This window comes from Strigops habroptila, chromosome W (assembly GCF_004027225.2).
Source record: "Strigops habroptila isolate Jane chromosome W, bStrHab1.2.pri, whole genome shotgun sequence".
NCBI lineage: Eukaryota > Metazoa > Chordata > Aves > Psittaciformes > Psittacidae > Strigops > Strigops habroptila.
The window spans coordinates 16,354,943-16,427,031 of NC_044301.2; the positions used below are offsets into that span (position 1 = coordinate 16,354,943).

Here is a 72,089-nt window from a genome sequence, read left to right on the forward strand (position 1 = left end):
TTGTAGGGCTGGCAACACTCAAAACAGGCTCATGAGCAGATCTACCGTCTTCTGGGGGATCCCAGACCCAGACTCAAACCCAAACCAAGTAAGCCTACACAGAACTGGAATACAGCCCTCAGTATCACACACACACACAGATGCTGGTCAGACTTGCTGCTGCCAGACAGGCAGGACTCCTTTTGAAGCTCCCAGCTGGAATTCCTCCTCCTGGCTCATGTTCATACCAAGAACTCAACACAGGGTTGCTCATCTACCAGGCTAAAGGGTGGTGATAGAGGGGCTGATGGAGGCAAGGCAGAGCTGGTGGCATGGTGTCAGACATGAAGCAGCTCTGATGGGGTGCTCCAGTGCCTAGGTTTTGTTTATGAGGGATCAGAAGCATTTTCTCCTTGTGTTGTCTTAAAATAATATTGTGTGCTTCCTCAAGCTATATGTCTCTGCTTTTCCTGCTTATGATTCTTGTGGAACCACTTCCATCAGTTTCTGGCACAGGACTGTTGCGTAGACTATGGGGAAGAAAGTAAAATACAGGTCAGAGATCTCATGCAGGGGCCCAACATATATCTTGGTCTTAGTTCATGATACCCTGCCTCAAAAGGGCTGATCCTTTTGCCTCCCCACCATGATTCTGAGCAAGTTTAGTCAAAATTCAATTTAAGACTTGAAAGCAAATGAGCCATGGGCTACTCTTTATTCATGCCCAGAACTTAAACATGGAACATGGGGAGCTTTGCTCCTGCAGCACAGATGCTGTGCTGCCCTGAGAGGGTCTGGTACCTCTCAACACCAGTTTCTAATTGCATGGTGATACAGTAACTACATTTGGATGCCATAACTGCAAGCAACCAAAACTGAGTCGAGCACAATAGCAGGAACGGGCATAGAAAATAACCACCAATGCTTTTACTTCCAATTTTGAAAACCTTGGCTGTATGTGCACATGGCTTCTTTAACGGCTCAAGTACCCAGGTCAAAAGCAACTCAACACACTGAACACAAGGCAGAGCCCACTGCCTTGCACAGAGCAGGTGAAGAGCATTTCAGGTGCAAGTTTGCACAGGAAAGGTGCTAACCTGAAGTAACTTTATTTTTCCACCCATTAGTTTTGGTGGCTAGTGTCCAAACACACCTGTGCTTTCTGCTCACAAGACAGTCTAGCCAGGCAGAGCTAACACTAATTCTAAATACACACAAAGTCAAGCTCAGATCAGTTAGAGGTGATCAAATTCTTTGCAGTATATCAATATACACATGTTTAAAGTTCATATGTTTCTAACTGGGCATCTGCAGGATTATCATTCTGTGTTCCCAGAATATTTTCTATATTCTCCTAACAAACCTTTGGTTTTGTAGAAAACAATTAATATGGTAATTGCCCACACAGGCACTGCAGAAATGGCTTTTCCAGGAACTGAGCCTAATACTCAGAATAAAAAAGTGAGTGTGTGTGTGAGAGAGACGGGGGAGAATAATAACAATTGCTGAGCACTGTTGAAAGCCTTTTTCTTCCTCATAAAAAGCATCCAGCTAAGGCTGGGCATTTCTCCTCATCTGCTTTTCTAGGTCAGCCTGCTGTATGATAGCTGGGAGGCAGATGGTGCAGTTTAGTTACTTGAACAACACAAATTGACTTTCTCAAGCCAGTTGTGCAGACAGAGGTTCCATGTGCCAAGCACAGCCTCTCCATCCCTTTAAAACACCCCATGGGGTAGTGTCAGCTGCTGGAAAACCTTATACGAAGATACCTTAAAAATAAACCTCATAAGAGAAAACATCCAGGGGATTCTCCCCTCCCTCTGCTCTGCTGCCCCATTTTGATGCCAAGGAGAGCTTTGGATCAGAAATGTTAGCACTTGCAATGGATTGGGACTAATTACGAAGTTTCAGCAGTCAAATTGAGGTCGACTGTGCTCACTGTTACACTGTTACTTCTTTTCTCTTCCTACATCCCTAGAAAAGGAGTATCTGCTGATAAAAGGCTTGACCCTGTGCTTTGACAGGAGGTAGAAGAAAGGCTGCAATGTGCTCAGCAAATTACGCTCCACTGCATAAGAGTCACCAGTTTGCCAAGACAAAAATTACCCATAGTATTTGGCCCAAACTTTGCAATTATCACAAGTCAGGGTGTGTAGATAAGGAAATCATCAGATTAAAACTTATTACCATTAAAAAAGAATTAATCAGACCTAAGACACTGGAAGCCTCCACTCCACAAAGAAGAACCAGTGCTACTAGCTGTACCATGCTCACCAGGAAGCTGCTATTTCTGGAGCAAAAGCCAAGGCTGTACCCTTGCTCTTCACTGGTAATACTTACAGATGACTTGGAGAACCCACTTGGGCTTGTTTTGCCACCAGACCCCGAAGAAGTAAACAGGGATCCCACTGAAGATGATCGCAAAGCCAATTGCACATTCCTTCGGTGTCATCCAGAAGGAAACAGCAATTAGAAACAAGCAGGCCAGGATGAAGAAAATGGGAAGACAGATGTTCACCTGAACAGGGACCCAAAGAACATGTTAGAAGCTGTATCAGGAGAACAGGGTAAGCTTTCCAGTGAAGTTTATCTTGCTGTACAGCCTGAAGAGGGAAGGAGTTCATGTTCCCCCATGGACCCCTACATGGACAGTGCTCTGAATAAGGGAACCATGACCTTGAACTGCCATGGGGAAGGTATTGATTTAGGCACTGCTCTTCCACAATCCTGGAGAAAACGGACGTAGGCTAACACCTAACACATACATTTAAAACGAGCAAAACAAAGCATGAAGATGTGGTTGCCAAAAGCCATGAGCCTTTCTCAGCACCCTTTTTTTTGACCCTAATTCCATACTTGAATGATTCCTTATAAAAAACACCTGTACCAACAGCATCGAATTCAGCAGCAACCACAGATAGCATCTTCACAGCAGTTTCTTAGGGGACTTGGTTCTGAGCAGGGCACCCGCTGAGAACAGCCTCTCTTTTAGAACAAAAGCCCAAAACCAAAGGAAACACCCTGTAAGAGTTACTTTGGGAAGGCAATGGTACAGGTCTGTGAGTTTGTTTCTCTCTGGCTGCCTGTGGCCTAGCAGAGACCTGAGTGTGCTGGGGAATGAGTGAGAAACATGCCTTTAAGGAAGTGTCCTGGGTTCAGCTGTAACAGTTTGATATTCTCTCCCCTTGTTATTTCCATTATCATTATTGGTGGTAGTAGTAGTAGTTTTGTATGGTACTGTCATGGTTTAAGCCCAGCCGGTAACTCGGAACCATGCAGCTGCTCACTCACTCTCCCCCTTCTTCTCCCCGCTCCCGGAGGGATGGGGAGGAGAATCAAAAGAATGTAAATCCCACGGGTAGAGATAAGAACAGTCCAGTAACTAAGGTATAATACAAAACCACTACTGCTACCACCAATAACGATAAGGGAAATAACACCACCTGCCAACCGATACCCAGCCCAACCCGAGCAGCAATCTGGGCCTTCTGGGCAACTCCCTCCGGTTTATATACTGGGCATGACGTGCTGTGGTATGGAATACCCCTTTGGCTAGTTTGGGTCAGGTGTCCTGTCTCTGCTTCCTCTCGGCTTCCTGTGCCCCTCCTCACTGGCAGAGCATGAGAGACTGAAAAGTCCTTGATTGGGGTAAACATTACTTAGCAACAACTAAAACCATCGGTGTTATCAGCATTGTTCCCAGGCTGAAAGTCAAAAACACAGCACTGCACCAGCTACTAAGAAGGAGAAAAATGACTGCTACAGCTGAACCCAGGAAAGGTACCTTAGTTACTGGACTGTTCTTATCTCAACCCGTGGGATTTACATTCTTTTGATTCTCCTCCCCATCCCTCCAGGAGTGGGGGAGGGAAGAAGGAGGGGAGTGAGCGAGCGGCTGCATGGTTCTGAGTTACTGGCTGGGCTTAAACCATGACAGGAAGGCAGACATGCTTGTAGCTGACACAATATTGGCCTCCTTCCAGATGGGACATGGTACTGGTCAAGCTGGCCAAGGACAAAGAGAACAAAGTTCTCCTCTCTGCAGGCATGGGTTTGTCTGCTTTATTAAAAAAATATTTTAATTGAATTTCATGATGGTACAGAGCATTTCACTGGGAGCCACAGCCTATGATTTGTCCTGGAGAATATGTTATTCACTGAGAGCTTCAGCTTCCCACTGGGCTACCCCACCAGAGCACCCCGCATCTGACACCCAGAGCCTCCTGCACTCTGATGCCCCCATGGCAGCTCCTTGTCCTCCTCCACGAATTCACATCCAGCACATTTCCATGCAGCAAGGACACCTGGTTACCTACAACACAACATTTCCCCCACACACTTGCAATCCCAGTCCTTCTTCCATACAGGACAAGCAGCTTGTACTTGCTGAACCTTCCTTGGTGCTGAGAAATGACTCAGGGAGGAACCACCATGCAACTACCACACTGTTCTCACCTTGATGGGCCTTTCCAGCTCTGGCTTCTTGAAACGCAGCCACATCATGCCGATGATGGCCAGAGCCACGCACAGCCAGTTGAAGAAGCTGAAAAAGTTGATGACTGAGAAAATGTTGTTGGAAAAGGCATAGAGCAGGGTCATGACGCACTGCATCCAGAAAATAAAAAGAAGCCATCAGCAAAGGGAGTAGGCAAACCCAAGTATGTTACAACACTAAATACAGGTGTTTCAGAAGAACTATCTGCCAGGGAAAGAATCACATTGATTATTTTTTTACTTCTTTGAGTTATTTGCAATTGGTGCCTGGAACAATTTCAAAACAGAAGTGGAGTATGAGGATATGATGAGAAGGAGAAGGTCTATCCTCTCCTGTTGGCGCATGCAGGAATGGCTCTGTCCGGAGGTGGTGCCCAAGTAGCCCCCTCCAACCACTCTGATGGGATCCTACCCCGACCCATTTCTCAGTACCGTGTTGATCCTCATCATCAGAGAGCCAGGTGCTTACCGTAAAGACAAGGGATGGCACAGGAGTTAGAAGCCTGGGGTGAATCATAGACAGGATTGAAGGCAGGTGTCCTTCTCGGGATCCCACAAAGAACAGCCTGAGGTGGGGGAGACAGAGCAGTTATCACCTCTGCAACCTTCAGCCCTGGGCTGGGGTTTGTCTTCAGCACAAAACAACTGGGGACAGCTCAAGCTGAGCCTAGACGGTGCTGAGGCAGCAAGACTGAAAGGCCCAGACTCCATGCAGGTTTTCTACCTTAGTAGTGACTTGCATGATGCCAGCTGTGCCCTTTTGCTAGTCAGTACCTCAGGAGTGGGGCACTCCAGGATCAGACCCCAGCACAGGTGTTCCACACACACACAGTGGAAAGTCCCTGTCTTAGGAAGATGGCCAAAGAATGCAAGAAAAGATGTGTTTATATCTTCCTTTCCAGAGAGAGCAATTAAGTGACTTTCCTAAGACAACCTGGGAGATGTGTGTCAGAGCTGGAACCATCTCAGTCCCTATCCTGCCCCATTCTTTCTTGAGGGATTCTCAGCCCTGAAGTTTCATGAGTTTCTGCTTTACATTAAAGCCACTTTCTCAGGCAACATCACTGAGCCCCAAGCCTGTGTTTGTTTATGTTCTAATAACTTCAACAGGACTTTGCCTGAAGAATAGAAGACCAAGACCACTGAAAAGTTTTCCTTTAAACTGGATATGGCTTTGAAGTCTTACTTTGTTTTCCCTGCATTCCCCACATGGCCTCCAGATCCTTTAGACTTCATGCCTAAGAACAGCCACTCTTTGGAGGACAACTCCAAGCAAAGAGGGATTGAGCATGACTTGTAAACAAAACCCACAAAATTGAGCAAGAAACCTACCGGGAAGAAGTGAAGAGAGATCCATTAACTGATCCGAAGCAGGATAAACCAACAAAGACAGGTATAATCCAGGACATGACACCAAGGTGATAGTTCCCAAAATCCTAAATGGGGGGCAACAAGACAGACATTTCACACCCAGAATGCCTAGAAGAACTCACAGCTGCCTACAAAGACTTAATATTTGTAGAAATCTGAACAAATGACATGGCTTAGTGCTGAAGCTGTTACGGAGTTTTTCATATTGCCATTTGCTGCTCCTCCTTCCTGAAAAAGCATATTGTGGAATTGCAAAAAACATCAGCAGTGAGCCCTTCCTTCAGAGTCAGGACACAACATTTATCAGAATGGTTATCCAAAAGTTCAAGACCAAAGGGAAGCTGCGAGGAGATTCAGACACACAGCTATTGCCAGTTACTGAGTAAGGACCTGGGATGCATTCCCTTGGAAAGGCAGTGACCTGGAGTTGTAGTTTTATATCACAAACTGACCTCATGCTGCTTCCCTGCAGTTTTACACCAGCGCTATTATACTGATTTCAAGATTGCAAAGGCACACAAGTAGAGCAATGCAACACAGGCTGGCATCTCCAATAACTCAGCACTGCATAGGTGCAGGCTGGAGCTGGGGCTTGCTACTAACCCAAAGGATGGAGCACATCACCGTAATGGCCCAGACCAGCTTATCCTGGGACTGGGAGATTCCCCTTGAAGCACTGAACAATCCTGGTCACACTCAGTTTGCAAGGTTGTACTATGCTGCTTACTTCCAAAGCAATCAGGATTTCTGACCACCATGGCATTTTAATTAATAGAAGTATTATTTTTCTCTCTTAATTAGAACAAGGAAGATACAGAGAGATAACAACCTAGTTCAGTATTGACTGCATGACCTTTTCACATAAATATCATGCACTGGTAACTGATGAGAAGTCACGAGGCCAGCAGCAACCTTGCATATTTACAAATTAAGAGCAGTGCTAACTGACTGCCCACCCTTACAATTGTCTGTGATGAATTCCACTTGGTATCACACTGTTCTTCCCTGCTCCTGTCACGGTTGCTCTTTATCTCCTGTCAAACATCAGTTCTTTTGTAAGCAGCCATGATCAGCCTGGAACGAACTAGGAGATGTATGGAGAGATTCTAAGTCTGATTTAACCAGCCCTGGAAGACAGATGAGTCACATCAGAAATGCAGTTAGCTTACCACAGCCACGGCTTCGGACATCAGCATCTGGTCTGTTGACAGGGTTGTGAAGTAAGCCAAGTTTGTCAGCACATAAACCAAAGTGACTACAGGTAGTGAGATGATGATAGCCAGAGGCAGGTTTCTAGGAAGAAAATATAAATTGTAATGGAATGCTGCAGTTCAGAGAAGAGGGCTGTTGATGTCCTCATGCCGCAGCCCTCTGGTGCTCACTTAAAGTTTGCTTGAGCCATTCTGCTCTTTGGCTCTTCAGCATGTCCCATTTCCCAGCCACATACTGCTCCCCTAGGAAAGGAGATGATGCCCAGATGGGGACAGACTGGAGCCTGACAGATGTAGAGTGAAGGATTATGGCAGAAGGAACTTTATGCATGGTGTCCTGGGTTCAGCTATATGTTATTTTTCTCCTTAGTAGCTGGTGCAGTGCTGTGTTTCAGCTTTAGTCTGAGAACAATGCTGATAACACACCAGTGTTTTAGTTGTTGCTAAGTAATGCTTACCCCAATCAAGGATTTTTCAGTCTCTCATGCTCTGCCAAGGAGGAGGGGCACAAGAAGCCAGGAGGAAGCAGAGACAGGACACCTGACCCAAAGTAGCCAAAGGGGTATTCTATACCACAGCATGTCATGCCCAGTATATAAACTGGAGGGAGTCACCCAGAAGGCCCGGATCACTGCTCGGGTCAGGCTGGGTATTGGTTAGCAGGTGGTGAGCAACTGTACTGTGCATCACTTGTGTTTATTGTTTTCCTTTTCCCCTTTTAGTTTTATATTCTCTCCCCTTGTTATTTCCCTTATCATTATTATTATTAGTGGTAGTAGTAGTAGTTTTGTATTATACTTTAGTTATTGGACTGTTCTTATCTCAACCTGTGGGATTTACATTCTTTCAATTCTCCTCCCCATCCCTCTGGGAGCTGGAAGGAAAAAGGGGGGGAGTGAGCAAGTGGCTGGGTGGTTCTGAGTTACCAGCTGGGCTTAAACCACAACACATGGAGAGACTCCGGCTGTCTGGGCAAGCAGTAATCCTAGATCACTGCAAAGGTAATTAGTTAAAAATAACCCCCCATGTCTCTTGCTAGCCAGTGGCATTAGCACGTGTATTCTCTTCTGGGCAAAGGAGAATCATTCCTGCTAGTGGGTTTCTTGTGGGAGATGGAAAGATCAGAGATTTAGTGGGCAGTTTTAGGTTCTAACTCTGTGCAGCTGGCTGGACTGATGAAACTCAAAGAAAATGAGTTCAGACACAGTCTGAGTGGGTCTGTAACAATGAGGCTGTGTTGGTACAAATTTACCTTTCCAAATAGTCCAATTTCACTTGCGAACAGAAACTGAAAAAGGAAACCCTGCTTGATACCATGTATAATTGGCCTACTGGAGCTCAAAGTCACAGGAGGAGAGAGTCAAATACTGTGACTGCAGTTGGAAGAGACGATTAAAATAAATAATTGCAAACTGAAAAAAATACTTTTTATAACTGTTTGTCAAGGAAAGCTCGTATCAAATCTTATGCTTCCCAGCAGGCACTAATCACTGCCAGGGTCAGCCAGGAATGGGGTCTCACACAAGTGACCCTGAAGCTCATATAGACAGTGCCTCATAGACACCTTCTCTATGAGCAAAAATGATTTATCAGCAATGTCCTGTCTTTGGTGTGGCCCACCCTTATCTCACCAGGTCCTCTGCATAACCCTGTCTCCTGGGTTCAGCTGTAACAGTCATTTTTCTCCTTAGTAGCTGGTGCAGTGCTGTGTTTCCGACTTCAGCCTGAGAACAATGCTGATAACATACCGATGTTTTTAGTTGTTGCTAAGTAATGTTTACTCCGATCAAGGACTTTCTCAGTCTCATGCTCTGCCAGGGAGGAGGGGAAGCCGGGAGGAAGCAGAGACAGGACACCTGACCCAAACTAGCCAAAGGGGTATTCCATACCACAGCACATCATGCCCAGTATATAAACTGGGGGGAGTCACCCAGAAGGCCCAGATCTCTGCTTGGGTCGGGCTGGGTATTGGTCAGTGGGTGGTGAGCAATTGTATTGTGCATCACTTGTGTTTACTGTTTTCCTTTTCCCCTTTTAGTTTTATATTCTCTCCCCTTGTTATTTCCCTTATCATCATTATTATTGGTGGTAGCAGTAGTGGGTTTTGTATTATACTTTAGTTATTGGACTGTTCTTATCTCAACCTGTGGGATTTACATTCTTTTGATTCTCCTCCCCATCCTTCCCGGGAGTGGGGGGAAAGAAGGAGGGGAGTGAGCGAGTGGCTGCATGGTTTTGAGTTACTGGCTGGGCTTAAACCACAACACTCTGAAAGGCATGAGCAACGCAGAAAGCGGCTATTGCTCGAGAGAACAGGAAGAGCACGTGACAAACATGTCCGCATGAGTACTCTTGTGGGAGTTTATACAAGACAGCAATAAAGCCATGAGTGCTTCCTCCTCACCTGTAATTCAGAGGGGTGCTGTGCTAAGGAAGCAGGACTTTCCGACAACACTGATAATATTAGCAGTACAGGAAAGCAGTGTGACAGCTCTTCTCATACAGAGATTATTATTCCCCCTTCTTCTATTCCAGGGAGGAACAATGCCATTAATTTATCTTGTTTTCTACTTCCCCAGAAAAAGACCTTGGCTTCTGGGCTGATTAGCAACCCCTGTTACACACACGAGGAAGGGGCTTCCTGAGAACAACAGGTTTTCCCCCAGGGAAGTCATCACAGGATACAACACCTACCTGTAGGGATTTATCATCTCTTCTGTAACAAAATTCAAGTAATTCCTGTAATTTAAAAAGAACAGTGGTTAATTCTGATTAGCTCATGGAATGAATGAAGCCCTTCATCTTACTCATCTGCAAGGGAATTTCAGGAGGGGTAGAGAGACTGACACCTGCAGTAAAACTTACGACGGCCAATGCCCAGTCCAAGACCTGCAGCACAAAACCTGCAAAGCACAAGCCCCAGATGGTGCTGGTGGATCTAGCAGACCAGCTTTTTTGCAAGAGAAGGGGTGATTGCTGGTGAAGAGCTGGACCCAAGAGTGACAGGGCCACCCCTCCAGGTGATAAAGATGGCTACAACTGGCCTGTTTTTACAGCAAATTGAGTAAGCTCCTTGTGCTTGCAAGTGTTCAAAGGGACTGATGAAGAAGCCCTCCAGGAGCTTCAGTTTGGTGCTCAAACTAATCTGCTGGCATTTAAGCACATCTCTCTTCTGCTAGCTAAACCCACCCTGCTGCTTTCCCTTAACATACCTAGGACCTGCACCAAGCATCATGGTGCATCACCACCCATCATCTACTGCCTCTTCTAAATCCCATGATCACCTCTACTTCTTTGTGCTTCTGTGTCCTGGCTGGAAACAGGGTATGATGTGTGACTATTAACATCATTAGGCAAACCCAAAACATCTGCCTCATTGCCCTGGTTACAAGAGAGATGGAAAGTCCTCCACCACACTCTTCCTGCAAACACAATCTGGGGACAAAAGGAATGGACTACAGTATTTAGCACTGAAAAAAAGATAGAGGGCTGCATCTTACCATCCTCCATAGGCAAAGAGACCACTGTACAAAGCTAGCACAATGCTCCCCACGCCTATTTTCGTGCCTTCAAAGGAGTGCTCAGGAGTCAGGTTTGTCACATCACCTGCAGAAAACAAAACCAAGAAAAGATCAATGCAGATGGACTGTGAACCAGTCCAGGGTCTTTGTGGGGTTTTAAACAGAGAAACCTGGAGGCAAAAGCTGCTCTTAGTATACTTATGCTGATGCATTTTGGGTTATGCTAGAGAACATGTGCACATATTGGGCTGATTCCTCCAGTTTTACAGTACTTAACTCATCTGGAATCATGCACCAAGTAATCAATCAGCCCCAAATACACTTGTTTCGAGCAACTGGCCATTATTGAGTCCTCAAAAACTTTCTCACACTGCGATGTGCTATCACCAAGGTAATCTCTCAGATACCTTCTCCCTGCAAAGAAAACATTCTGGGGACCTTCCTGCTGGAAGATGCTATGCAAACAGATATTGTCACATTGTCCTCTCAACTGAAAGCTGCTTTCATTTGATAAAACCCCAGGATTTCCTCCACTTCCACCAGCTACCTAATAAAGCAGAAACCCAGGATTTCCTCTAGTCCCACCAGCCACCTGATAAAGCAGAGGGTTAAGGCAATGCCTTTGATTGTGGGAAGTCAGGTTCTTTGGGGCTTGAATATCTGAAGTTAGCTTCTTTAGGGCTTGAATATCAAAAGTTCCTGTTATGTATCTGCTTTTGAAAGAAAAAGCCATAAATAGATGTCTCAATTGCACCTTTGTCAAAAACTCCCCCAGAGAAGCCAAGGGTTTATTTCTTTTGCTTTAAAATATTCTGCAGTTGTTTTGTCCCCTGTCTTTTGATGTAGAGCCTGGCTATAGGCCTGGGATGGCAAAGCCACACTCCCCTCCACAGACCCAGTACTCCCCTTGGTGAGGACAGAAGCGGGGAGTGAGGCAGGATTCATCAGGTCAGGTTTGCATCCAGGGAGCCCTGTCAAAGCCCATGTGATTCCTCTTAGGGCACAGATCTTTACTAATCACCCCAGCAACTGCATCACATGGCAGTCAGCAGGGCCTGGAGCTTAACCCTTCATCTCTTAGCACAAGGTACCCAGGAGGTGCATCTGGGGAAAGGAGAGGGATGCTATAACATACAAGGCGTTTTTCCTCTGGATGGCCTCTTTTCCCCATCTCACACTGGAAACTTTCACACCCCCCATGTCTCCAAAGGCCATTTTTGCAGAGGTTGGGTAACAAATATGGATGCATGAAACTTAATGCCTCACACATCTTTCTATTGGTGGAAAAGGGGGACTTTTCCTGACTGCTGCTGCATCTTCAATTCATGGGGCTTCACAAGGAACTGCTCCAAATCTGTGCCAGTGACATGGAGCTGCCCTGTATGTGTTGAAGAGCTACATCTTGTCTTTACCCCTCTCTACCTGACCCTCCAGCTGTATACCCATCCTTTCCATCCTGGGCATTGCTCCCTTCACCTCCTTTCTCCCTCCTGCTCTGGCTGAATCCTAACCAGGGAAAAAAGATATTCCCTAACACAGCATGCAAAATGCTCTTTGCTCACAAAGCTACCCAGGAAACCAGCATCCCTCTGCCTTCTTTCCTGGCTGGTTGCTACCCCATTTGCAAGGGGATGCTGCAGGTGTGAGCTGCAAAAGAGCCAGGACCACAGCAGCAGCTCACACACTGGGCAATCAGGTCCAGGAAGCCCCATGCAATTATGTCCAGCAGGTTTGTGAGGCTCTACTTGTCCACATCCCACTGCAGATTGCAGTTCTCCACTGGTGTTGCCTTGTTCCTCTGTCCCAGCACCTCCTTGCACTAGGAAGGTCTCTTCTGAATCTACCTTGGGATATGCTAGCTGTATTTAATGCCCCTTCAGCAAGCGAATCTCCTTTGCAAGATGCACCAATAATTTTCAAAAAGTGAGATTAGAAAATGTACATCAGAGTGTAACAGGAAAGCCAGGAAATGCAGACTGATATAATGCTGTGAGTTTAACCTTAATTCCTGGCTTATAGGTTCTTAATCTAGCATTAGTGCCCTGGCCTGGCTGTGAATAAAAAGACTGAGCCAAAGGTGGGTGTGCACAGTATCACATTCTGCTGCATCCATCAGGCTCAGCTTTCCCTAGTTTATTTTCTGCCCCTCCTAGATAATTATCAGTCTAGTTCTTTCCAGGTCTTTTGTTATGGGAACAAGATATACTTTTTGTTAACAGTGACTGTAATTAGCTACTAGAACTGCACATAGATGGACCAGGAGAGCTCTCCAAGCATTTCAAACACACCCCTTGGGTTGTCTCTTAAAGGTCTGCTCGTGCTCTGCCAGTAGCCCAGCTCCCACCCAGACTGAGGGATCACCACCTTTACCATATCAGGAGGATGGTCCAATCTTGGAGCAGCTAGGGCACAAGCAGCACCTCGCCGCAGGCTCACACCTCCATTTCTTGTCCACAACTGGACACCAGCTTCCACCAGCAGCCTCTGTCAGGTAAAAAGCTCACAGGCCGAATGGTCCTTTTTTACAAGTTTCACTCTGTGCCTTCCCAAAACAAACCTCACACAGAAACTGTGTGCTGGTGCTGCTGAGAAAGGGCTGAGCTGCCACCCTCACCCAGCTGGCCAGGAGGAAAAAGGACCATCAGTGGTCCCCAGCCCAAAACCACATGCCTGGATTCAGGATGTGCCACCTGCTTGGGAACCATGGGCATCTTCAGCCTCTGGGCAAGGAAGAGTCCAAGCCTAATTTGGTGGCCTGCTGGGCTATATGGACGCTTTGGCTGTGTGTCAGGACTGCCTGCCCTCCAGGACACATAGACGAAGAGGAGGGAAAGGCAGCAAAGGGAGCAGCACTGATGCAAAGTAAAACAAAGCCTTGGCATTTCATTACACTGCAGGTGGGGGTGATGGATGGGTGGGACATAACTACTCACGCACCTCTTCCTTGCACCCACTGCAGCATGCACCTAATTCATCCCTCTGAAGCATTGGCACTGAAACACAGCTACCAGCAAAGGAGTGGTAAGTCAGGTCAGCGTGGAGGCAGCCAAGAGAGGAGACTAGGTAGGAAGGAAAGGGCTTTTTGTTCCTCCTCAGCACTTGAGGAGCTGATACCTTGTTGCCCTCTCCCTGCCTCACCTATCAAGTTGTACCTCTCCAAATATTTGCAGTGAGTTGCTAAACTTCATGTGTCTCTGCAACCTGTCAGAACACGATTAAATAACCAGAGGAGCCAAGATCTCTCTCTTCCTGCTCCAAGGGGACAAGCTCATATTGTCAGGTGTCCACATGATGCTCTTTTGCCACAACTTTTGCTTCTTTCATAGAGGGACTCTTCATCAGGGACTGTAGTGATAGGACAAGAGGTAATGGGTTCAGACTTAAACAGGGGAGATTTAGGTTGGATATAAGGAAGAAATTCTTCACTGTGAGAGTGGTGAGGCACTGGAACAGGCTGCCCAAGGAAGCTCCATCCCTGGCAGTGTTCAAGGCCAGGTTGGACAGGGCCTTGAGCAACCTGGTCTAGTGGAAGGTGTCCCTGCCTGCTGCAGGGGGTTGGAACTGGACGATCTTAAGATCCTTTCCAACCCTAACAATTCTGTGATTCTCTGATTGCATGCTTCCTAGTTGCATGAGAGGAGACTGGGCTCCTTAACAACCATGCCCCAAGTATCAAATCCCAGCAGAGCAGCTGTCCTCTCCTGCCATGGCCACCAAGATCTGTCCCACCCTGCCAGCCAGCAGATCACCAGAAAGGTAACAATTTGTGCCTGCCAGCGATGCCTTTACAGACATAACTGGCACCACATTATACATCTTGGGGCAAAAAAGCCAAGTTCCAGCAGCAATGCCAGAAAGGTAGCCCAGATACAGTGGGTGAGTTCTGACTGTACTCATCTTGCCCTGATCTCATTAGCAGCCCCATGCACAAAGGTTCAAGTGGTCCTTAGATCCTTGGAAGAGAAATCCATCATACAAAGATGCACAGAGGTGGTGCAGAAGTCCCCAGAGATGTACTGGAGGCTGAGAAAGCATCCAGGAAGCACCATGTGTTGCCTTCGTTCTTATACTTACCCACTGATGCTTGGCTACTGGCTTCATCTGGAGACTGGGGATACTGGGTAGATGGTCCAGCATGGTCATTCTTACCTCCTTCCTCTAATACAAGTGCTCACTGGGACCTGCTGTTCAAATTGGAAGTGTGAACCTCAGTTCTGGACACTCTGCATCTTTCAAGCCTCCAGACTTTAACTGTAGACTTTGAATCAAATCAAGGGTTACAAATCTGCAGGTGAGGTTGCCAAACACAGCCCAACTGCTCCCAGAGAGCAAGAGGTCTATATGTGAGGGCATCCCAGGTAAAACCATGCTCTGTCCACCCTCCCAGCTTCCCTAGCCCATACAGCTGTGGCTACTCTTGAGGCAATGCCCTGCCTGTGCCTGACACCCCACAGATTTGAAACCTGGCTTGAACTGGCTGTTCAGCTCTACTCTGCTCTACAATTAACCAAATTAAGGTAACAAGCTCTGACATAAACCCCATTTGCTGATCTTGCCAGCTGCCAAGACTTTGGTAATTGTGCCAGCAAGCAATGGGTCACCTGGGGCCTTTCTGCAGGAGGGACCTAATTCAGGTCCATGCACTGCATGTTCAAACCCTTTCTTTGAAAAATGTTAATTTGCTCCCCAGTCATGTCCATTCCAGTTTAATAGCACAGCAATCTTCTCTTGCGGAAAGTATTTAATGATAATTAAATATTTTTAACTTTCCTAAACAGTGAGGAGAGGGAACACAGCCATCTAGAGAGCTCAGCAAGAGAAGGGGGGGGCCCTCAGCACGTCTCACTCATGGAAGAAACCAAGCCAGGGAGAAATGCGTTGTATATACAAAAAATCCCATAGAAGATCCACTCAGCTGTTGAGTCATTTCCTGAGAAAAGCAACAAGAGGTCAAACTGACTGAGTCAGAAAAACAAGACAAGAAACATGCAGGAGTCAGAGTTAGGACAGCATCTCTTCAGCAGCTCAGAGCAACCCGGGAAACACATGCTCAGTAGCCACATAAGCTGTTTGCTCCTCTCCAATTGCTGCCACTCTGCAGACAGCTTTGCATTAAGCAGTTTTGAACAGCAACTATTAAACTTGGGTCCCTAGCAGATGAGTTTATGGGTTTGAAAGACCCCATAGGAACCTTGGAAGAACAGAGAGAGCATCCAAGGAGGAGTCGGAACTCTCAGGTTACATCGCCATTCTCACCAGCTGTGGATAGGCTATGATACTTCCCCTCATTTCAACTACTTCCTTCTGTTTTATGGAAAAGTTCCTCTCCTCCCAGCCCTGGGAAGCTCCATCAATACTGTTTATGAAGAGCTATTATTTCTCCTTCAGGGTGGAACCAAGGGTCTGAGCTCCTGGACTCACTCCACCCCACACACAACTCAAGCTTCACAACTCCTCCTGTTTTTGCAATGGTCCACTAGGATACAACTTGGGCCAGACAGCATTTTGTTACCCTTCCCACCTCTTCTGCATCTTGTTGATACCACCAAAAAACCTTTTCTCCTCCTCTTCCTAATCAAACACCTCTTGATTCCCAAAACCTCCATGTCTGCTGGCATAATGTTTGCTGATGAGAAATAATGAAGCAGACCCAGAAGCACACAAAATGCTGTGCCTCCTCCAGGAGCCAGAAAGCACAGAGGCAGTGCAGAGACCCTGGATGAACAGGGTCCCTTTGATCCTTAGCACAGCATGGAAATGTGTTTCACCCAACAGGTTTCCAGCCACTTCCATAAGCTTCTTTTTTCTTTTCATAGCTGCACAATAGGTTCAATCCACATCCATAGAAGCTTGTGATTGAGAATGACAAACAAGAATGAGCTACCTGATGAGGCCCTGGAGGGGCTAATGGAGCCAACCAGCTTGATGTGCAGGAGAGACAAGAACATTTGGGGAGGGCAGATCCTCCTACCTGTCACCCACACCCCCAGCACCACAGGCAAGGCCATGAATTTCAGCCCTGCAGTTGAAGGCTGTGGGAAATTATCAGTTTAAAAAAGCAAGCAAAAGCACATGTGTGTACACACACACAGAGCTATGGACTGCACTGACACACCTCAGGCATGAACGACTGCTTCTGCTGCAACCAGACTTTAGAGACAGTGGACTTGGCAGTGCTGGGTTAACAGACTTGAGATCTCAAAGGTATTTTCCAGCCTAAACAATTCTATGTCAGAGAGAGGAGATCCAAACAGAGATGCAAAGAAGCAAATACCAAAGTATTAGCTGCTCTCTAGTTAGATACGTTTGCATTGCTGGGATAGCTGCACTTGGAAAAATGAGAAGCCAACAGAGCGTCTCATGCCAGCTGCCTTAAAACCCATGGAGCCCACAACAGTGGTGAGCAGGGTCCCCTGTGGCAAATCCAAGATGAATTCCAGAGTCTCCGATGCAACGCACCTACCTTGATCCAGTTCATTCATGACACCAAAAATGAGCAACATGCTACAATCCACAACTCCTTGGATAAAGCAGCTTTTCAGATGTCAAAGCAGCTATGAGCCTCCATCCTAAACAAACAACAGTTCTCATCATCATTAAAGGTCTGCATACAGAGCCACTGCGACTCACAGTGACCATAACAAGAAGCATGGGGTCACTGACCAACCGCTTCTGTATGTTGCTGCTGCTGTTGTTGTTATTAAATACATTTTATTTATTTTTGGACAGGCAACTTTGCACTTGTAAAATGCAAAAGCCCCAGCAGGCTGAACTCTATCCTGGAATCTATAATTGCCAAAAATTTTCTGGGCAGAAAGGGCAAGAAAAAAATTGTCTCAGCAGAAATGAACCGCTGCTGACTCCAAACCAGAGCAGGCAAGCTACATAGCACACTAATCTGCCATGCCCACCTGGCCTCAGCATCTGCATCCACCTTTGGCTGGAAAAGAAATCAAAGATTAGAGAGCGAGAGGCCCATAAAACATAATTGTGTGGTATCAACCCTCCAGCATTAAGATGCCTGATTAATCTCCAACATGTGGTTGATGCAATTTAGAGGTGCAGGATGCTGGCAGCTTTCCCAGCTTCTTTGTTCATGCTTTCCTTCAATACAGTCTTCCATTCTCCATGTGCTCCATGAAGAAGGTGGTAAGGGAAGCACAATAACTTTCCTTCAAAGCTTACTGCTGGAAAATCACATTATAGTGGCATTTCTGAATGCCAGTGTAACAGGAAACAGCACAGGCAGCTGCAGGGCATGCTTTTCTTGCAGTCTTTTGTGCACAAGCCTCAGCCCCAACTTGCACTCAAAAGTTTGAAGGACCCATAGACTTTGCCTTCTGTCTGCCAAAGAGGATTTACAGTGCAAGTTAGTCATGGGCTGGCTGGGTGAATACCCTTCTGGTTTGGCTTTGGGCTCCAAACTCCTCTCAGACACCTACAGCTCCACCATCAGTTGATTCTTGTGTCCCACATTGCGTCCTAGAGCCAGTCCCTTGGGTGAGCTGGTTTCTCCGAGCACAGACACCACTGAAATGGCTACCCTCCTATGTACAACAACACAGGGTGTGCAAAGGCATTGCTGCATCTACCCTCAGGTAGTGAAAAAACAGGTCACTGATGTGGCAGGAAATAAAAAAAAACCAAATCAATTGAAAATAAACTGCTAAACATCGACCTGCTGATCAGGTTCGCTCTCGGGTTCATGCTATGGACACAAGAGATGAGATGAGGTCAAAGGAAAACTTGTGGCAGATTTCTTTAGCTATGCCAAGTGCTCATTCATCTCTGGATGGCCAAGCAGGATTAAATGTAGGTAGGAGAGAATTCAGACAATGACCACTCTTGTTTTCTCTCAGTATCTGTGTGCCATTGTGCTTTCAGACCTGAGGAAGCCTGAGATTTTAATTCCCAGCCATGAAATCAAGCTTTCCTGCCATGTCAGCAGGACCCTTCCAGGGCAGCCCTGCCCTCCCCATGCTTACAGCTCTATCCTCGCCTTTGCTGCTTGCAGAGCTCATCCACTCAGCCCCTGAGTCTTGCTCCAGATCTGGCTCAAGGGGCTTTTTTGTGACATTCAACTAATGTTGCCACTGGCAGCAGAGAAGAAAATCTGGGAGGAAAAATCTGGGAGGAAATGAAGAGTGAGTAAACTTCCCCCCCCCCCAGGTCTTAATCACAGGATTTTTCACCAAAAAAAAAAAAAAGCAGAGAAAAAAATCTGGACAGGAAACTAGCAAAAAAACCCCAACCAAAACAACCCTCACAGAGACAGAGACCAAATGGGTGTTTTCTAGCAGAAGGCAAAGGGATTCAATAAATGAAAGTAGCACCCAGATGTGCACGGAGCCCCACAGTGCTGAGATGCTGCCTCCCACCTGGAGTACTTAAATGCTATTTATTTTTAGGAGGCTTCATGGACATGCTAAGCACACGTCAATGACTGAAGGTTTGAATCCTCATTTCGGTACTTTCAGAAACCCTCCCATGTAGAGTTCAGAATTTGCCAGCCACAACTACACCTCTAAATACCTTTTTACAGAGAGCAAATGATATTAGGATGGGGGTGCCAGTGCTGGCTGATACTGTACACATCTATTGAAGAAAAAAACCCAAAGCCATGATTAAAACCAAAACTCATTGCCTAGTCTAGGCTCTCCATGGCAAATGTCTGGAGTTAAACCTGCCCAGTCTGTCCTTAGTTCACCCAATGCTCATTCAGCAGATGCAACTGCGCTGGTCCCTGACAAGCCCAATGAAGGGAGTTAGAGAGAATAATGCTGCTGCCATCAAACAGGCACTCGAGACACCACAGATGCCAGATTTAAGATCAGAAACTGGGCATTAAGAGGGAAAAGGGACAATAAGTTCCATAAAAATAATTCAATAAAACAAGTGTTAAATTCTATTTTCCCAAGTCCCAAATGCCCAATTCTTTTTTCTTTTTAAGCAGAACTGCTGGTAAAGAATCACAGCGCTGCACTACTCCCCGAACACAGAGCAGCCAGGAACCTTGCTGCTTGAGCTGCCCAAGGGCAGAAAAACATTTAAGAAACCCTAGGACATCAACCACAGAATAGAATATAGCTGAAACATGTCTGTGATGGGTTTTTTTAGAATTTTTTGACATAAAAACCTTTCCTGAATTCTCTCGCATGTAAAAAGTATGAGTGTGTCCTTAAAGATTAGCACATTTTTTAGCCACTTCCTTCCTAGCCTAGCTTTTAAGGCACTGTGAGGTGTAGTGAGGGGGTACGAAGAGTACAGCTGCAGACCTAATGACAGACCCCTGTGTCATACCCAGCACAGAAAACATCCCTCAAACCTGCACAGCCACTATCCGAACCTGATCCTAGGCATCCCACTCACCAGGTCAAGAATATGGCCAAAAAATACTGTCCTGGGTTCAGCAGTAGCAGTCATTTTTCTCCTTCTTAGTAGCTGGTGCAGTGCTGTGTTTTTGACTTTCAGCCTGGGAACAATGCTGATAACACCCATGTTTTTAGTTGTTGCTAAGTAATGTTTATTCCAACCAAGGACTTTCTTAGTCTCATGCTTTGCCAGGGAGGAGGGGAAGCTGGGAAGAAGCAGAGACAGGACACCTGACCCAAACTAGCCAAAGGGGTATTCCATACCACAGCACGTCATGCCCAGTATATAAACCAGGGGGAGTTACCCAGAAGGCTCGGGTCAGTCTGGGTATCGGTCGGCAGGTGGTGAGCAATTGTATTCTCTCCCCTTGTTATTTCCCTTATTATTATTATTATTGGTGGTGGTAGTAGTGGTTTTGTTTTATTCCTTAGTTACTGGACTGTTCTTATCTCAACCCGTGGGAGTTACATTCTTTTGATTCTCCTCCCCATCCCTCTGGGAGCAAGGGGGAAGAAGGGGGGGAGTGGGCGAGCGGCTGTGTGGTTCTGAGTTACTGGCTGGGCTTAAACCACGACAGTTCTTTTTGGCGCCCAACATGGGGCATGAAGGGTTGAGATAATGACAGATCTGACCAGAGTGTGTCTAATCGTATTTGTGATAAGCATTCATTGTTTCGGATTAATAATCAAGTAGCTGGACAGAAGGCAATTTGTGAGAGCTGGTAAATCAGTAGAACCAAAATTAAGCCTAGTTTTTATAACACTGGAGCAAAAAAAATCCTGATCCTGTCTATGCTGTAAGTTATTTATTCAAGTGCTACAGCCTGGTGGGATGTACAGTTGGGAGTCCATCTAGAAGGTTTTACACACCAATATATCAAGTCCAGGACACTGAATTTTTGAAGCAACACAACTCTAGCCCCACAACAGCTTTTAAAAGTATAACTCTTGTATTGGTAAAATAATTGCATCCCGAGTGGGTCAGCTATACTGAGTCAACTTTCAAATAGTTGAAAGGCTGTCCAAGTAGGAAACCAACTTCTACCCTCCTTTTGAAGTTGCATGAAAGGAGTGATGTAAAACAGCTGTCCACAGAAAGATCACAAGGAAACCCTATTTTCTGTGTGGTCATATTGCCACATATTTCTTTGTCTTGAGATGTTACTGCTTTTCTGAAAATAGTGAAAATATCCAATGAAAGGATAAAAAGAAAAAAAAATAATTCAAAAGCTGAAGGCAGGAGGTCAGTACAGAGAAGGACATACTTCTGTGAAGTCTCAGAAGTTTCCACATTTGAGCAAGAAACTGTGGTATTGCTCCTCTGTTTATGGAGACTGTAAACATAAACCAGCAATGGGACAGTAACCATTAAAGCAAGTTAATCAGCGCTGCTCAGACACTATCTGGAGTGTCATGGGAACACACGACCCCATCACCACTGAAACTGCAGCCCCAGACAATCAACTTGGTGGGTATTTCACCCCAGTAATAGCTGCTGGCGTGGGGCTGAATGTGTTAAGAGCCCTCTGTGTCCAAAGAGCTTTGGTATGGGAATAACAGAAAACAAGGGCATGCAGAGGAGCAGCAAAGGCATGGCACTGGGCTTGTGTATGGGACTCGGGATCACCCACCTCCTCAGAGGTCCAACAGGCTTTTATAAGCAAGTTACCCATGCAAAATCATCGGTACTTTAACAGACTTGCTCTATAGTATTTCACCTGGAGAAGATCCTGCAACTCTGTACTGTGCTACTAATGCACAGCGCAGCCTCGGAGAGCATGGACACAGCAGTGTCCAGGTGCTCTGGGTTTATACCCTGCTCCAGGGCAGGTTTGACTCACTTAAACCCTTCCCAAGAGACAGTTATTAACCTGTTCTTGTGAATCTTCAGTGAGACAGCCTCTCTGCACCATCTACTTGAGCTCTGCATTACAGTTAGGAGTGTTTTTCTAATAACACAGCTTGTACCCATCATTTCTTGTCTCAACAAAGATGGAGAACAGTGCAGCACTTTTCCATTTTCAGTATGCTTTAAGGAATGCTAGTGTGTTTTCCTTGAAGAATAAAGAAGAAAAAAAAGACAGTTTCTTGATGTATCCCTGCTACATAAGCTTTGAGTTACCTGGCATGATTTAAAGAAAAATTGAGAAAATTGCAAAATGTAGGTGGAAGCTAAGGAAGGGCATATGAAAGGAGCTTGCATGTTCTTAAGGACTTACCAGAGAGCTTGCAACTTCCATAAGGAGATTAGTAAAATCCATGTTAGACCACTGGCAGAATCCCAGGTAGCATGTTGTAAAATAGGAACTCAGACAAGCAGTAGCGTGCCACTTAGTACAAGGTGTAAACATGGGCTTTGTGAGGAGCATCCTCTGTAGATCCCAAGGTTCCCACTCTGATCCAGTTTGCTTTGTACTGAGAGTTGTGTGCACAGACAAGGAGAAGAGCCTATCTTTGCCTTCAGATGTTACCATCTAACTACTGCTTTTGATCTTATTACCTTTCACTCTGTCTGAAGTGGCCAGGTGGTTTAGCAGGAAACTAAATGTCACATGAAATGTCCTGTACTGCAAGATGGACACAAGTCACAGTTGTACCTCTCCAGACCTACAAAAACTTGATGCTGTAACAGGCTTCATAGGAGGTAAAAAGCTTCTGAGACAGAAGAATATAGGATGGGTATTTTTGAACACAAGACAGAAATCTCTTACTGGTTACAGATATAAGTCAATGGAAATATCATGTATTTACACCTGAGGAACCAGGGCAGAAAGTGATTCACCCTCCGCAAAAGGACAAAAAAGAACAGTACAGAGGGAGGGAAGGTGATTCTGAAGATGCAAATTAAGATTATCATCTGCAAACAAAAAGTAATTGTAAAAACCCTTACAGTAAAATGTTAAAGAACTAGCAGAGATTTATGTTTACTTATCCTCCTTCTAAGAGAGAAAAAAAAAAGTTCAGCGAAGCAGCCTGGGGACTTACAAAAAGGAAGGAGGTATATTTTGTGATAAGCCTCAAACAATGTTCCTGTTGAGCATAGGCACTGAACTGGAATAAAATAAAACCTCTGATAAAGCAAGAAATTCTGCAAAGATAGCACTGGCTCCCATAGCTGAAACAGGAATTAAAAAGACCCACATGCACAAACAAACATACACACACACACACTTGCCAGTACAGAGAGACAGGACTATCTGTAGGCTTTTATCCACATTTAACAAATAGGGCCTGTACTGTTCCCCCAGAAAAGTTTATTTTCACAAAACTTCTTGTACAAAAAAGCACACAGTAAAATGCTTATCTGTGAGGATTAGTTAATCAGATGGGTTTGGAACAAAATATCTCCCTAGGTTTGAGAGGCTTTTAAGCGTGCCTGAAGAAAACAAGCAGAACCACCAGAAAATTTGCTTTATCTTCCCATTTTTATTTTCTTTTTCAGATGCTAGTTGACAGACGTGTGCTGGTGGCAGCTGAGAGCCCTAACATCACTGTTCATGCAGTTTCTGCAGCTTTGCCCAACCCAGGTGTGCCTGTGTGACCCCATGGACTCAACTAAGCTATTTCATACACGAACAAGGGAAACGTTCAGGGATAGTTTGTGAAAAGAATGAAAACTACTGGGGGTTGGTTTGCACATGTAGATAATTCTCTACTAGCAAATGGCCATGACCAGGCACCAGTTACAGAAAAGACTTCTGAGAGACATAGCACCAAAATTTTCGTTCCCTGTAGACTTGGAAGCTCTGCAATCTCAAAGGGAGAGGCCACACAGTGACTGCATTAAGTGGAAAAGACCTTGGCTCGTATATGCTGGGTGCCAGTAGCATGAAATCAAGCATAACTTCAGCGAGGTAAATATGAAATTTCACAAATAAAGTGGATGAAAGCACTCAACCCTTTGCAAATAATGAGCTGGAAATATCACCCAAGCATGCAAGAGGACAAAAGACATTTGTAAAGCGCTTCTGCTAGCTCTGAAATGCTTGGGTTAGGACTCTTGGGCTTTATTCCTAATTCCCAGATTCTGCTTTAACTGCATGCCACCTTCAAAAGAAAAAGGGAACCACATACTCACCCTTTGCAAGCTGCACAAAGCCAAGAATGATGATCAGAGCCAGCGCCAGCAGCTTTGCCGCAGCAAAGGCATCCTGAACACAAGTGGCAGCTTTCACACTGTAACAGTTCACTGCTGTGAGGAGCACTGAGGGAACAGACAAGAAGAGATACATCAGTTTTCAGTGAAACACTTAAAACATACACAAAAATTATCATAGAATCATAGAAAACCAGGTTGGAAGGGACCTCAAGGATCATCTGGTCCAACCTTTCTAGGCAAAACATGACCTAGACTAGATGTCCCAGCACCATGTCCAGCTGAATCTTGAAAGTGTCCAATGTTGGGGAATCCATCACTTCCCTGGGCATTTACTTTTTGCTAAAACTTAGGCAAACACAAAGAGTCTCTTCCTAAAATAGAAACTTTTCAAAGGAAAGGCTCTGCAGCTACACATTTCCCCATTCTGTCTTCTGTTTTGTCAGCAGGTGGTTTGAATAGTGCATACACTCCTTGGGACTGCCCTGCTGCATTGGGAAGTACACTTATGAGGGCATGTAAATACAAGTGCTTACTGCAACCATTACCATTGGCTGCAGTCCCTGATAAGTTGATCCAATTTAATGCTGCTATTGTGTGAAAACACCATAGAAGTGTCAGGACAAGCTTCCAGAACTGATACATAGTCATTTGTGTAACAATAGCACCTAAAAGGCTATCAAGGGTGCAAACATAAAGGAAGAAATGTTCCTGTCCTGACCCATTCAGCAAGCTGCAGGACACAGGTCAGCAGTGCAGACGGGAAGAGAAGCCGGATTTAAGGAAGCCCTCATCCTCTGCTTGACCTGCTGAACCAGCGTGGCCCGGGGATGGTTGTGCAGGATTCCGGGAATGCTCACCAGGAAGAGAGGGCTGCACAGAGCAGAAGAGCGTTATGGCTCAGATCTGCTCTGGCTGCTCTCATACGTGACCGTGCTGCCTCCCCACGCAACGCCAAGCAGCTCCTGCTACCTACATGTTGCTCTGTGGTTAATGCACCTAATGAAGCCTAATTTCCTACCTTTTTTTTTTTTCCTTGCTCCCCCATCACCCTCTTCTGTATCGCCTGCTTCTGACACTATTCAGTGTGGCACTCCAACTAGGACAGTATGAACTAGGGCTTGTCTAAAGCCATGAAGCTGCTGACTGGCCAAGTTTCACCTGCTTCAGAAAAAACAGTCGCTAAAACCTTTAATGCTCTTCCAAATCACTTAGTATTTTCATGCCCAGTTCACTCCCTGCTTCCCAGAGACACTTGCTTGTTACAGAGACAAGCAAATGTCACACAGAGAATGACAGTGCCCCACATGCTGGATGCCTTCCCCTCCTCCCTGTCTCCCTTGCACCAAGCCACCCCTCGCTGCTTCCACACACGGCCCCAGGAGCTGACTGGCCACCCAGCAGCTAGGGGAGGAGCTGATCTCGACCCTTCTGGAGCTGGAGGCTTTTCCCTGTGGGATCCTCTCCAAGCTTGCCTCTGCCCTCATGCAAAGGCTCTTTCCCACATCCTGCAGCATATTTTCACAGGACCCTGCTGCCTCGACCGGAGCCAAAAAGCTGCTCCCCAAAATATTCAGCTCGGATGCATATCACCCTCTCCCGAGGTTACAGGCTATATCTGCACTCACAGTTTCAAGCCCAGAGGATGTGACTGTCATGGTTTAAGCCCAGCCGGTAACTCAGAACCACGCAGCCACTTGCTCACTCCCCCCCTTCCCCCCCTCTGGGTGGGATGGGGAGGAGAATCAAAAGAATGTAACTCCCATGGGTTGAGATAAGAACAGTCCAGTAACTAAGGTAAAATACAAAACCACTACTGCTACCACCAATAATACTAATGATAAGGGAAATAACAAGGGGAGAGAATACAATTGCTCACCACCCGCCGACCGATACCCAGCCCGACCCGAGCAGCGATCTGGGCCTTCCAGGTAACTCCCCCCAATTTATATACTGGGCATGATGTGCTGTGGTATGGAATACCCCTTTGGCTAGTTTGGGTCAGGTGTCCCGTCTGCTTCCTCCCAGCTTCTTGTGCCCCTCATCCCTGGCAGAGCATGAGAGACTGAAAAGTCCTTGATCGGTGTAAGCATTACTTAGCAACAACTAAAAACATTGGTGTGTTATCAGCATTGTTCTCAGACTAAAGCCGAAACATAGCACTGCACCAGCTACTAAGAAGGAGAAAAATGACTGTTACAGCTGAACCCAGGACAATGATGCAGATATTTCAGCCTTAATTGGACTCCCACAGATATCAGGGCAACACCTTCGTCAGGTTACCACTCTTCCAGGGGATTACTGGTGGGGACTCTGGCCTGTTCCTGTGGAGCTGAGGTGCATGGGATGCTCAGAACAGAGTGGGAAGGTGATAAAGGTGAGAGGCAGAAATACCAGCAGTCAGATGGCTTGGTAACCACCCAGCAAGAGCACCCAGTGCTTTAAAACCCTCAACACATGCTGAGCATCACAGGTAAAACCACAACACACCCCTACTCGGAAGCAAGGTTACCTCCCCACTACAGACCCATATCCAGCTGGGTGCACTGCACACGTGCACATGAAGGATGCAGGCACCAGCACACCACATATTCACCACCTCCCCTCCAATATGAGATGGTTGCACGGGATTGGCAGTTGCTCTCCAGCTTGCAGCAGGACCATGCACCAGAGCTGCTCACATCCCATCAGCTTGGAGCAAAGCTGCATTCCCACAGCCTCACACCCTGCCTCCCAGCAAGGGCACAATAAACTGCAGACTGGGAAATAAAACCATGGGAGGAGGAAGGAGTATTTGAGTGTTTAAAAGGGTCACTCCCACCCTGCATTCTGCGCTGCCTGTGAGAAAGCAACTGCATTGGTAAGAGGAATTCAGGGAAACACAGCACACAGAGCCCATGCCAGAGCTGGGAATAGCATTCCTGGAACACATGAGCACAGGAAGGCTCAGACATACCCATGGGCTGGCTTCAGAGAGCTCGGTCTTCAGGGACCACAGTATCTGGGTCTGACCACAACAATTAGACTTCACATTTCTGCTTGAGCAAGCTCCAAGAGCAACAGGACTTCCGGGTGACTCAAAGCACACACAGGCAAGGAGAGATATGAGTTGTATCATTTGAAAGCCCCCTACAGCCACAGCACAACAGCAATATGCATGAGGCTGAGAGGATTTAAATGTCCATCTATTGCTCAGCTAAAGGCTGCCTGTGGGGGATCTATAGGTGGGGAAGAGCAAAGCCAGTCCCGGTGCAGCAGACTGCATATCTCAGAATACAATGCCTGCTTTCAGGATCATTGGCTCTGTGTCCCCCCCTAACCCCTGGGATCTGGTGTCATCCCAATATGAGAGCATTTAAAGTTTGTAGAAATGAAAGAGTTGTGTGTCCTCACAAAGAAAAGCATGTGATCCAATACATCCCACAAAAATGAAATCCAGAAGTAAATAAGGAATTTCAGATTCACCTTTTTTTGTATCATGCCTTTCAAGCCACTTTGGGGTGTCTGGGCATTTGAAGTGGGTGAAACCAAAATGACCAAGAGCTGTTTTTAATGGGAATCACACCCCTGCACCCACAGGCTCCTGTGCAGGTCACAGGACAGCAAGGGCTGGGCTTTGGCTGACCTGCTTCAGCACCCTGCCAAAATGCAAGCAATGAGGAACTGTGCCAACAAAACTGACACACCACCACCCCTAGACATAACACCCTGTCCCAGGGTTCCCCCACCCCATGCTGCTCGGGGGAGATATGGTGCATCTCCTTGGAAAGACATGGCTTGGAAGCTTTTCAGCATCAAGCAACAGACCAGCACTACTGGCGGTTTGCAGGGTCACATCTCCGTCACCTTGCAGCAAGACTGTGATATATCTGCCTCTAGCTAGTATGCTAAAAGGGACATTGTCCAGACACACAGGGGAGGAGAAAATAAAGGTTAGCAAGGTCAATTTACAGCATGTCTGTGCTACAGGGGAGGAGGTGAAGGGGAGAGAAGAAAACACAGCGAAATACCACTAAAGCACAGATCACAATTAGTCTACTAAAAGCACCTCTAGTGAATCCTACTGGGGAGGATGGGGAGGGAACAGAGGATCCAGGATTCACTTCGACCAGCGATTATGCTAAAAATAAAACTCTCCTTGTTTACAGAGGGATATTTAAAGGATGAGCTAATGTATCTAAAGGCACACTTTTCCCCTTAGTGAAGACAGCCCTTAGAGGTGCAACAGTGACATTCCCTTCCCCATTTAGGCATTCTGTTTCTTTGACAATAGCTGCTTCAGCCTCCACATTAAATACCGACTTTCTCAGGGCTGCTTTTCATGTTCTGGTTCTGTAGTCTGCTGGATGGATCATGGGATGGCAGTGGTGTACATAAAAGGCAAAAGCTTTCTACGCAGTCCCAAACTGAAAAGCAATGGAAGTGTCTGCATTCAGCCCTTAAAAACACATCGGTGCCAGATAAACAGGCTCCATAAAAATAAGAAAACACTTAGGGCCAGAGACTCTGAACAGGACCGAGAGCTTCTTCCATGCCAGTCATGATTCAGAGCCCTTCGAGTCACAATCTCTGCTTTGCTTTTCCTACCATGTAATAATATTTGTCTTTCTTAAAGGAGTGTGGTGGAGTTACTACACTTAAATGCTTTTTCCTACAGACACCAAAACAAAAAGACAGACCAAGTACTTATTCAGTAAAACTCCAAGACAAATTCCAGTGGCTGCTCAGCTTCCCAGGAGACCAGAGGGCTAGGGTTTCTTAAAGCAGAAAGTTTTATTCCTTTGATCTGAGATGCTATCCTGTGAAGCAGGGGCTGTGGGAGTCCTCCTGGTACCACTCCCTTCACCTCAGATGAACTGCTCCACATGAACAACAGGGGAAAGCTGGACAGCCACAGCTTTACTATGAACCAGGGCAAAGATACAATGCAGGGAAAGATCAGACAGCACTGCCCTAATTTCTGCAGCACCTTTCCTAAAGCTACAGCCACTGGCTGTTGTCATAAGCCAGCTATGCAGCAAGGCAGGCCTTCAGCATGACACATCAGGGCTGTTCTCTGGAATCATTCTAGGAATAAGGATTTTAGCATGACCTGACATGACACAGCCTGTCTGATCCAGCAGCCCCTCTCCAAAGGCTCTATATAACTGGGATAACAGGAGCTACAAAGCAGCACTGACTGCAGATATAAGAAGGGGTACTTTTATTTATTTACTTATTACTTCTGCCAGAAGTAGGAAAGATTCTGGGCGTTGACTGCTTAAGAGAGAACATGCTCACAAGGTGCTGTTCACCCCTTCATCTCCTCTGGTGACTACTCTAGCCAACTGAGGGTGAGCTTCATTTCAAGATACTCAAGCCACAGGGGAAGCCAGAGGCTTTCAAAGAGAATTTTGGCTTTTTAAAGACAACAGCAGGTCCAGCTTCAATTATTTACTCTGTCCTAGTAGTAGTCCCAGCTGGCTTTGGGCATGTCACTTAACCTGTTCCCCTTGCATTCACCTGCACCGTCTGATAATTTCCCCATTACTGATAGGAACCAAGGATAAACCAACTAATACAACACAGGACCCAGAACCCTGCCCTGCTACAATTCACATTTTATGGGCACATTCCTTTGAACTCAAGTTCCAAGATCCCTCCCAAACATGATTTCTAGATGACAAGAGGAATAAATCCCTACAAAGCACCAAAAGGGATCATGACAATCCCCACATAGAACAAGTCCATCACAAACACACTCTGTCTACAAAGGAAAGTCAGGATGTAGTAAAGTTGTCCTGTGGGCATGTGGTTCTGCCCAAAGCAAACAGTATGTGAATGGAGTCCTAATACAGGTAAACTGGGGTTTGGCATTTATGATGCAACAGTCTTGGCAATGATCCTACAGAAAAAGGCAGGGCTGCAGCTTTCCTGGGGTAATGGAACATGGCCATGAATCAGAGATGGAGTAAAGACAGTGCTCAGGGAGGCTTTGTTTGGGAAAGAGAAAAGCAAACAAACAAGCAGGAAATCCTCATGTCTGCGCAATCATCCTCATTCACAGGGGAAAATAGGATCCAAGTCCAGCACCACATGTAACTTGCTGATGGGGTGATGGGAGTTTGCTCAACCCAAGATCTTTAGCAGCTTTTCAGGTGAAACATTTCTGAAATGAATGTAGGAATTCTTGAAGTACTGGCACAGCTGCATTCATGCTGAGTGTGAGATTACATACCTTGGGAGCCTTGCACAATGTCGCTTTTGTCCTTTATTTCATCTCCTAGACGTTTCCCTGGACTTGACCTGAAGTGCTTCCTATATAGTTCAATATACACCTCTACAACAAGGATAAATGTGTGCAAGTAGCTTGCTTTAAAGAAGTTAATTAAATCGGTGCAAGTTACCCGTTGATTCCTATTCATTGTATTACAGACCAGAATAAAAACGCGTCGTAGCGTAGGGAACTTGCGGAAAGAAAGGGGAAGAATTAAAGGAAATACTCTACCTCAGCTTCCCAACAAGAAAACAGGGATTGTGACAATGTCCACACACAGAGGATTACTCATGCATTTCCAAAGCACTTAGCCCTCTCAAGTGTAAGATGGTGTTTCCATTTACCATCTGACACTGGATGATGTTGCTTTTCTCTGCACAATTACTCACAGAACAGCTCTCAGCTCCTTTCCATTTCCCCATCCTACAGCAAAGGCTGCTCCTTTCACTCTTTATAAAGGACGGATGATGGACAAGCAGTTTTCTCTTCTAGCAAAGATGGTGCAAGCAGGTTTCACAGAGACACAAGACCAGCTGAGCACACAGCCACCAAGAAACAAACTTCAGGAATGACAGTAGCACATGGCACAAGCACAAAACAGTCCATATGCTTTACAGAGAAATGCTGCCTAAGCTCACAAGAGGTTAGATACACTGAAAATAAAGAACTACTCCTGTTGTGGTTTAAAGCCCATCCAGTAACTCAGAACCACGCAGCTGCTCACTCACTCCCCCCCTTCTTCCTCCCCCCGCTCCCGGAGGGATGGGGAGGAGAATAGAAAGAATGTATCTCCCACAGGTTGAGATAAGAGCAGTCCAGTAACTAAGGTATAATACAAAACCACTACTGCTAACACTAATAAAAATAATGATAAGGGAAATAACAAAGGGAGAGGACACAACTGATCACCAGCCACCAACCGATACCCAGCCCGACCCAAGTGGTGATATGGGCCTTCTGGGTAACTCCCCCCCATTTATATACTGGGCATGATGTGCTGTGGTATGGAATACCCCTTTGGCCAGTTTGGGTCAGGTGTCCTGTCCCTGCTTCCTCCAAGCCTCCCCTCCTCCCTGGCAGAGCGTGAGAGTGAGCAAGTCCTTGGCCAGAGCAAATATTACTTAGCAACAACTAAAAACATGGGTGTTATCAGCGTTGTTCGCAGGCTGAAAGTCAAAACCAGAGCACTGCACCAGCTACTAAGAAGGAGAAAAATGACTGCTACAGCTGAATCCAGGACAGTATCCACCCCTTATTCCATACCATTCACGTCATGCTCAGATCCCACATTTTTCAATATACCATCGCTTTTGGTAAATGTGTATCCCAGTGTTTGAAAGTCCCATCATCCATTGCTCTCAGTGTAGTTTTTAACAGCCCATTGTAACGCTCGATTTTCCCAGAGGCTGGTGCATGGTAGGGGAGGTGATATACCCACTCAATGCCATGTACTTTGGCCCAAGTGTCTATAAGGTTGTTCCGGAAATGAGTCCCATTGTCTGACTCAATTCTCTCTGGGGTGCTGTGTCACCACAAGACTTGTTTTTCAAGGCCCAGGATAGTGTTCCGGGCAGTGGCATGGGGCACAGAGTATGTTTCCAGCCATCCGGTGGTTGCTTCCACCACGGTAAGCACATGGTGCATGCCTTCGGGGGTGGCTGGGAGTGTGATATAGTCAATGTGCCAGGCCTCCCCATACTTCAGCCATGGTCCTCCATACCAGAGAGGCTTTAACTGCTTGGCTTGATTAATTGCAGCACATGTTTCACATTGGTGAATAACCTGGGCAATAGTGTCCATCGTTAAGTCCACCCCTCGATCACGAGCCCATCTATATGTTGCATCTCTGCCTTGATGGCCTGAGGGGTCATGGGCCCACAGGGCTAAAAATAATTCACCCTTATGCTGCCAAACTAAATCCATCTGGGCCACTTCAAACTTAGCAGGTTTATCCACTTGTGGGTTGTTCTGGTGTTCCTCAGTGGCCTGACTCCTGGGTACATGAGCATCTACGTGGCGTACCTTCACCACCAGGTTCTGCACCCGGGCAGCGATATCCTGCCGCAGTGCAGCAGCCCAGATGGGTTTAGGTCTGCGTTGCCAGTTGCTCTGCTTCCATTGCTGCAACCACCCCCACAGGGCATTTGCCACCATCCATGAGTCAGTACAGAGAGATAAAAGTACTGGCCATTTTTCTCATTCATCAATGTCCAAGGCCAGCTGGATGGCTTTCATCTCTGCAAACTGACTCCATTCACCCTCTCCTTCAGCAGTTTCTGCAACTTGATGCAGGGGACTCCATACAGCTGCCTTCCATCTCTGATGCTTTCCCACAATAGGGCAGGACCCATCAGTAAACAAGGCATATTGCTTTTCACTCTCTGACAGTTCATTATATGGTGGGGCCTCTTCAGCACGCGTCACCTCCTCTTCTGGTGACATCCCAAAATCTTTGCCCTCCGGCCAGTCCATGATGACTTCTAGAATTACTGGACGACTGGGATTTCCTATTCGAGCTCGTTGTGTAATTAGTGTGGCCCACTTACTCCATGTAGCATCAGTTGCATGATGTTTAGAGGAGACCCTGCCTTTGAACATCCAGCCCAGCACAGGCAACCGGGGTGCCAGGAGGAGCTGTGCTTCAGTGCCAATCACTTCTGAAGCAGCTCAAACCCCTTCAGAGGCTGCCAGTATCTCTTTTTCAGTGGGAGTATAGCTGGCCTCGGATCCTCTGTATCCCCGACTCCAAAAGCCGAGGGATCGACCTCGAGTCTCCCCTGGAGCTTTCTGGCAGAGGCTCCAGGTAGGACCATTCTCCCCGACTGCAGTATAAAGCACATTTTTCACATCTGGCCCAGCCTGGACTGGTCCAAGGGCTACTGCATGAACTATTTCTTGTTTAATTTGTTCAAAGGCTTGTTGTTGCTCAGGGCCCCATTTGAAATCATTCTTCTTCCAGGTCACGTGATAGAGAGGGATTACAATCAGACTGTAATTTGGGATGTGCATTCTCCAGAACCCCACAACACCTAAGAAAGCTTGTGTTTCTTTCTTTTTAGTTGGTAGAGACATTGCTGTTCTTGTCGATCACATCTGTGGGGATCTGGCAATGTCCATCTTGCCATTTTATTCCCAAAAATTCAATCTCCTGTGCAGGTCCCTTGACCTTATTCCGTTTTATGGCAAAACCAGCCTTCAGCAGGATTTGGATTATCTTCCTCCCTTTCTCAAAAACTTCTTCCTCTGTATCACCCCACACGATGATGTCATCAATGTATTGCAGGTGTTCTGGAGCTTGCCCCTGTTCCAGTGCAGTCTGGATCAATCCATGGCAGATGGTAGGGCTGTGTTTCCACCCCTGGGGCAGTCGGTTTCAAGTGTACTGGATGCCCCTCCAAGTAAAAGCAAACTGTGGCCTGCATTCTGCTGCCAAAGGGATTGAGAACCATGCATTGGCAATATCACTTGTGGCACACCACTTGGCTGCCTTTGACTCCAGTTCATATTGAAGTTCTAGCATGTCTGATATGGCAGCACTCAATGGTGGTGTGACTTCATTCAGGCCACAATAATCTACTGTTAGTCTCCACTCTCCATTAGACTTTTGCACTGGCCATATGGGGCTATTAAAGGGTGAGTGGGTCCTGCTGATCACTCCTTGGCTCTCCAGCCTACGGATCAGCTTATGGATGGGAATCAAGGAGTCTCGGTTGGTGCGATATTGCCACCGGTGCACTGTTGTGGTCGCAATTGGCACTTGTTGTTCTTCGACCTTCAGCAACCCCACAACAGAAGGATCCTCTGAGAGACCAGGCAAGGTGGACAGCTGCTTCATTTCCTCTGTCTCCAAGGCAGAGATACCAAAAGCCCATCTATACCCTTTTGGGTCTTTGAAGTACCCTCTCCTGAGATAGTCTATGCCAAGGATGCATGGAGCCCCTGGACCAGTCACAATGGGGTGCTTTTGCCACTTCCTCCCAGTCAGGCTGATTTCAGCCTCCAGTACAGTCAACTCTTGGGATCCTCCTGTCACTCCAGAAATACAAATGGGTTCCACCCCTTGATACCTTGATGGCATCAGGGTACTCTGTGCACTGGTATCTACTAGAGCCTTATACTCCTGTGGGACTGATGTGCCAGGCCATCTGATCCACACAGTCCAGTGAACCCGATTATCCCTCTCCTCCACCTGGCTGGAGGCAGGGCCCCTCTAATAGTGATCATAAGATTGTCCACTTATGTCTTGTAGAAAGGGATTAGTATTCCTTATCACAGGAGCTGGAGTAAAATCAGCTCTTCCACTCCATCTGGGAAACTGCTCACCAGAGACTGCAGCAGCAACTTTCATGGGAGGATCATCCTTGACCGTCGTTCTTCTCTTTAGTTCACGCACCCGTTCCCCCAGAACTGAGGTAGGTTTTCCACTGATATTGTCATGAGACTGAGAAAGTCCTTGGTCGGAGTAAACATTACTTAGCAACAACTAAAAACATTGGTGTTATCGGCATTGTTCTCAGGCTGAAAGTCAAAATCATAGCACTGCACCAGCTACTAAGAAGGAGAAAAATGACTGCTATAGCTGAACCCAGGACAACTCCACACAGAACAAACAAGGAATTACACTATACTGACTACAGTGATTTAAACCCTTGGGAAAATCAATGCCTTAAGTATTCACTAAGGCAAAAAACCCCACACTTTACATTCAGGTGGCTGTGATGCTACAGTGTCTTCCAATAGTCTCAGGTGTCTATTTCTAATTGTACAATCTAGCATGAGACACACCTAGGACATAGACCAAAAATGGTTGGGGAAATTTCAGCTTGATAGGTATTGAGTGAAGACACGTGCCCTGCAAGGTCATAAAGAAGAAAAGCAGAAGGAAAAGCTTTGCAGCTATTTCATCAAGGACAATCCCCTGGAGAAACTTAACAGCCAGGGCAATAAGTCTGTAGAAGGGAAGTGCTTAGTGGCACATGAGGCTGTTGGGAAAGAGCACTTGGCCCCGGAGCAAATACATCTATATTAAAATCAACTTACAAGAATAAACATACCTGGCAATGGTTTACAGTTTCCTATTTATTTTTCTTCCTCAAACAGCAGTGCTGAGGAATCAGGGAATGGGTGCATCAGCAAATGACAGGTAAAAGGAGAAGGCAAAGGCTGCCCTACCATTAGAGCTTAAGAAAAGGGATCACCTCCAGAACCACCCCCTAACTGAGACCTGGAGCTCTGGATGTCTCCAACACATGGCTGTAGACACCCTGAGCAGGTCACAGCTCCAGCTCTCTACTGACTTGCAATTCCAGGAACCCCCTAGTGCTTAAACAGGCTCGGAGCTGGGAGCCAGAGAAGTTAGTGCAAAGTGGAATGATGCTGACATTTCACCATGTAGCACAGATCCCAGAAGCATCCACACCCTCATGTTTCCAGAGTTCTGCAAGAATAAATTAACAAGCACTTACTTGCCACCTCTCTCTCAAGAGCTGTGCCAACCACTGCAGCACAGTTGGGGCCAAAAGGCAGCACAAGGATTGCTCAGAGGAAGAGCTCAGTGAAGAATTTCACCATTTGCAGATACTGCAGAGCCTGTATCTCAAGCCTATATAAATGCACCCATCGCTTTGGTACCAAGGTTTCATAACAGTGATACAGTTTGCAGTATTCAAACTATGTGGCACATGAATTTATTACTACAAAGAATTTATTTTACTACTACAAATAAGTTATTAATGTTAGGGGAGCTACCTCCCAGCTAGTGGTTACTATTTTGTCTCCTTAGAAAGAAGTTTGTGTTTTTACTTTCAAAGTTTCTAGATTCCCTGACACAGCAATTCCACAAAACAGGTCATTTTGCCACAAGAAGACAAACTAAACATAGACTTTGCAATGGGAGAAAGGTATATTTCTTCTATTCCCAGTAAATTAAAAGGACCCCATGACTATCACAAGCTAAACATCTTTTCCACAGTGCCCATCTCATATGAAATATCCTCCTAACAGTGAGCAACACTTACTAATACTTTATGTGCACATTAAGCCCCACAGACACATCACCATCCTTGCCAAACAGATGGTCAGCTACTGGACCTGCAAAACATGGCACCTTACCTGGCCCACAACGATGTTACTCTTGCACAGAAGCACCATCCTGTAGTTGCACCGAATGGGGTGCCACAAATCCACTGGAAGGAAGCCGAATTTCAGCACTGAGTACTAAATCCGGGGTTATGAACTTAATGAAAAATTCCAGGCAGGTTTTAGTCTGAATCATGCCACCTCTGCCATGCAGAGGGTCAGAATTCAGCTCTGTGTGCCGACTGGCAAGAATCTGCTTTCTCATTCATTACATTTAATCTATTTGCCACATCTGACACTGGGACTATGAGACTAATTGGAATACTTGAAATACCTAGTGATGTTGTGTTGAATTAAACTGACCATGGAGAGTTTCTCTGAAAAAGCCTTCCCAATTTGTTCATGTCAAAAGAGAAAGACTCTGAAGGATCTCAGTGATAATTTAAGTCATTCAAATACAATAAAATTTAATGAAACATTTGTTGTGAGAGCCAAGAGAAGGGTGCCAAGAAATGCAGTAGTTGCTTGCTGCAGTTCAAGTGTCCTCCAAGCCTTTATCCATTTCAGATGAGTCCTGATAGTGTCAGAAGCTGTTTTCATTAATGCTATTCTCTCTAATTAAACGTGGATTTAAAACAACAACCTCAGTCTTTCAATATTAGCCATACAGCAGGGATTCTACAAAGACCCCTTCCTTCCACTCTGATCAAACAACTGTATATTTACCAATTCAGCGTAATCATTTAATCCACCTTTCTGGAGGAGAAAAAACAAAAACCCAAATGTCTTCAAAGCTTCACACCTTGCTTGTCCTGGTAGATTAATTCCAAGTAGCAATGATGCAGAATAAACCCATCTTAGACAAGTATAAAATGTATTTTGTGTTCGCCTTGCTTACCCTCTAATACCTGATGAGTTGAAAATCTACCCATAGCTTCACTTGAAACAGCTGGTCAAACAGCCAAACTTGTTAAAGTAAAACCTTAATACCGAATAAAGATGTTCCTGCTTTCAACATACACAATTTCTAGTTGAAATCCTGACACTGAATATTCACTTATGGACTATGGCTATGATCTGACAAGCATTCCAGGCATGTGCTTATACACTTTTGCCAATCCCTGGATTCGATACCATTCTCCTCCTCCTCTAACTCACAATGTCCTCAGAGGGGTGTCAGGCACACATCCGTATGACATGGACAGCTATTAAATATGATTCAACTCTGCACTGACTGCTACCTATTCTTCCACTATTAGGCTGTTCATAACAAAAGAGATGAATGAGAAATATGTGCTCATTTTACTGGAACTCCATGCTTGCAGGAGGAGTGCCAAAAATATTTCAGAAGCAGCAAAGGAAGTCTAGAAATATTAAAGAAGATTAAAATACTGTTGCTTTAGAAGTAGCAGCTATTGCTGCAGCAATATTGGGGTTATTAATGACACATTAGCATATATAATTAACAAGTGAGAAAAGGCTTCAGAAGCTAACAATCAAATCACTGATTTGACAATGAAGACCAAAAGTAAAATTATATGCAAGTGGCAGGGTTTCTCAAGCTTCTGGAGCAGATTATATTGTCAAGAAATAAGTAAATTATAGAATAACCTGTTATGTAGCACACGGGGTGTGTGGCAAGCTGTGTGTAAGAATGTGTGTAGGAAGAACAGTTCAGGCACTTGTGAAACACCAAGCAATAACCAGCTCAGGTCTGGAAGCAGCATTACCCCCATCTCCCTTATCTACAGGGAATTTATTGTACCACAATTCATATGTAGGAAATCTACAAATTAACAGGTGGAAATAAGGAATATGCATATTATCTTTTAAAAGGCAATTTGAAAATTTCCTTCCTTCTCTAGAACATACACTCTGTATTAGGTTGTGCTCTGTGATTTTATGATTTTTTTTAAAGATTTATCAGTTTGAATTTAAGAAATGTTAACACAAGTGGCAGCCAGCTGTGAAAGAGAATCCGACCCACTCGCACTGTAAGACATCAGGGATGCACTTTCAACTGGCTGCTGTTCCACATCGCTGCTCAGGCCAATACCTGAACATCACCTCTTCAATAGGGATAAAAAAAGACAGGATTAAATAGTTTTACACAATGCTTCTGCTACATGAAGATGGTCCTGCATACAAACAAGTTCTTCCAAAACTACACTTGCTACCTAAATATGCTGATTAAGCATGTATTTTTTAAATTCAAAGTCAATATAAATTATAGAAAAGTGCAGAAAAAGATACAAGTAGGTTGGGAGTGCAGTGCGAGTGTACATTCCACTGCGATGCTATCTCAAGAGGAAAAAAAGAGGAGCCAACAACAAGTATCATGGATTCTCATTTATCTACATAGCTTCAAATGTGCACCTGAGACATAGAGTACAGAATCCTTAGTAGGTTAAATTCTTTGCCATGTGCAGTACATATGGTAATGTAGATGTCATCAAATATGCTAAGTCAGGACCAAGTAACTGTCCCTCCATCATCTATAGAAGGGGTAAAACTGGTTTAGATTAGATCACATTTGGGGGAATTCAAATTATTGTTGGGTTTTCATGCATATGCACAAATTCTCAGTTTCACAAACTTTTAACTTCTTCTGTTCAAAAATGCTTGGACACAAGGTGGACTTTGTGTTTGCTTTTGCTTTTATGATTTCTCAGTTCTGAAAGTATCAGTCCTCCAATCTTACAGCAAAAATAACGTGCTCAAGTTTATGAGTTACCCAAGTGTCGTGGTTTAAGCCCAGCCGGTAACTCAGAACCACACAGCCCCTCGCTCACTCCCCCCACTTCTTCGCCCCCCACTCCCAGAGGGATGGGGAGGAGAATCAAAAGAATGTAACTCCCACGGGTTGAGATAAGAGCAGTCCAGTAACTAAGGTATAATACAAAACCACTACTACTACCACCAATAATGATAATGATAAAGGAAATAATAATGGGAGAGAATACAATTGCTCACCACCCGCCGACCGATACCGAGCCCGACCCAAGCAGCGATCTGGGCCTCCCGAGTAATTCCCCCTGGTTTATATACTGGGCATGACGTGCTGTGGTATGGAATACCCCTTTGGCCAGTTTGGGTCAGGTGTCCTGTCTCTGATTCCTCCCGGCTTCCCCTCCTCCCTGGCAGAGCATCAGACTGATAAAGTCCTTGGTCGGAGTAAACATTACTTAGCAACAACTAAAAACATTGGTGTGTTATCACTGTTGTTCCCAGGCTGAAAGTCAAAACCATAGCACTGCACCAGCTACTAAGAAGGAGAAAAATGACTGCTACAGCTGAACCCAGGACAGTATCCACCCCTTCTTCCCTACCATTCACGTCATGCTCAGATCCCACATTTTTCAATATACCATTGCTTTTTTCTCATATATATAGACACATATATATACACATATATATACACCCACACGCACACAGAGAGATACCATTCCTTAGACCAATCCCTATAAAGTTGCTGAATTCATCCAGTCCACGATGTCAGGCTCCATCTCTTCTAACAGACTTTCAGGGCAGGAGAGACAGTGCGAAGTGCTGGATTGTTGCCTGCTGATGACAATGCTGAACTCATCTGTTAACTGCTGTGTGGGAGAGGATGGAAACTATTTGATTATTGCCAAAGAGAAGTAACTGCTTGGCTGGAGAAGAAAGAGTTAAAGAAGAAACAAAGTACATTGTGCAATCAAGCAGAGCAACCCAGCTGGACAGAAGCAGGAGAAAAGAAAGATAAGAAACTGGTTATTTTGGGACTGTTTGTGAAATGAGGAAGAATGTTGAAAAAACAAAACTGTAAACCAGGAACTAAACATGATGTGCTAAAAATAGCTTGGTATAAAAGTTAAAGCAATAGGCTAAAAATATCTTTTGCTAGAATGGTATAAAAGCTAGAGCAACAAGCAATAAAGTGATTCGCTGCATGAAGATGCTTTGAGTCCGTGCCCTTCTTACACCACAATGCTGAGCTTGTCTAGTTTCATCAAAGTTCATTCTTTGTTGGGGTGATGACTGGAGGGAAGTCAGGGTGAGCTGATGGTGACCTGAGGACAGTTCTGCTGCTGCTTCCGGCCAGTCATGCCCAGTATATAAACCGGGGGGAGTTACCCAGAAGGCCCAGAGCGCTGCTCAGGTCGGGCTGGGTATCGGTCGGCGGGTGGTGAGCAATTGTATTCCCTCCCCTTGTTATTTCCTTTATCATAATTATTATTGGTGGTAGTAGTAGTGGTTTTGTACTATACCTTAGTTACTGGACTGTTCTTATCTCAACCCGTGGGATTTACATTCTTTCAATTCTCCTCCCCATCCCTCCGGGAGAGGGGAAGGAAGAAGGGGGAGAGTGAGCGAGCGGCTGCATGGTTCTGAGTTACCAGCTGGGCTTAAACCACGACATATAGAGATAGAGATATAGATATATATATAGATGTAGATATGGATAAAGATATATAGATATAGGCATAAATATAGATACAGAGAAAGATATAGATGCAGATAGAGATCATAGAATCATCGAATAGTTAGGGTTGGAAAGGACCTTAAGATCATCTAGTTCCAACCTCCCTGCCATAGGCAGGGACACGTTGCACTAAACCATGTGGCCCAAGGCTCTCTCCAACCTGGCCTTGAACACTGCCAGGGATGGAGCATCCACAACCTCCCTGGGCAACCCATTCCAGTGCTTCACCACCCTCACTGTAAAGAACTTCTTCCTTATATCTAACCTAAACTTCCCCTGTTTAAGTTTGAAGCCATTACCCCTTGTCCTGTCACTACAGTCCCTAATGAAGAGTCCCTCCCCAGCATCCTTATAGGCCTCCTTCAGATACTGGAAGACTTCTATGTAGTCTCCATGTGACATTCTCTTCTCCAGGCTGAGAATCTACAGATAGATACAGATATAGATATATATATAGATATATACACACAAAGAAACAGATATCATTCCTTAGCCCATGGACCATCCCTATAAAGTTTACTGAGTTCATTCAGTCCATGATGTCAGGCTCCATCTGTCATAACAGTATTTCAGGGCAGGAGAGACGGCGTGTAGTGTTGGATTGTTGCCTGCTGATGACACTGCTGAACTCATCTGGTTCCATCAAAGTTCATTCTTTGTTGGGGTGATGATCGGAGGGAAGTCAGGGTGATCTGAGGACAGTAATGGGAGACTTCTGCTGCTGCTGCCGGCTTTTCCCATGACTTTATTCTCTGCTTATGATCATGACAGTACATATCTTCGTTTCAAAGCCCAGAGTGGTGGAGATGGGCGTTTAGCTGCTGGGCTATAAAAGTGTTATAGAGCAGGCAACAGCATACAATTGAGTTCACTGGTTGTTTTCCCCCAAAATTAAATCCCCTTGAGGTACACATCGGACTTCCCCATCTTCCCGCATTACCCACCAAGTATATCCAGGTCCCTGAGCAAAAGCAACCCCACAAGTGGGTTTGCCTTTACCTGAAGCAGGAATAACCCAGACTGTCTTCCCCAACAAATTCTTTATGTGCACCACAGGAACTTTATCCCCCTCTACAGGACGTAAAAGTTCTGATTGGGCTGGGCCAGCCCTGTTGGCAGATTCCCTGGTGTTGACCAACTACGTGGCTTTTGCTAGATGTGTATCCCAATGTTTGAAAGTCCTATCACCCATTGCTCTCAGTGTAGTTTTTAACAGCCCATTGTACCGTTCGATTTTCCCAGAGGCTGGTGCATGGTAGGGGAGGTGATATACCCACTCAATGCCATGCTCTTTGGCCCAAGTGGCTATAAGGTTGTTCCGGAAATGAGTCCCATTATGTGACTCATTTCTCTCTGGGGTGCCGCGTTCCCACAAGACTTGTTTCTCAAGGCCCAGGATAGTGTTCTAGGCAATGGCGTGGGGCACAGCACATATTTCCAGCCATCCGGTGGTTGCTTCCACCATGGTCAGCACATGGCACTTCCCTTGGTGGGTCAGTGGGAGTGATATAGTCAATGTGCCAGGCCTCCCCATACTTGTACTTCAGCCATCGTCCTCCATATCAGAGAGGCTTTAACCGCTTGGCTTGATTAATTGCAGCACGTTTCACATTGGTTAATAACCTGGGCAATAGTGTCCAATTTTAAGTCCACCCCTCAATCACGAGCCCATCTATATGTTGCATCTCTGCCTTGATGGCCTGAGGGGTCATGGGCCCACCGGGCTAAAAATAATTCACCCTTATGTTGCCAATCTAAATCCATCTGAGCCACTTCAATCTTAGCAGCTTCATCCACCTGTTGGTTGTTCTGATGTTCCTCAGTGGCCTGACTCTTGGGTACATGAGCATCTACGTGGCGTACCTTCACCACCAGGTTCTGCACCCGGGCAGCGATATCTTGCCACAGTGCAGCAGCCCAGATGGGTTTACCTCTGCGTTGCCAGTTGCTCTGCTTCCATTGCTGCAACCACCCCCACAGGGCATTTGCCACCATCCATGAGTCAGTATAAACTACTGGCCATTTTTCTCGTTCAGCAATGTCCAAGGCCAGCTGGATGGCTTTCACCTCTGCAAACTGACTCAATTCACCCTCTCCTTCAGCAGTTTCTGCAGCTTGTCACAGGGGACTCCATACAGCTGCCTTCCATCTCTGATGCTTTCCCACAATAGGGCAGGACCCATCAGTAAACAAGGCATATTGCTTTTCACTCTCTGACAGTTCATTATATGGTGGGGCCTCTTCAGCACACATCACCTCCTCTTCTGGTGACATTCCAAAATCTTTGTCCTCTGGCCAGTCCATGATGACTTCTAGAATTCCTGGATGACTGGGATTTCCTATTTGAGCTTGCTGTGCAATTAGTGCAGCCCACTTACTCCATGTAGCATCGATTGCATGATGTGTAGAGGAGACCCTGCCTTTGAACATCCAGCCCAGCACTGGCAACCAGGGTGCCAGGAGGAGCTGTGCTTCAGTGCCAATCACAGCTCAAAACCCTTCATAGGCTGCCAGTATCTCTTTTTCAGTTGCAGAGTAGCTGGCCTTGGATCCTCTGTATCCCCAACTCTAAAAGCTGAAGGGTCAACCTCGAGTCTCCCCTGGAGCTTTCTGCCAGAGGCTCCAGGTAGGACTATTCTCCCCAACTGTGGTGTAAAGCACATTTTTCACATCTGGCCTGGTCCGGACTGGTCCAAGGGCTACTGCATGAACCATCTCTCGTTTAATTTGTTCAAAGGCCTGTTGTTGCTCAGGGCTTACAATCAGACTGTAATTTGGGATGTACATTCTCCAGAACCCCACAACACCTAAGAAAGCTTGTGTTTCTTTCTTGTTATTTGGTGGAGACGTTGCTGTTCTCTTGTTGATCACATCTGTGGGGATCTGGCAATGTCCATCTTGCCATTTTATTCCCAAAAATTGAATTTCCAGTGCAGGTGCCTTGACCTTACTACATTTTATGGAAAGTCCAGCCTTCGGCAGGAGTTGGATTATTTCCCTCCCTTTCTCAAAAACTTCTTCCTCTGTATCACCCCACACGATGATGTCATCAATGTATTGCAGGTGTTCTGGAGCTTGCCCCTGTTCCAGTGCAGTCTGGATCAGACCATGGCAGATGGAAGGGCTGTGTTTCCACCCCTAGGGCAGTCAGTTCCAAGTGTACTGGATGCCTCTCTGTCGCGGTTTAAGCCCAGCCAGTAACTCAGAACCACGCAGCCGCTTGCTCACTCCCCCCATTCTTCCTCCCACCTCTCCCAGAGGGATGGGGAGGAGAATCAAAAGAATGTAAATCCCATGGGTTGAGTCAAGAACAGTCCAGTAACTAAGGTATAATACAAAACTACTACTGCCACCACCAATAACAATAATGGTAAGGGGAATAACAAGGGGAGAGAATACAGTTGCTCACCACCCGCCGACTGATACCCAGCCAGACCCGAGCAGCCATCTGTGCCTTCTGGGTAACTCCCCCCACTTTATATACTCGGCATGATGCGCTGTTGTATGGAATACCCCTTTGGCTAGTTTGGGTCAGGTGTCCTGTCTCTGCTTCCTCCCGGCTTCCCCTCCTCCCTGGCAGAGCATCAGACTGATAAAGTCCTTGGTCGGAGTAAACATTACTTAGGAACAACTAAAAACATTGGTGTGTTATCACTGTTGTTCCCAGGCTCAAAGTCAAAACCGCAGCACTGTACCAGCTACTAAGAAGGAGAAAAAATGACTGCTACTGCTAAACCCAGGACACCAAGTAACCCACAGCCGGTAAAGCGCTAAGCCAAACTACCTGCAAATTCTTAGAGCTAGGCAGCAGTGGCTGTTTTGTGGTGAACATAAGCTACACTAACAATGAGTAACTTGACCTATCTTGCTACAGGAAGACTTCCCTGTAGTGAATTCCCATGCTTTTATTTGGCAACCATAATAAGCATTCACTTTGTGTCCTGGGTTCAGCATATAAACTGGGGGGAGTTACCCTGAAGGCTCTGATCACTGCTCGGGTCGGGCTGGGTATCGGTCGGCGGGTGGTGAGCAATTGTATCCTCTCCCCTTTTATCATTGGTTATTATCATTGGTGGTAGCAGTAGTGGTTTTGTATTATACCTTAGTTGCGGGACTGCTCTTATCTCAACCCGTGGGAGTTACATTCTTCCCATTCTCCTCCCCATCCCTCCGGGAGCGGGGGGAGGAAGAAGGGGGGGGGGGGGAAGTGAGCAAGCGGCTGTGTGGTTCTGAGTTACCAGCTGGGCTCAAACCACGACACTTTGTCTTATAGAAGTAGTAGTCTTGCATACCAACTGTCTGTAGATTACAATCTTGATAGCAGAAAATACTGATGTGTAGTTTAATTCTACTTACCATCCACCTTGTTTTCCTCAGCACCTTACAGGGAACAAAATTCCTTACACTATTCCTTCTTTCTTTCAAGACTGTGATTTATTTAGATTATCTTAATGCCTGGGAATTCCATTTCTGTACTTCAGGGTGTCAAATACTGAACAACACATTATTTATTCAACTGTTCAACACCAGTAACACTGAAAGTAGAAACAAGCAACTTTTTTAATTTCTTTTACTAGAAACCACACAGCCAATCAAATTTTATGTGGAGATACGAACATTACAAAGAATACAGCTGGTACTCTTCTAGATGGCTGGGTTTTGGCTATAGGTCAACTGTATTCCAGCCCAGGGCCCCAAATTCCCCTACTGCTTCCTGAACTGTTCTTCCCCTCTTTGAGATAACTTGTTAATGGATGATCTAGAGTTTATGCACAAATAGATAACTTCTTCTATCCTACGGCTCTTGAAAAATAAATAAATATCTCACTGGATAGGGGTATGTTTGGAACAACCATATAACAAGACTGCTTGCTAGTCCATAGAAGTTTTGTGTGACTCACTAAGTCCTTGGACCAGCTTTACTTCGTTTATTGTTCCTAGTTCATGATGTGGTTTTGGCACCAGACAATTGAAAAAGCTAACTTCAGAAATCAAAGTTACAGAAAACTAACTTGCTGAAGGCAAGAGGTGATGAACCAACCTTTTGTAGCAAAACAGACAAACAAAAATTTAACTCAAAGCATAAACAAAAATAGTAGCCAGCAGTGCAGAGAGGAGTAAATTTTAAAGAAGAAACACATGTAAATGATGCAGATCTGTAGATCTGGCAACTCTTTTCCTTGGCTTTTCAAGATAAAAATTCAAGATCAAATTCCGCTTCAGGAAACCTATTAATTGCTAGCAAAAGAAAGTTGGAGACATTACTTATTGGAGTAACATAAGTGAGAATGAGACGTGGCATCAAGAAATTTCATGCTGCAATCCACCCTGTCACTGAACAGATCTTGCCATGGGCAAGTCTGCTTTACTCCTGTATTTGTTTTCTGATCAGTAAAATGAGAACAGGGACACCTCATCCTACCTATTTTGGCAAAGATCCAGCAGATGAAAAGTTACTTATTATTAGAAACGTGTTCTCAAAGGCTTTGTAAACTACAGTATGTTCTTTCACAGCAAAACTTTGATCTAAAGCAGTAAGAAAGTCCATCTAATCAATGCTCTAATTCTGTTAGCTTCTCAGCAAAAAATGTGAATGCCACATGCATGAATGTCCCTTTTATCTGTGTGTCTGAGGAAACATATTTTCTCTTCGGACAGCACGAACAAGCACACTTCTCACAACCTCAAAATGAAAAAACAGAAAGATTACCTGACCATAACTTCATACACCAAATAAATGCTTTATAAAGCCCTCACAAAAAATTATATCCTCTCCCAATATACATCTTTACAATGGCACAAGAACTACCAGTGGAGTAGAACACATTGAATAGAAAATGAGAGAAAGGCAGAAAATGGTCCTGTATTTAAAGGATGAAGAATTTGGATGGGGTGACACTGCAATAACTGGAGGAATGGAAAATGGGGCTTCAGTAGCAAAACTGCAGACCTCAAAATACCAGAGATACAATAAAAACTGCAGCAGAAGAGAGATATCTGTGTGTCATGGCAGACATCAGCGGTCCTAAATTCATCACAGCATGACTGAACTTCTCTGCAAGGCAATTTCTCATGAGATGTAACGTTTGCTAGCAAAAGAAACCAACAACAAACCAGGTTTTGAGCATGGTATCAGCGCACATACAGCCGAGAAACATCTCACAACTGGTGCTGAAAACAGCCAGGCACTGCAGCACAGGCCATGTTCAGCACCAGTTGCTCGTGACAGATATTTCCCAATGGTATCCTCACCTACCTCTGCATATAAATGCCCATCCTGGTGATCGCAGCACCCCAGAACCATGGGGTTGAAAGAGGATTTATTTTACCCTGCCTGAACACACTTCCACGGGAGAGCACCAGAAATCCTGTGCCAGCACACAGGCATTTATCGCATGCTGCTCGCTGCATTGCCAGGAATCATGCTTGCTAGCCCATAACTGGCGTTTTGGGCATTTTTTCTCAATTTATTTGGGATGGGGCCATGTTTCTTACTCATGCTGTTCCAAACAGCCCAAAAAACCCAATATGCATCCAGTGTAGCACAGGAGAGATGGCGCATCTCCTACAAAGCGATGGGCTCAAGGCAGCTAGCTGTTCAGGCAGACTTTTGGGGGAAGGTGACGGTGAGCAGGGAGCCACGTGGGGCAGCAGGACAGCAGAGGGTCTGCGGGTACTTACAGACACAGAGACAGGCCACCAGCTTGGAAGCCTCGTCGGGCACCGGGCAGGTGGGGAAGATAGGCTTGAGCAGGTAGGTGGCAAAAACCAGAGCCACGATGTACTGCGAGGAGGGCCGGATGATGAGCAGCTCTATCCAGAGCTTGAGGAAGGCAGGCAGGGAGCCGTACACCTCCAGCATGTAGGCATAGTCCCCGCCGGACTTGGTGATGGTGGTGCCCAGCTCAGCGTAGCAGAGGGCACCCACAATGGAGAAGGCCCCACAGACGGCCCACACCACCAGCGACAGCCCGGGAGAGCCGGCCTCCCGCAGCACGCCGGTGGGGGTGACGAAGATGCCGGAGCCGACGATGGTTCCTACGATGATGGCCACGCTGTTGAGCAGCGTGATGGAGCGCTGCAGGGTCAGCCCCTCGCCCTCAGCCGAGGCGCATGGCGAGGGCGAGCGGACGCAGCCGTTCTCCTGCGCCCCACCGTCCACCGTGTACAGCATCTTCTCCATCGCCTGCTTCTCCTCCTGCTGCGCCAGCGAGAAGGCCGAGCCGGCCGGGCTCCTCTTCTTCACCGCGCTGCTGTTGCCGCCGCTGCCCGACATGACGATGTGGAGCAGAACAGCGAAACAGAACGCAGAGCAACAAACAACTCCAGCAGCACCATGCAGCCGCCCCTTTTGTTCCGGCGGCGGTGGGTGGCGGTGCGCAGGGCACCTCCCGCCTAGGCGGGGAGCGCGGGTCCGGCCGCCTTTCCGGGAAGAGGAGGAGGAATGGGGGGTATTGCAGCCTGCGCGGGCAGCCCTGGGTCTCTTTCGCCTAAAGTGACCAAAGCGTCCGTGTCGTGCCCCCCGCCTTTCCTCGGACCTCAGCGCCGGTGTTCGAGGGGGGCTCCTGGCTGCCAGGAGGAGGTTTGTTACCATTCCTTCTGCCCAGACCGGATGCAGGAGAATCGGTCTCCAGCAAAACCCATGTCTCCCCGTTCTCCCCCTAGTCCCACCCTATTTCAGTGCACTTGCTGTACTCCCTCCTCCTCCTCCTCTTCACACAAGCACAGGCCAAGGCCCCGTTGCTGCATCACCTGCATTTCTGCAGACACTGCAGAAATGTGCTTGTCATTTCAGATGCTAAGATCACCAAAGAGATAAGTAAAAATAAATAAATTTGCCAATCTTGCAAGCAGGCAAAACAAGCAACTTCTATTGCACTACTTCAAGTGAAAGCAGAGGGTTTGTAGCCAAGGAAACTTAGTTGGATACTTCACAATAGTGCCTAAGGAGCCAATTCCTTAGCAAATTCAGACTCCATTGTGTCATTGTGGGATAGTAAATGCGTTCAGAGGCTAAAGGCTGGAAGCCCTGCTTCTCAACAACGATTGTTCCCATTGAGAGGTGGAAGTGGTACCTTTGAGGAGGTGTTTCTCAGCGAGCATTTAATTGGTGTCACACAAGGAGTTGTGCCCAAGCTCTGGAGCCCAAGGCCAGTACGTCCATCCTCCCTGGACCATCCTCCTCCCTGCAAGTTTCAGACATGCTTCAGTACTGGCAGCAGGGTGGGTCAGGTTTCTTGCAAGATACCTCAGAAAAATCCGAGATCTGCATTCTGGGGAAAGATGGAACATTTTAGCAACATTTTCAGGTACCTGGCCCTGGTAATCGGCATCACGACGACTTCCAACCATGATAGGAAACCATGAAGCACTGATCAGAACCTGACACCTGGTGGCTATTAGCCCAAACAGCCCAGAGGCCTGAAGCTGCTCACTGCCTCTCTGGTTATAGAATCATAGAATGGTTAGGGTTGGAAAAAACCTTAGGATCATCTAGTTCCAACCCCCCTGCCATGGGCAGGGACACCTCACAATAGACCATGTCACCCAAGGCTCTGTCCAACCTAACCTTGAACACTGCCAGGGATGGAGCATTTACCACTTCCTTGGGCAACCTATTCCAGTGCCGCACCACCCTCACAGCAAAGAACTTCTTCCTTATATCTAATCAAACTTCCCCTGTTTAAGTTTAAACCCATTATTCCTAGTACTACTGCTACAGTCCCTGATGAAGAGTCCCTCTCCAGCATCCTTGTAGGCCCCCTTCAGATACTGGAAGGCTGCTATGAGGTCTCCAAGCAGATTCTCTTCTCCAGGCTGAGCAGCCCCAACTCTCTCAGCCTGTCTTCATACTTTATATCAGCCAGTCTGAAAAAGAAGGAGAAGAGCTGATTTGGTAGGAGACTTGCCAGGCTGGTCAAGAAAGCTTTAAACTAGATTTGTTGGGGGAGGGGGGCATCAATCCATCCCAACACTCCCAGTCACTTGCCACCACCTGTAATAAATGCTTGGAGCAATGCAGAGCTACTTCAGCTGCTCCAGCCAATGAGTTGCCTTTATTTGGAGCTCGGCTCAGATGCCTCTATACAAATGCCTGTAGTATGGGGAATAAACAAGAGGAATTTGATTCAAAGAAATCGTTAAGAACTCGCCAACAAAGTTTTAAGTTGACAAGCAGGTATTCTTTATTGCAGTACCGGGGAACATGGGGGATAGCTCCTCCTAGTGTGTGCCATCCAAGCATCAAACAAATTGTGATCATATTGTTGTTAATCATATATATTCGTTACATTATATGCATATTTATGAACTTGCTTATACATGACATCACATTTCTAGAATATTCTTCCCGCATGCGCACTCTATTATGGTAGTGGTCTTTGGGACCCCTGGTGGTCGTTTCTTCATCATCTTCCTCTTCATCACCTTGTCCTTTGGCTGAACTTCAAGTTTGGAAAGTCCCATCGCCAAGCCAACTACCACTAGTCCAGTTCTGGCTGGTCATCGTGAAACATTTACCCAAGATACTTTCTCACTGTCATCTATTACAATATCCTACTTTTTCAATGATGTCATCTATTACAAGGCCACAAAGGCTAAGTGAATTTAAAAGATTTGTACTTCCTTGTCTCAAATTACAGATGTGAATGCTCCGTCCCCGGCAGTGTTCAAGGCCAGGTTGGACAGAGTCTGGGGTGGCATGGTTTAGTGCAAGGTGTCCCTGCCCATGGCAGGGGGATTGGAACTAGATGATCTCAAGGTCCTTTCCAACCCTAATTATTCTATGATTCTACGATTCTATGTGTACATGGCTATGAGGATATGACATTGTTGGCATCACAGAAACATGGCGGGATGGCTCCTATGACTGGAGTGTCGGAATGGAAGGTTACAGGCTCTTTAGGAAAGACAGGCCAGGCAGATGGGGAGGGGGAGTAGCTATTTATGTCAGTGATAGGCTGGAGAGTATGGAACTCTGCCTGGGGATGGGTGATGACCCAACAGAGAGCTTGTGGGTCAGGGTCAAAGGGACAACAGCAGTGGGGGACATTACTGTGGGGATCTGTTACAGGCCACCCAATCAGGAGGACTCTGTGGATGAAGCACTCTATAGACAGATAGGAGCAGCCTCACGCTCGCAGGCCCTTGTCCTCATGGGGGACTTCAACCATTCTGATATCTGTTGGAGGGACGGTACAGCCCGGCAGAAGCAATCCAGGAGGTTCCTCGATTGTGTGGAAGACAACTTCCTCTTGCAAGTAATAGAGGAGCTGACAAGGAGAGGTGCCATGCTTGACCTCATGCTCACCAACAGGGAGGGGCTGGTGGGGAATGCAATGCTCCAGGGAAGCCTTGGCTGCAGTGATCATGAGATGGTTGAGTTTGAGATCCTCAGGACAGTGAGAAGAGCATGCAGCAAGCTCACTGCCCTGGACTTCAAGAGAGCAGACTTTGGCCTCTTCAGGAACCTGCTTAGTAAGGTTCCATGGGATATAGCCCTAGAGGGCAGGGGGGCCCAAGACTTCTGGTTGATATTCAAGGATCACCTGTTCCAAGCTCAGGAGTGTTGCATCCCGACTAGAAGGAAATGGGACAAGAAGGCCAGGAGACCTCCATGGATGGATAAGGAGCTGCTGAGGAAACTTAGAGGGAAGAAAGAAGCTTATAGAAGGTGGAAGCGAGGACAGGTGGCCTGGGAAGAATGCAGGGACATTGTCTGGGAAGCTAGGGACGATGTAAGGAAAGCTAAGGCCCAGTTAGAATTGAGTCTGGCCAGGGATGTGAAAGGTAACAGGAAGGGCTTCTATAGGTATGTAGCAAACAAAAAACAGACTAGGGATAATGTGGGCCCTCTCTGGAAGCTATCAGGAGAACTGGCTACCCTGGATTTGGAGAAGACTGAGGTTCTCAATGACTTCTTTGCCTCAGTCTTCACCGGCAAATGCTCTGACCACACCACCCAAGTCTTGGAAGGCAAATGCAGGGACTGTGAGAATGAAGACCTTAGGCCCACTGTAGGAGAGGATCAGGTTCGAGACCATCTTAAGAACCTGAACGTGCACAAGTCCATGGGACCTGATGAAATCCATCCGTGGGTCCTGAAGGAGCTGGCGAATGAAGTTGCTAAGCCACTGTCCATCATATTTGAAAAATCATGGCAGTCAGGTGAAGTTCCCAATGACTGGAAAAAAGGGAAATATAACCCCCATTTTCAAGAAGGGGAAGGTGGAAGACCCAGGGAACTACAGACCAGTCAGTCTCACCTCTGTGCCTGGCAAAATCTTGGAGCATGCTAAGGCACATGAAAAACAATGAGGTGGTTGGTGACAGCCAACATGGCTTCACTAAGGGGAAATCCTGTCTGACCAATTTGGTGGCCTTCTATGATGGAGCCACAGAACTGATGGACAGGGGCAGAGCAGTTGACGTCATCTACCTGGACTTGTGCAAAGAATTTGACACTGTCTCACGTGACATCCTTGTCCCTAAACTGGAGACATGAATGTGATGGATGGACCACCTGGTGGATAAAATATTGGCTGGATGGCTGCATGCAAAGAGTTGTGGTCAACAGCTCAATGTCCAGTTGGAAAACAGTAACGAGTGGTGTCCCTCAGGGGTTGGTGTTGGGACTGATCCTGTTCAACATCTTTGTTGGTGACATGGACAGTGGGATTGAGTGCACCCTCAGCAAGTTTGCTGACGACACTAAGCTGTGTGGTTCAGTTGATATGCTGGAGGGAAGGGATGCCATCCAGAGAGACCTTGACATGCTTGTGAGGTGGGCCAATGCCAACCTCATGAAGTTCAACAAAGCCAAGTGCAAGGTCCTACACCTGGGTCAGGGCACTGCTACAGGTTGGGTGGAGAAGTGATTCGGAACAGCCCTGCGGAGAAGGACTTGGAGGTGTTGGTTGATGAGAAACTGAACATGAGCCAGCTTCAGTGTGCGCTCACAGCCCAGAAACCAACTGTATACTGGGCTGCATCAAAAGAAGCGTGACCAGCAGGTTGAAGGAGGTGATCCTGCCCCTCTACTCTGCTCTTGTGAGACCCCACCTGGACTACTGTGTGTAGTTCTGGTGTCCTCAAAATAAAAAGGACATGGAGCTGTTGGACCAAGTCCAGAGGAGGGCCACGAGGATGATAAGGAGGCTGGAGCACCTCCTGTATGAAGACAGGATGAGAAAGTTGGGGCTGCTCAGCCTGGAGAAGAGAATCTGCTTGGAGACCTCATAGCAGCCTTCCAGTATGTGAAGGGGGGCATACAAGGATGCTGGGGAGGGACTCGTCGTTAGGGTCTGTAGCAATAGGACAAGGGATAATGGGTTCAAACTTAAACAGGGGAAGTTTAGATTAGATATAAGGAAGAAGTTCTTTACTGTGAGGGTGGTGAGGCCCTGGCAGAGGTTGCCCAAGGAAGTGGTAAATGCTCCATCCCTGGCAGTGTTCAAGGCCAGGTTGGGCAGAGCCTTGGGCAACATGGCCTATTATGAGGTGTCCCTGCCCATGGCAGGGGGGTTGGAACTAGATAATCTTAAGGTCCTTTCCAACCGTAACTATTCTACATTTCTATGATCTGCATTGTGGAAGAAAGCTTAGACCAAATTTGCTTTTGCACTGAGGAAATTTTTCTACTTTTCAGATATAAATGGGATCCTGAAGAGATTGCAAAGACTATGACAATTAATTAAAAATAAACAACAAAACATATTTAACATACAATTTTCCCAAAGCCTTTCTTCAGCTTGCAAGCTTAACAGTAGCCTCATCACAGAGGCTGTACAGCTGTAACCTGAGCAGATTATTTCTCAAAGTAAGATTTACCAACATTTACTTGTTACTGTATTTCATACTTTATCCTAGGGAAAACATTCACAGGACCATAAAAAAAAAAAACCCTCAAAACAAACAGGTACCTATAACATAAGGGGTTGTCTTTGTGTTGGCCTCATTATAGCAGGATCCAGCAGACAGGATTGGAATGGAAATAAGATGTATGCTTCAGGGATTTTCAGGTGAATACTCAAACTCAGTTGTATAGGTGGGTGAACAAAAACATTCATCAATGGATTTAATTCACCAGTGTTCTAAATTCTTGCCTTAAGGCGAATAAATTAACTGCTGGAGGACTGGCATTTTACACCTGATAATAACCTAATTCAGAGCTTTCCATTAACTTTCACAAGAATGGGACCAAGTTATCTTTTTCTCCCTGCACCCAATTCTTCCAAAAAGTAATTTCTTAACAGACTGACAGCTAAGAATTTGCAGGCTTCAGTCACAGTTTTGACACCATTTCCTTCTGGAAATCTTGAGATCAAGCAGCAGTGGAGTAGCAGCCACGGAACTTCCATATTTAAAGTCAACCACATACCTGACTGTCTTGCAAATTAATCAATCAGTGTTAATTCTGCAACTGTTAGTCCATTTGTATTACTGAGATAATACAGCCACAGTGTTAGGGTGTGTTCACAGAGTGCTTTATATCTCCAAAGGGCTTCACCAATGCTAAGTATTTGATTATACAATCAGTTCTCCATATGATAATACTCAGGCACTTGAAGTTTTTCACATCAAAAAAAGCAGGAAAGACTTACTTATTTGTCAGAAAAGCAAATAATTACCAGTATCAGAAGTAAACTGGCGTCGTGGTTTAAGCCCAGGTGGTAACTCAGAAACACGAAGCCGCTCACTCACTGCCCCACTTCTTCCCCCCCCGAGGAATGGGGAGGAGAATTGAAAGAACGTAAATCCTGCAAGTTGAGATAAGAACAGTCCAATAACTAAGTATAAAACAAATCCACTACTACTACCACTAATAATAATGATAATGATAAGGGAAATAACAAGGGGAGAGAGTATAAAACTAAAAGGGGAAAGGGGAAAAAAAAATAAATGCAAGTGATGCACAATACAATTGCTCACCACCCGCTGACCAATACGAAGCCAGACCAGAGCAGCGATCTGACCTTCTGGGTAACTCCCCCCAGTTTATATACTGGGCATGACATGCTGTGGTATGGAATACCACTTTGGCTAGTTTGGGTCAGATGTCCTGTCTGCTTCCTCCTGGCTTCTTGTGCCCCTCCTCACTGGCAGAGCATGAGAGACTGAAAAGTCCTTGATAGGGGTAAGCATCACTCTAGCAACAACTAAAACATTGGTGTGTTATCAGCATTGTTCTCAGACTAAAGCTGAAGCACAGACCTTGGACTGGTCCAAGGGCTACTGCATGAACTATCTCTCGTTTAATTTGTTCAAAGGCTTGTTGTTGCTCAGGGCCCCATTTGAAATCCTTCTTGTTCCGGGTCACGTGATAGAGAGGGCTTACAATCAGACTGTAATTTGGGATGTGCATTCTCCAGAACCCCACAACACCTAAGAAAGCTTGTGTTTCTTTCTTGTTAGTTGGTAGAGACATTGCTGTTATCTTCTTGATCACCTCTGTGGGGATCTGGCGACGTCCATCTTGCCATTTTATTCCCAAAAATTGAATCTCCTGTGCAGGTCCCTTGACCTTATTCCATTTTATGGAAAATCCGGCCTTCGGAAGGATTTGGATTATTTTCTTCCCTTTCTCAAAAACTTCTTCTGCTTTATCACCCCACACGATAAAGTCATCAATGTATTGCAGGTGTTCTGGAGCTTGCCCCTGTTCCAGTGCAGTCTGGATCAATCCATGGCAGATGGTAGGGCTGTGCTTCCACCCCTGGGGCAGTCGGTTCCAAGTGTACTGGACGCCCCTCCAAGTGAAAGCAAACTGTGGCCTGCATTCTGCTGCCAAAGGGATTGAGAAAAATGCATTGGCAATATCACTTGCGGCATCCCACTTGGCTGCCTTTGACTCCAGTTCATATTGAAGTTCTAGCATGTCTGGTACGGCAGCACTCAATGATGGTGTGACTTCGTTCAGGCCACAATAGTCTACTGTTAGTCTCCACTCTCTGTTAGACTTTTGCACTGGCCATATGGGGCTATTAAAGGGTGAGTGGGTCCTGCTGATCACTCCTTGGCTCTCCAGTCTACAGACCAGCTTATGGATGGGAATCAGGGAGTCTCAGTAGGTGCGATATTATCGGCGGTGCACTGTTATGGTCGTGATTGGCACTTGTTGTTCTTCAACCTTCAGCAACCCCACAACAGAAGGATCCTCTGAGAGACCAGGCAAGGTGGACAGCTGCTTAATTTCCTCTGTCTCCAAGGCAGCTATACCAAAAGCCCATCTATACCCTTTTGGGTCTTTGAAGTACCCTCTCCTGAGATAGTCTATGCCAAGGATGCATGGAGCCCCTGGACCAGTCACAATGGGGTGCTTTTGCCACTCCTTCCCAGTCAGGCTGATTTCAGCCTCCAGTACAGTCAACTCTTGGGATCCTCCTGTCACTCCAGAAATACAAATGGGTTCCACCCCTTGATACCTTGATGGCATCAGGGGACACTGTGCACCGGTATCTACTAGAGCCTTATACTTCTGTGGGACTGATGTGCCAGGCCATCTGATCCACAGAGTCCAGTAAACCCGATTATCCCTCTCCTCCACCTGGCTGGAGGCAGGACCCCTCTAATAGCGATCGTACGATTCTCCATTTATTTCTTGTTCAAAGGGATTAGTATTCCTTATCATAGGAGTTGGAGCTCTTCCACTCCATCTGGGAATCTGCTCACCAAAGACTGGAGCAGCAACTTTCTTGGGAGGATCATCACTGACCGTTGTTTTCCTTTTCAATTCACGCACCCGTTGCTCCAGAACTGAGGTAGGTTTTCCATCCCACTTTCTCATGTCTTCTCCGTGATCCCACAGGTAAAACCATAGGGTGGCCCATGGCGTGTACCTCCTATATCTTCCGTCTTCGGTAATATGGCACCTTCTGTTAATAGCTGAGATTCGGGTCTGTACATGTGGGGAGCTGGATAGATCGTCTCTCAATTGTTTGAACTCCTGGGACAGGAGTTTTTCCACAGCTGAAATGATGGAAGGGGTGACATTGTCTTCAAACTCCCAGAGTTGATGACTCGCTTCATCCACTGTTGGTGCCGCTACCTCCCTCCCGCTCATTGTTGCCAGTGAGTTGGCATAGGATGATGGCACACTCCCTGTAAATTTCCACCACATGGGTTGTGTACATTCAACTTCATCAGGATCTACGGGTGTATTCCTGGCATCTGACTTAGAATAGATCATCTCAAGAAAAGCTAATTCCTTCAGGTGCTGGAGGCCTTTCTCTATCCTAGTCCACTTGCCTGGGTGAAATATAACATTGTCCTTGTAGGGATGCCTTTCCTTCACAGCTGCCAAGAGCTGCCTCCAAAGGCTGAGGTCTCGTTTCTCTTTTGCAATGGCTTTGTCAATTCCCCCTTCTATAGTGATACCAGCTGCTTGGCTTCCCTACCTTCTAGTTTGTGACTGTTGGCCCCATTGTCCCAGCATCGGAGCATCCAGGTGATGATGTGCTCACCTGGAAGACAGCTGAAATCTTTTCACATATTCCACAGCTTAGTCAAGGTCAGGGATGGAGAAGTTACCTCTTCCTCTGATTCCTGTACTAATTCCTCTCTTTCAGATGTCGCCCCTTCTAGTTTGTGCACTGAATCTTCATCTTCCTTCACTGCGCGAGTTGTTTTTCATGCCTGTAGTTTGCTTTTCCTCTTGCTTTTAGGGGCAACTGATACTGGCATGGATTGGTCCTTTGGTTCAGCTGCAGTGTCTGTCACTGTGGTTGGAGTGGCTGCAGTGTCTGTTGTCGGGGTTTGAGTAGCTGCTGTGCTTGTCGCCGGGGTTGGTGTAGCTTCTGTGCTTGGGGGTTGAGTAGCTGCGTTGTCTGTTGCGATCAGGGTTTGAGTAGCTGCTGTGCTTGTCGCTGGGGTTGGGGGAGCTGCTGTGCTTGGGGGTTGAGTAGCTGCCTTGTCTGTTGCTTTGCCATCAGGTCCAGAGACATCTTTTTCCTGCTCCTTACAGAACAGGGCTCTGTAGGCATAGGCCAAACCCCAACATGTTGCAGTTATTTGTCCCTCTCTGGTATTGCCAGGATGATAGCACACCTTATCTAAGTGTTCTACTAATTTTTCCAGGTTCTGCATTTGTTCGGGAGTGAAATTCCAAAGCATTGGAGAGGCCAACCGGCTTAAGTGCTTGCCCATACAATCCCACACGCCCTGCCACTCATAACTGGCCAGCCCCAGGGAAGATCTCTTGGTAGTGTTCTTAAATAGTTGTTTAACCTTAGACAAGACACGAGCCGGACCCTGCTTAGCTTCTGAGATTGGACATGATCCGGCGTTCTCAGGGTGGTATGGCTGTAAGCAAAACATAGAGAGCATATTCAGCATCATGTTGGTTCCCAGCAAAAGGAGCAGGCTGTTTTCAAGGGCATTGAAAGGATATTCAAGATCTTTAACATTCCCACAATCTACTGTATATAGCCTGGTGGGGGAGCAGGGGGTGTGAGGTAATGTCTCCTTCATAAGTTGACCCTCCGAGGGAAGGAAAAGAAAAGATGTGTAATTGTTAAAAATTCCAATTACATGCCTCCCAAAGTATAGAGTTGATGGCCACACTGAGAATGCATACCAAATCAGTTCCATGATCAGTGATTCTATTGTATTACAATTCACTATCACAAAGTACAACAAAATAAGAACTTTAGCCCAGGCCTCAAAGCCGATAAAGACTAAAACAGCAAATACTGGCTGCAAGTAAGGTACGACATGCTGAAACTCTGAGACCAAGTGCAACAACTCTGAGAGCAAATAAATCAACATTGTGACGAGTGACTATTAATCCGAAACAATGAATGCTTATCACAAATAGGATTAGACACACTCTGCTCAGATCTGTCATTATCTTAACCCTTCGAGCCCCACGTTGGGTGCCAAAAAGTAATGTTTACTCCGATCAAGGACTTTTTCAGTCTCATGCTCTGCCAGTGAGGAGGGGCACAAGAAACCGGGAGGAAGCAGAGACAGGACACCTGACCCAAAGTAGCCAAAGGGGTATTCCATATCACAGCATGTCATACCCAGTATATAAACTAGGGGGAGATACCTGGAAGGGCAGATTGCTGCTTGGGTTGGGCTGGGTATTGGTCGGCAGGTGGTGAGCGTTTATTGGTTTTTTCCTTTTCCCTGCCGTGGTTTAAGCCCAGCTGGTTACTCAGAACCATGCAGCCACTTGCTCACTCCCCCCCTTCTTCCTCCCCCCACTCCCGGAGGGATGGGGAGGAGAATCGAAAGAATGTAAATCTTGCAAGTTGAGATAAGAACAGTCCAATAACTAAAGTATAATACAAAACTACTACTACTACTACTACTAATAATAATAATGATAAGGGAAATAACAAGGGGAGAGAATATAAAACTAAAAGGGGCAGGGAAAAAAACCAAGAAACATAAGTGATGCACAACACAATTGCTCACCACCTGCCAACTGATACCCAGACTGACCCAAGCAGCAATCTGCACCTTCCAGGTATCTCCCCCTAGTTTATATACTGGGTATGACATGCTGTGATATGGAATACCCCTTTGGCTACTTTGGGTCAGGTGTCCTGTCTCTGCTTCCTCCAGGCTTCTTGTGCCCCTCCTCCCTGGCAGAGCATGAGACTGATAAGTCCTTGATCAGAGTAAACATTACTTAGCAACAACTAAAAACATAGGTGTGTCATCAGCATTGTTCTCAGGCTAAAGTCAAAAACACATCACTGCACCAGCTACTAAGAAGGAGAAAAATGACTGCTACAGCTGAACTCAGGACAGTAGAATAGCAAGATTTTAAAGAAATGTACCTAGAGCTATCCAAACAATATTTCACATTAGAACTAAAGATTTGTACCTCTACCTCCAGTAAAATAAGATGCTACTGACAAGAATTTCTTGGAGGAGCAGCTACTTTTGCTGCAAATACAGAGTTTTAATGTCACAAAACTTTTCATTTAAATAGCTTTACATTTAAATAGATAACGTGTGACTACACCAGTGTCAGGGATTATAGCAGTGGCCACTATTATTATTTTTTGTTAGGGTGGTTATCTTCAGTATCAGTCCACAACACATAATGAAAGACATCAGAGGCCTTCCTGCATCATGAGCATATTCTAAAAAATGAAAGCATAACTGTATTTTCACTGGCTGGAATTATTATTAGGTCATCCAAATGAGGAAATAATAGATGATTCCAGAGAATGTAGCAGTGCTTACTGATGTAAAAAAGGTACCTGGAAAAAATAAACTCAATGACCATTTAAGAGCAAGACTTCCTTTTGATGTGTAAATGCAGCTCAAATTTGCATTAATTAGAGTTATTCTTGTGGTAAAAATAATAAAACTTGCCTAGGAAACTATCCTGCTATATTATTGTGTAATAATAAATATGATAATCACAACATTTAAAGGGAGACTGTTGACACAATGAAACCATTTGATTTGGTCTATTTATACAATTTTCAAGAAGAATTGTTTCCCTGTTTTTTTTCAGACCTCATTAACACAGAAAATACATCTGTCTGCTTATGTCTAATTTTCTGCTTGTAGCACAATTTTTGCAATGTTCAGGTACTTCTATCAGTATGTCTCTATGGCTGAATGATCAAGATGCATACTTTTTACTGCATGACTTATGAGACACAGGACAGAAAGCTTAGACAAAGAAGGCTTGAGAAAAAAAATCGTGTTAAGCAACTGTACCCACCTGCTCACCATTAAGACATGATAACTCTCCCCACCTCTCACTGGTGACTCCCTAGAGACCTTACAGTTTGCTTTTTAATCAAAAATTACCCCAGTCTACAATGTTTCAGCCACAACCCTCTAATTGTAGGTGCTATGAGGAAGGAAAACATAAAATTATTGTCAAATGTAGACTGCAGTTTGCACAACAAGAAATCCATCAGGTTTCATTACAGAGTCTGTTCATGCTGTCATGGATGCATTGAGAGCTGCAATGGATTGAAAAGGAATTTTTCTCAAAAGATTTTTCTTTTAAAAGCAAGTTATAACAGATATCCCAGGTCCTACATCCAAATTACAAGTGCTGACTCCCATACAAGCTAACCACAGTAGAATTCCTGCAGACAATTTAGACAAGGATATTAATTCTATTTCCCCACAGTCCCTCATCAGATAGATAGAGAATTGCTCTGTGTTGTGCTTTTTTTCTGGAAAGAGGAGAGATTGGGGGAAGGAGAATTTATATCATTCATCATAATAAGTGTAATATTTCCATCTCTACATCAGTGTCAAATGATAGGATTTAAAGATGTCAGATTGAATTAGTTTAAAAGAGGTACTGAAAATGAAGCTTTATTCCAAAAGGCATGATATAGGGGGGGAAATGAAAAGTATTTTGACAGTTGCTTGAAAAATATTCCAGATTTCTTTCCCTCCACATTATGTTCTGTCTGGCAACATAACATAACATATTTAGCAACATGTAGGCAGTGCAACAGCAGGCCATGAAGTACCATACTATTCTTTTAGTTACGCATATTTACATAAATATATATACACAGAGAAAGCGAGATAAATATTTTAAAAGATACATTTGTTTAGCATTTCCCCTTCAAAGAAAGCAGTATAAACAACTTAAAAAAAAAAAAAAATCCAGTACAGCTGATTTGCAAACTAACTGCTGTAACAAAAAAGAGTCTGATCCCATCCTTCTTGTTAAAACCTCTTAAAGTGGCAGGTGCTAAATGGGCTGTTGAAGCTGCTGAGTGCAAGACAATCAGCAAGTAACAGTATCTTCCTTTGGTTTTCTACCTTTGTTTTATTTTTCATTATGCTACTATCTCATAATCACAATTAATCTTCAAAACTGACAAATGTTGCTCTAGAATTTAATCAATGAACAAGTCTGTGACACTCCTGTTCCAAGCAGCTATTCCTGCGTCTGGGTTTTAGTGTCATGGCCACATCAACAGATTTAAAGTGCTGGTGGAGTACCGGTTTCACGTTTCAGCCTTTGCTATTACGTCTTTAGGTATGGATGGTATAGGAGAGAAAGATGCTTTGGAAAGAAAAAAAGAGATAACATTCATTGATGTTATATCCAAGCAAGCTATAGAGAAGAACCTCTGTTGAGGGCATTTCTCCTCCTGCTCAAAATGGGTCATTTTATGTGGTTGCTTTTCTAGATTTTAATCTCTCAGGCTGCAATCCTGCAAACACTCATGCATGTGATTGACTACCCACATGCATAAAGTGCTTGCAGGATGAGGACTTTGTTGTTACAATGTCATAGGGGAGGGAGCTAAGTGGTGATAAGTGAAGAGAGCTTTATAACTGAGGTAATGAAGAACAGGCTGTGTTACCCCTGTACTTGCCAAGACTTTGCTAATGACTGCTGCATCTCCCCAGACCAGTAGTTCATGTTATACTGTGTTTTGCTTCTGGAGATGCCAGAGTCACTATCAAGAAGCTCAAAGGAAAGTACAAGGAAGCACATAATTATGTAAATTTTTGTTTTGAAGAACTTTTTCCCCAATGCCTTTCTATTACCATTTGACTTGGCGTTTACCCTTGGGAGTGTAATGGCTTTGCCCACCTGTCCAGGATGGCAGGACAGAGATACATCAAGTGTTTTGCATTCCTGAGAATTGACATGCACATAGTGAAGAGTGTACCTCCTGCATTTATGCAGCATAGTGCCATGGCCTCTTTCTCTTTCCATGATCCCCTGTGCCAGATGCAGCTGGTCTGAAGATTAGGGTGATTCCCTAATTGTTTGCATCTAGGACAGCAGGAGTGAATTCACAGTGCTGAGCTGTGTCCAATACTCAAAGGAGCTCTGCTTTGAGGCATTTTCTCTAGCTGCAGTTTAATGCCAAAACAACATGTAACTTGCCACCAGGACTAGCCACTACCATGTGATAAGAGGTACCACATGCAAAATGGAGCAGGCATACATAGATCCCAACCAGGGAAAAATGACCATTCTGTCTTGTGCTAGAAAAGACAAGACCTGGTATTTGACGACCTGATTCAGTTTCAGTCATACTCAATTCAAAAAATAATGCTTTTCCTGAAGTTCTGCAGTCTTTTTTTTTTTTCCTATGAGATGATGTTGTTGTAAGCATACAGTTAAGAAAAACTGGAACTTATGTAGGCACATAATTAAAAATTGGAGCTTCTGCTACTATGGAAAAGCCTGGACAGATACAAGGGCCTCCTGAAAGGTCAGGATTACCTGGGAACGGTACTGACTAATTAAGAGAATTAATAGCTGGGGAGGAGGTTTTGTGTAGGTGGATTAAGAAACAGGGCTAAGGCATCTCTCATCAGAAAAGACTATACTTGAAGACTGGCACATCCTGAAAACCCATTGAAGGAATTCACACCAGGCCATGGACCCTGTTTTCAGGACAACAATGTTACTACTGTTTGGCAAAGGTTGTGCTTACTGGATACACCACACTGCCATCTATCCCTTTTGTCTCAAGCGAAAGTTCAGAATTGCTCTCATCATCTTAAACATTGCAGAACAGAATAATTTTTAATTTTAATCACAATGTAGTAAACCTTGGCAGACAAAATGATAAGCAGAGCTTATAAGAAAATATTTAAATGTCGGTAGGAAATAGAGAGGGTGGGCTATAAGCATTTCTTCCCAACCTGCACTAGCACAAGGGACTGTAAAGATCAGCTCACTGTTGTAATTTAATCAGAGCAATTTAATAAGAGCAAAGAATGCAACTTTTAGAAATATGAATAAAACTAATTTGTCTAATAGAAATTGGACAACATAATGCAAACTCTTATAATTTTGGCAAGTGGCTGAGCCTCATAGAACTTCCTGCTTCACTAGATTGTGTGTCCTTGAGAAGATTCTGTCATCATAATGTATTATCAAGTGCCTTACCTCCAGTTTTCAGTTCTGTGAATAATTCATTGACAGCTAGAAATCAAAACTTCCTATGAAATGATTTATTCACTTCAGAGGTGTCCATCACAAATATATAGGTGAAGCCGTAAGAGATTGCCAGATGTCAAACTGTAAACCCTTGAAAATCAAGTGATAACATTATTGTGGCACCATCTCACAACCTCCTGTTTTACAATAAGCACCAGACATAAGCCCCCTGTGATATAAACTAATGTATAGTATGTCTACATATGGGACTCCCAACTGTGCCAGTGCATATTTTGATAAAAAATCAAGGATACAGTTTGGCCTATAGTGTGTCTCAGCATATCTCACTGTGAAGAATGGAAAATTTGAACCTCTATGTGGTGTTTCTTATGTCTGACAGGATTGAAAAATGTTTAAAATAGACATGGTCCTTTAAAAGTAGTTTTTCCCCCACTAGACATTCAAAAGTTACTATTATTCAACCAGGATACTAAGGATTTCCTTAATCTCTTATTTGGTCTATGGCAGAGGGGTCTATTTATTCACAATAGACAAAAGAAGCTTTCTTCTTGCCAAATTCAGTGCAGTTTGACCAGATGAAGAGCTGTTATTCTGTTGCTGATTTTGAGTGAATAGAATGGGTCAGTGTTTGTACTGGAAACATACTTTAGCACATTCACACATAAATGCAGAGTCTGTGATGCAAATGCATTTTCTGAATTTGATTTCCAAAAATTGAAACATTTTTCCATTTCCATTCTAAAAGATTTCTGCTTCTAAAATCTTTTGCCTTTAAGTTTGATTGCAAAACTAGGCTACTTGTCCAAAGACAGGGAGATTCAAAGTCAGGCACCCAACAGACATGGTACATCATGCAGTCTAGTGTACGCTTAAATTTTAAACTAACAATAGTGTGTGTGGCTTTAAATTAACATAATAAAATACAGCAAACTGTTCTAACTTGCTAACACGTAGAGAGAAAGGAATGTTCAGCTGACAGGGGAAGGAACATCATGGGACTGATAACAACTAAGGAGACAGTAAATAAGACCAAGGATGCCAGCCTTCAAGATAGCAGAGTGGCACCCAGTGCGGAGCAAGACTGGAACAGAACAGAAGCAAGGACATACCAACTGCTAACTCAGCACTAGGACCTTGCAAGCATGCTCAAGCACTGAGGTCATTCAGTAAACACGGTGAGGAAGACTATCGGCAACCATCAGAGACCCCTGCTCAGCAAGAAAGCGCATGCGTAATTAGAACGCAAATATTATAATTAGTTCCAGGAAATCTCATGAATATGTAAATGATTTCCTGGAAAAATCTGTAAATATGCATGAGTATGCTAAATACATAGCTGCTGCCGGCAAGTAACGGGTGTGCTCACATTTGTGAAACTATTCACGTGCATGCCCAGCACTACAATAAAGAATGCTGCTTTCTAAAACTCCAAATTGAGTCTTGGAAAGTTTCTCTGACCGACTTTTACAGTAACACTAGGATCAAGATACAGGTTCTGAACAAGTTGGAACATTTACGTAATCCAAGACAGCTCAGATACTGTGCGGCTGAGAAGCAGCAGAGCTGCATTAGTATGGTGCTGCCTGAGCTAATTTACCTAACTCCAATTAGTTAGGGTGTAGTACCATGCTGACACAGCAATTCCACATCTAGTTCTTGAGTTAGCTCAGCTACTTCTGCCTGTAGCAGAGTTGCAGGGTGTGCACCCTGCAAAATAATTTTGAGATAATATGATAGTGTTCTGAACTATCCTATGCTTAAGTTCTAATTCACCAAAGCTCTTATCATATGCTTAAATAGTGATATGAAATTACCTTTTTTTTTTCTTCTGTATAAGAGCCCGTCATGGTTTGAGCCCACTCAGTAACTCAGAAACATGCAGCCACTTGCTCATTCCCCCACTTCTTCCCCCCCACTCCTGGAGGGATGGAGAGGAGAATCAAAAGAATGTAAATCCCATGGGTTGAGATAAGAATAGTCCAGTAACTAAAGTATAATACAAAACGCACTACTACTACCACCAATAACAATAATGATAAGGGAAATAACAAGGGGGGAGAATACAAAGCTAAAGGGGAAAGGAAAAAAAAAACCCCCACAAATGCTGCACAACACAATTGCTCACCACATGCCATCTGATACCCAGACTGACCTGAGCAGCGATCTGGGCCTTCCAGGTAACTCCCCCCAGTTTATATACGGGGCATGACGTGCTGTGGTATGGAATACCCCTTTGGCTAGTTTGGGTCAGGTGTCCTTTGTCTGCTTCATGCCGGCTTCCCGTGCCCCTCCTCACTGGCGGAGCATGAGAGACTGAAAAGTCCTGGATTGGGGTAAGCATTGCTTAGTAACAACTAAAACATTGGTGTGTTATCAGCACTGTTCTCAGGCTAAAGCCAAAACACAGCACTGCACCAGCTACTAAGAAGGAGAAGAATAATTGGTATGGCTGAACCCAGGACAGTATCCACCCCTTAGTCCATACCATTCACGTCAAGCTCAGATCCCACATTTTTTCAATATACCGTCGCATTTTGTTTCTTGCCATATATACACACACGCACAAAGAGGCAGATATCATTCCTCAGTCTATGAACCATCCCTTTAAAGCTCGCTGAGTTCATTCAGTCCATAATGTTGGGTTTCACCTGTCATAACAGTCTTTCAGGGCAAGAGACAAGGTTTGTAGTGTTGGACTGTTATCTGCTGATGACACCGCTGAACTTGTCTGGTCACTGCTGAGCTCGTCTGGTTTCATCAAAGCTTATTCTTTGTTGGGGTGATGAACGGAGGGAAGTCAGGTTTAGTCAATGGTGACCTGAGGAGAGTTCTGGGAGACTCCTGCTGTTGGTTGTTCTGGTGTTCCTCAGTGGCCTGACTCTTGGGTACATGAGCATCTATGTGATGTACCTTCACCACCAGGTTCCGCACCCGGGCAGTGGTATCTTGCCACAATGCAGCAGCCCAGATGGGTTTACCTCTGTGTTGCCAGTTGCTCTGCTTCCATTGCTGCAACCACCCCCACAGGGCATTTGCCACCATCCATGAGTCAATAGAGAGAGAAAGTACTGGCCATGTTTCTTGTTCAGCAATGTCCAAGGCCAGCTGGATGGCTTTCACCTCTGCAAACTGACTCAATTCACCCTCTCCTTCAGCAGTTTCTGCAGCTTGTCACAGGGGACTCCACACAGCTGCCTTCCATCTCTGATGCTTTCCCACAATAGGGCAGGACCCATCAGTAAACAAGACATATTGCTTTTCACTCTCTGACAGTTCATTATATGGTGGGGCCTCTTCAGCACACATCACCTCCTCTTCTGGTGACATCCCCAAATCTTTGTCCTCTGGCCAGTCCATGATGACTTCTAGAATTACTGGACGACTGGGATTTCCTATTCGAGCTCGTTGTGTAATTAGTGCGGCCCACTTACTCCATGTAGCATCAGTTGCATGATGTGTAGAGGAGACCCTGCCTTTGAACATCCAGCCCAGCACAGGCAACCGGGGTGCCAGGAGGAGCTGCACTTCAGTTCCGATCACTTCTGAGGCAGCTCGAACCCCTTCATAGGCTGCCAGTATCTCTTTTTCAGTGGGAGTATAGCTGGCCTCGGATCCTCTGTATCCCCGACTCCAAAAGCCGAGGGGTTGACCTCGAGTCTCCCCTGGAGCTTTCTGCCAGAGGCTCCAGGTAGGACCATTCTCCCCAGCTGCGGTGTAGAGCACATTTTTCACATCTGGCCCGGCCCAGACTGGTCCAAGGGCTACTGCATGAACTCTCTCTCGTTTAATTTGTTCAAAGGCTTGTTGTTGCTCAGGGCCCCATTTGAAATCATTCTTCTTCCGGGTCACGTGGTAGAGAGGGCTTACAATGAAACTGTAATTTGGGATGTGCATTCTCCAGAACCCCACAACACCTAAGAAAGCTTGTGTTTCTTTCTTGTTAGTTGGTGGAGACATTGCTGTTATCTTGTTGATCACACCTGTGGGGATCTGGCAACGTCCATCTTGCCATTTTATTCCCAAAAATTGAATCTCCTGTGCAGGTCCCTTGACCTTATTCCGTTTTATGGCAAAACCGGCCTTCAGCAGGATTTGTATTATCTTCCTCCCTTTCTCAAAAACTTCTTCCTCTGTATCACCCCACACGATGATGTCATCAATGTATTGCAGGTGTTCTGGAGCAGCCCATTTCTAGAGTTTAAACTCCCTCACTGCTCCAAACAGAATGATCATATCCCAGCTGCCTTTTGGGAATATTCCTCAAACTATGCTAATTCCCTTGACAAGTTCAGGAATTGTTCGGCCCAGAGGTAGCTGGCTCAAGTTAAAGGCGTGCCCAAATCTAATGATCTAACAGTATAAACAATAGAATTTCAGTGCAAAGGAATGATGTCTAGCACTTCTTAAATTTAACTGTATAGATGAGTCAAACAATCTACCAGTGAGAACACACCTCTTGACAGGTGTATTTACCTTGACTGTCTAGCAGGGTTGAGCAGTCTGAATTGAGTTCTATGGTGCAGCCACAGAACTGCTAATCAAATTGCTCTTTAAAAGCACTGTAAGTTTCTGTTGTGTAGATAAGATATGCCCCTGTTTGGTTTCAAACGCTTTATACTATTCAAAAGGGAATTGCAAAGACACTGTGGCATAAGTGGCCCCATGATATACTTCAATGTCTACCCACAGCCTTCTCTAAATGCACCCTGTTTACCTGGAAGAAAAGACATTAGAAGTCCTTCTGTGGTACATGATGTGTCCTTGATTCTGGGGATTCTGTAGTTTCCAGGGTCTTCCTTCCTGCCCTTTTTTTTAAGAGGCATCACGTTGGCCAGCCTCCAATCCTCTGGGACCTGCTGAGACAGGAAAATACAAAATGAAAAATTATCTTTTGTAAATAAGTAAACTCAGCTTTATTTCGTGGTTACAGGATGTTGAGCTTGGTGGTTTTGAACAATAGAAAGGAGTAAGTAACAGAAACGAGGTGCACAATAACCAGCCAGAACTGGACTGGTGATAGTTGGCTTGATGATGGGACTTTCCAAACTTGAAGTTCAGCCAAAGGACAAGGTGATGAAGAGGAAGATGATGAAGAAACGACCACCAGGGGTCCCAAAGACCACTACCATAGTAGAGTAAGCATGCGGGAAGAATAATCTAGAAGTATGATGTCATATAGAAGTAACTTCATAAATATGCATGTAATGTAATGAATATGTATGATTAACAACAATATAATCACAGTTTGTCTGATGCTCAGATGGGACTCGCTAGGAGGAGCTATCCCCCATGTTCCCCGGCACCGCAGTAAAGAATACCTGCTTGTCAACTTAAAACTTTGTTGGCAAGTTCTTAATGAGTTCTACGAATCAATCTGGCACCCCAGATGGGACCCTCTCTGCTCGGCTACAGGACCCACTGAGAACAGGGCTCCCTTGGGTAATTCCAGGAGGGACCCCTTGACTCACTCAGATCACTGTGGGAGCACACAAGGACCATCTTTTATAAGGTATTCTTTATGAACTATATTATAAAGGTGTAACGGTAAAGGAAGAGCTCTTACGGGAGGTTAGCTGTGGTGGGGGGACTCTATATTAGAGTGCCCTATGAGCTAACTGGGGATAGCTGTGGTGGGGGTGTTTTGGTAATAAAACGCCCTATGAGCTACCCTAGCTGTGGTGGGGGTATTCTGCAATAGAGTACCCTACGAGCTACCTCCCATAAATCAAGACAGAGAAAGTTTCATAGGTAGAGGCGTACACCCGGTTGCTATCGCTCATGAGGTATACATTGGGTTATTGGTTGTGTTTGGCTTTTGGTAACTGACCTAATATTTGGAATATGGTGACAATTTGGATATTGTCAATATGATATGACGAATTCTGAGTTGTAGTTATATATATATTATGATTATAATACTAATCATTGTTGGTGTAGCTGGAATTTGTCTTTGTTTTAAAAGATTGTAAGTGTGTCTGGTGGGATCCCGTGTGTGAGTGTATAAAATGAGTAATATGAAACCAACAGAGTGGCAAAAGTTTTGAGTTAATCATTAAAAGCCAAGATCCTGACTGGGGAGAAGTAGATGTAATGCTGGATGCATTAACTGAAACAGAAAAACAGCTGGTGTTAAAAACTGCCTGCACTCATGTAATTAAGTGCTCAGATTACTGCAGGAACATTAGCAGGCAGAGTGGAAAATCATATTCCCACCACAACACCAGATTGGGACTATGATATGCCTGCAGATTATGCTGCTTTGAAAAAAATATCAAAATTGGATAAAATTTGGATTGGAAAATGCAATTCCAAAAACAGTAAATTGGTCAGCCCTATTTGTTATAAAACAAGGGCAAGCCGAAACACCGAGTTTTTGGATAGGTTGAAAGCAGCAGTGTAAAAGTTCACTACATTAGATCCCTCCTCAGAGGAAGGGAAGCACCAGGTAGCCAATCTATTTTTAGGGCAATCATCAGAAGATATTAGAAAGAAGCTTCAGAAGTTTAAAAAAACAGATAATCATGATATAGAAAAATTGATAGAAGAAGTGTGGAGAGCGTACAGAAATTGGGAACAGATAGAGAAGAAAAGGTTGGGTCGTACTATAGCCACAGCCACAGTGGCAGCTTTAGGACAGGCAGGGATTGGTAGAGGAATTAGCACAAGAAGTTGGGGCAGAGGTAGAGGAGGAATGTCAGGAAGAAGTGAAAGAGCAAAACCTTTTCTTGTGGGATCAGATCAGTGTGCATATTGTAAGGAGAATGGACATTGAAAGTGAGATTGTCCTAAGTTGAAGAATGCCCAGATAGCTCCAGTCATGGAATTGAAGCTGGATTGACAGGGACCTGGGGAATCTACCCTAGCGGATCCAGTGGTTAAATTGAAGCTAGGGACTGGAGAAAATGAGGCGGACTTTTTAGTGGATACAGGAGCAACTTAGTGTTGAACCAGAGTTTGATCCCATTAGCAAAAGAGTTTGTTATGGTTGTGAGGGCTACTGGCAGCCAAGAAAAAAAAAACGTTCTTTTTGAAACCTTTAAAGCACAAACTGGAAACAAATAGGAATGCATAAGTTTTTATATATGCCAAATTCTCCAAAATCTTTGTTGGGATGAGATCTGTTAGAACATTTGGAAACATTTAAGGAAGGAGAAATGAAATTAAGAGTTAAGGATGAACAATTAATTGAAATCCTGAGTTTATCTTTAATTCAACAGAAAAGCGAAAAAGGAGGACCTCCCTGAAATAGAAGAAGTCTTTAATCAGGTATATCTGGGGGTATGGGCATCTGAGGTTCCAGGTAAGGCGAAAAATGCTTTGCCTGTTAAAGTGGAAATAAAAAGGGGGGCCCATCCAGTTTGAATAAAACAATATCCCTTAAAATTAGAAGATTAGAAGGGAATCAAAGAAATTATAGATAAATTCTTGAAGTATGGATTATTGATTGAATGTGAATCAGAATATAATACTCCCATTTTACCAGTAAAGAAGCCAGATAGGAAGAGTTATAGGCTAGTTCAGGATTTAAGGTCAGTCAACAAAATTGTGGAGGATATTCATCCAGTAGTGACTAATCCATATACCTTGTTAACCAAATTAAACGATAACCAAAAATGATTTACCGTCCTTTGGACTTAAAGGATGCATTCTTCTGCCTGTCCTTAGCCAAAGAAAGCCAAAATTTGTTTGCTTTTAAATGGGAAAAACCCCAACACAGGGAGAAAAACCTGGTTAACTTGGACAGTGTTACCTCAAGGATTTAAAAATAGCCCGACGATCTTTGGAAATCAATTGGCATGAGAGTTAGAGTCTTGGAAGACACCTACCTGCTTGTCAACTTAAAACTTTGTTGGCGAGTTCTTAACGAGTTCTATGAATCACCTGCCCACTAGACCAGAACTGCTAATAAATGATGGAGAGTGGCTTGGCAAGCTCCTCTGCCAGCTCCTTCAGCAATCTTGTGTGGCACCCATCCAGCCCCATAGACTTGTGTACGTCTAAGTGGAGCAGGAGGTCACTAACCGTTTCTTCCTGGATTATGAGGATTTCAATCAGCTCCCCATCTCTGCCATCCAACTCGGGGAACTGAGCACCCTGAGGATGGCTGGTGTGACTATTAAAGACTGAGGCAAAGATGGCATAAAGTACCTCAGCCTTTTCCTGATCCTCTGTCACTAGGTTTCCCCCAGTATCCATTAAAGGATAGAGGTTCTCCTTGGTCCTCCTTTTTTTGCTAATAAATATACTTATAAAAATATTTTTTATTATCTTTTATGGCACTGGCCAGATTAAGTTCCAGATGTGCCTTCACCTTTCTAATTTTCTCCTTGCATAACCTAATAACATCCTTGTACTCCTCATGGGGTGACAGTCCCTTCTT

At 45.2% G+C, this 72,089-nt stretch overlaps 1 protein-coding gene across 1 annotated transcript; it reads right to left on the reverse strand.

Annotated features, from left to right (window-relative positions):
- Positions 1-405: 405 nt before the first annotated feature.
- LOC115619160 (large neutral amino acids transporter small subunit 1-like) lies at positions 406-48,118 on the reverse strand. The gene is made up of 10 exons (XM_030511209.1): positions 47,524-48,118; positions 24,026-24,151; positions 10,556-10,661; positions 9,750-9,794; positions 7,014-7,137; positions 5,806-5,909; positions 4,943-5,039; positions 4,435-4,584; positions 2,320-2,497; positions 406-509 (listed from the first exon to the last, which is right to left on the reverse strand). Exons 1-10 carry the CDS (start codon positions 48,116-48,118, stop codon positions 454-456), a joined length of 1,581 nt encoding a protein of 526 aa, XP_030367069.1. The 3' UTR covers positions 406-453.
- Positions 48,119-72,089: the final 23,971 nt, after the last annotated feature.

Excerpts from the sequence above, each read along its gene's own strand:
- LOC115619160 (XM_030511209.1), bottom strand. The coding sequence starts at position 48,118 with ATGTCGGGCAGCGGCGGCAACAGCAGCGCGGTGAAGAAGAGGAGCCCG. Across the intron at positions 10,662-24,025 it reads CTTTGTGCAGCTTGCAAAGG|GTGATGTGACAAACCTGACT; the intron begins GTGAGTATGTGG and ends TGTTTTCTGCAG. Across the intron at positions 4,585-4,942 it reads TGCCATCCCTTGTCTTTACG|TGCGTCATGACCCTGCTCTA; the intron begins GTAAGCACCTGG and ends TTCTGGATGCAG.